Consider the following 71,177-nt stretch of genomic DNA (forward strand, 5'->3'; position numbering starts at 1 on the left):
CTTGGTTTAACATCTTAATCAAAGGACAGTGCCTCTTACAGCACAGTCACCGTTCTGAGGTATTCGTTCTGAAATCTTGAATTCTGGTTTGGAAGTTCACCTCATATCTATCTACATGGCTTAAAAAGCAATAAGCATAACATTACATTTTAAGTATAAGACAAAAAAAAAGGTAAATTTTGAGTTATATATATGCAAAGGCCAGCATGGTGGAGCAGTGGATAGCATTATTGCCTGGCAATGCCGGGACCCTGGGTTCAGTTCCAGACCTGGGGTGCTATCTGTGTGGAGTCTGGATGTTCCCCCCGTGTTCGCATGTGTTTCACTGGGTTTCTTCCCACAGTCCAAAGACATACAGGTATACAGGTTAATTGGCTTGTGGGAAAACAGTCCCTGGTGTGTGTGACATGCTTAGGACTGGCACGCTACTCAGTGTGTGTATCCTACCTTGTGCCTGTTGTTTGCCGGAATAGACTATGGCACCCCCAAAAACCTGAATTGGATGAAGTGGTTAGAAAATGGATGGTCATACAATAAAACTAATGCTATTGGTTAATAGGTTTCCTTTTCAAAATTAGCTCCCATGAAGACGTCCTGCAACAAATTCCCATACTGTATATTTGTGAATATCAGTGATATCTGTGAATTTGTGGATCAGGAACCATATGGCAGTCTCTGGATGGTGATAACCATGAGTGCTTCACATTTAACAAAATCCTTGATCACGCTGTAATACAAAAAATGTCTTAAATGCTAATGAATATGCTGCCAGATACTAACAGGTGTAGTCAGAAGTGTTAATTTTAATCCAGTACACTGTATGTATTGACTGGATTAAAGTAAAATAGTTTAAAACTCAATTTATAGAATTGAGTTTGACATTTTTAAAAGGCATTTGACATTTTAAAAATTTATAGAATTGAGTCCTGATATAAATGGTCTTGAGAATGGCAGTTTATCCATGCACAGTGTGAAACCAGTAAAGTGAGCTGAAAAGATTATTGGCTATAGGAAGCCTTAAAGTAGTACTAGCTGTTTCCATTTCAAAGGATTACACTCTTAAAAATAAAGCAAAGGAAAGGCAATTGTTCTCCAGTTCTAATGTTTCAATATGTAAAAATCATAATCCAAAGAAACCATTTAGGGTGCAGTGGCCCAACTAATATAGTGTATTATCTTAGTGTATTATCTTCTAAATGTATCATGCTAAAGAGAGGTAAGTTGAGCAGTTATACAGCAATTTCTGAAAAATAGAAACAAGAATGTTTTAAATATCCAGGATCAATATTACATTGATTCTATTTTTAAACAGGAAATGCTCAGCATGTTGCCTAAAAACACAATAGCAGCCATTGACTGGTCTCACACACAGATCTCACATTCTCCATTTAAAAGAACCAATGCTGTAACGGATGAAAAAACAAGTTATTTTGAGGTTATTTATGAAGCTGATGTACACTGTACATTATCACATTGTTACTCATTCTTGGGATTCATACCTCAAAAGAATATAATCAATGTAAACTAGCATTTGAGCAAATTTCAAATGAAATTGAATCCCAGAGTATTTTAAGGGAGACACTACACCGGAATGAAAGATGTGTACACAATGCAATGTTACATGTTAATATGGAACTGAAACAAAGCAAAATGAATTCCCTATTGTTCTGTGTAGGAAGCTAAACTCAAGTTTCAATCCTATTCACAGATAATTTTCCCTCCGCCTATTTCCTACAGAAACAATAGCAGGTAAGAAAAAAAAAAGCTGTCATAAAGCATGACTTCTTACGTTTGATCAACAGTGTAGTTATCAAACTAAGATATACAGTAAGCCAAAACCTTCCTATAACAGAATTTTGCTGTCAAAGCTTTTTTTTTTAACCATATTTTCTTCAAAGTATTTCTGCTCCAGATGAATTAGCCATTTTATATATCCGTTTTTAAATTTGAACCTGTCATCCACAATATTTCAGATATCATTCAAGTCTAGACACTTTAATGCCCAGGGAAGAAACTTCATCTCATTCCATCTCTTTCACCTTAATTGCTTGTGGATTATGACATGTTCCATATTGATGATCATCAATAGAAGTGTGAAATGAGGAAGGTTACACCCGAGTCCAAGAAACATACCTACCACAATTCCAGATTTATGTTTTGCAGGACGTTTACTGCAGGAAGACAGTACCACATACCACGCCCTCAAAAACAATTTTTCCTGAAAGAAATTGATTGGGCAATGGCTACAGTACGTCCATATACACCAAAGAGTCCCAATGCAGTTCAAATGCTATTGAACATGTCTGGAAACAAGAAAAATACACTGCAGAAACATTCACCTTTGATACACAATACACAATAAAGGGGAAATGCAGTCCCAATTTCTCAGACCAGTTATTAATATTATAATAAATATTAAAACTCAGTAACAAAATAAAGTGACAGTATCGGACAATTTTCCAAATTCAGAATTAAGCATAAATTTGTTAACTTTGCTTAAAAAGTCGCTATGTTATTGCAAACCAATGGTCTCGCCACGGGCGAGAGCCAGAGATCACAAGAATTGTGACTTAAACTCATCTGCTCACTAGTCACTGTAATGACTAATGTGATGCTATTATAGTGATTGCAGCGATGTGTGAGTGAATAAGTACCAGTTTTGCAGCAGGTATTTCAGGGTAGATATGGTACAACGTGATCTGCATTCAGAGTAAACAAGTAGTTTTTGTCGGCAAAACTGTCTCAAGGTCGTGAGCAATATTTCTATTGAATTAAAAGATGGATTAACAAGCCTGCTTGTTCACAATGTAATAGGGCTTTTTCATGACACTGGAAGTTTTGTTGCCTCATTCTGAATCACAGACAATCACAGCAATATGGAGCTGCGCATACCTGGAAATTTCATTTATTTTGTGATGTAAATTGGAGATTTTACATGTTACTGTGTACATGTGACATTGTGGCTTGAAATGCACTCATCAATGCTGATTTGTTTTAACCCCCCCAAAAATAGCATTCCCCTTTTAAGTACACCAACAACATTAGCAAATCTACTGACAAAATCTATTGCATTGTGCAATGCAAAAGGCTGACAAACTTAATTTTTATTTTTTTATTAATTCACACACACATTAGAAATTGAACAAAAGAAACTTTTGACATAAACTGGTACCGTGCATGGTGTTCTAGATACACAGCACTGGTGTTCACAGAAGAGTTTCAAAGACAAAACATTATGCAGTATTAAAAAAACAGGTAAAGGTACAGTATGTGCCACAGATGAAATATTCAACGTATTAGTTAAGAGATCAGTTAATCCCAGAATAACCACAATTAATGGACAAGGAAGGCTGAATCAACCTCTGATATCACTGCAAGACTAGGGCAAAATTATACTAAACACTTTCACTAGAGACAAAAAAAAACTGTCTAGCAAATTAATACATTTACTATAATATTACTCATTCTGAATTGGTACAGTACAGTGGTTTCCCTCTTTTGACCTTTCCCCCATAAGAAAAAAAGTTTAATACAGAAAATATAATGAAGCAGTACATAAAATGGGTTTTCATGTTAATATTATGTAAGGTGAATTATCATGTACAAATGGTTTCAAAGCAGGCATTGAATGATGTCCATAATATTGCAGAAAAATTGGCAAATACTCCTCTTCTGACGTGAGAAACGCATAAAATTCACTAAATGTGCATGCACGATTTCAGTCATATGCAATGTGACATACATTTCTTAGATCACACAAGAGGATTTGGTTTAAAAAATCTCTTAACTGCTGGCATGTAGAGTATGGCAAGTTGCATCATTCACACAAAGCCCAAGTGTACATTATTTTTGAAATTTCATCAGCCATCATAAATGAACACATGGGATGTGAGGGTTTTTACAACAGTTTCAAAGGCAACCAAATGAACAGATTCCCCTTAGCTGCACAGCTTATGCACCATTGTGATTTTTGTGCAAAGTGCTATTTTTTAATGCGATAACTTCCATTTGAAGGTGTTTTTTTCAGGTATAACTGTGGCCAGCTGGCACCCATAACATCTGCATTACAGAATGGCTTTGAATTGAGTCATCACTTCCTCATTATCTCTTCCCCTTAGAAATCTATTTGATCAGCAGAACTCTAGTGCACAACACTTTGAAGACCACATGAAAGAGTTTTAGTTTTAGCCGGGATCAATGGACACTATTTCTTCATTAGACACAATTATCCATTAATTTCAGAATCAGTACTCAGAAGTGCACTCAGGGCAGATTCTGTCCAAAGAGTACCACTACGTTCATAATATTAGCATGCTATAGACAAGCTGGTTCAAAGATCTGTGCAATTCGAAATTAAGTTAGCAAAATCCTGATAAAGGGGGTATTACAGTGAGTGGCAGAGTGAATTTCCCAAAATAAAGGCACAAGCCATCTGTAACCTCTGCAATTCTTCACCTGTGTAACCAACTGAGTATTTGACTTGCACATTCTCCTGTGAAAAACACAGGAGCTGTTTTCTAATGCTGTACAGATGCAAATTTTTCATTTTCAGTGGTTAAATTCAGATGACTAAACAAGACAATGGGTTTTAATATCATAGATGTATAATACAGGGACCCGCATTATAGATCCCTTTTCAGAGTCATTTTCTTCACGATTTCAGTCAACATTAATTGTTCAGTGTTTCAAATATTGCAATACCTTATTAACTCATTAGGAAGTAACAGTGTTAATCAGAGTTCATCTTTAGTTATACTGAAGTAGATATAGCTTGAAGCAGAGATGAACATTTGAACAATACATAACTGCTGATAAATGGAATTGCATTATCATTTTCAAATACCATAGTTCCTTTACATGGATTTCATGATTCTTAACTGCACCTGAATTCTCAACACTAAAATAAATATGACAGTGAATTTAAGTAATTGTTTGCAGACCTGAATGAAAATGATACCGATTCAGTTTTCAAGGCTCATGTTTTGATTTAAGGTTCAGGTTCATTTTCTTGGGTTTTAGATGTCCGGCTATTTCCATAATGCAAACAAATGAAATTTCTATTTCAAATAACATGATAAGGCTCAATAAATACAAGCTGGCAACAGTTAAGAGAAGAGCCTCTCAGAAATATGAACCTATGAAACTCTTCCACTTTTTTTCCCAAAGAATACTGATTAGACTACAAGATTTGCAGTTGTTCAGTTTTGTGACTCACTTGAACTTTACGGAATCACATCCCAAAAATGCCATTTGAATATTAAGTTAATCAAAAACTTGGTCTACCGATTGAACACATTCAATTTTGAATATTTAAATAAAAAAATGGAAGAATGTTGTTTTATCCAGGGAAATATCTGGATCAATACTGGTAATGTACAATAATAATTTACTTTGTTAAAATACAGATAAAAATTGGTTCCAAAATGTGAGCAAAAATGTAAAAGATCTAACAGAATTACTACAACTGAGGTATGAAACTATTTGTACAATATATGGAATGTATCCCACTCCTTATTTGGCTACATTTTTTCATAAAAGATTGAGGTCAGTCATTCAGCATTTTCTTGAATAATGTTTTCCTTTTAAGTTAAACCTCTCTTGAGGGGAACAAAGTTGTACGTTTTCATTTTAAGGAATGCAAACAAACTTTTTTTTCAACCAAAAAACACAGAATAATACCAATGGTCATCTAATTTGACTTTTACCTCCTTACACTTCAGACTGAAGTTGTACTAAAAAAGAATGAAAAGTTATTGAAGCTTGAGCTGTTGTAAGTCATCCCAGAAACAGCTCATGCACTGTAATCTTGTGGTTATAAAACAGTAAACAACACACTGTTATGTTCGTAAACGTTTGGCTGTTGGTTTTGCCTCTTGGGCGTTAAAAAACATTTCCAAGTCTCATTTTGTTATGTGCAAGAACACTGGAACCTTTTTGAAATACAAAAAAATGTTCAGAGAAGTCTAGTGCAATGCCAGTGTGGGTCTTGTTTTTCATACATCTCTGATAAGCTCAGTGACAGGACTTCTGTACAGGTATTTCCAAATGGCGTAGTAATGTACCGCCGCAGCCAGGGCAACAAAGATGTGCCAGATAGCATGGGCAAAAGGAATAATGCCGTCACTCTTGAAAAAGATCACACCAAGACAGTAGATAAGCCCTCCCCACGCTAATTCATGCAGTCCCTCGGTGTTATTCTGATAAAAAGAAAAGGGGGAAAAAAGACAAAGTTTATATTCTCACACATAATTGAGAAAACTTTTTTATGTGAAAAAACATTGCAAACAAAGTACATGAAATACTATGCTCATTTCCTCTGTTTTCTTTACAGTATTTAAAGTTTTAAAAATAACACAGGTAAGGGATTAGGTAAAAAGGGGATTCTGTACTAGGTCTGAAAGGCTTATCTAATCAATCGTGAAGAAGATTTTAAATCAATATTTTTCTTTTTTACAAGAAACCAATCTTCTATCATTTTTGACAACAGAAAGGCTTAGCTCTAGGAGCCAGTGATTCACCCACTATCTTTGTTAATGCTCTTCAGAGTTTTTTTATAGTACAACAAAACTGAAAAATGTTTAGAAATGATATGCTAAATGTTTGAGTTTGGACCTATGATTTGTTTTCTCTAAACAGAGTCAACTTAATCATTTTAAAAGAAAATATATTATGACATGCAAGTGGTTTCTGAACTGGCTCAAGGTCATGAAAGTTGACAGCATTAAACTGTCATATCTTTGTAATAATGGAATACAATTAAATGAATTAGAAAGCCAAATATAAGGGAGACAACATTAATAATAACCCTGTATTTGTGCATAGATGCTTGTATTGTAGTGTTGCAAAACACAGAGAAAATTAACACTATCCTCATAATGACTAATTATCACAGTATTTAAATAAGTGATGTTCTTTGTAAAAAAGTTTTTTAAAAGTTAAGTTTTAGTAAAAGTAATTTTAGAAGTGAGGAACTGGCAAGAAACATTTATGTGTTACTAATGCAGGTTTAGAAAGAATCGGCCATTTAGCGTGTGATGATTGCCTGCCAGTGTTTCTGACAGTACATGATTTTTCTAAAGACTTCTTTGAAAAGCAGATCAGTACCACTCTTTTTACTGAACTTTCATTTTGGAATGAAATAATAAGGCAAAAAAACATACTGCATCGCCTTCTTTTATATTACTTAGGATCTTCCAGTACAGTAAGACTTCAACTCATCCCTTAAACCATTTGAAATAAGTGACCAAGAATGCAACACAGAAGAAGTCTTCTCTCAGACATTACACAAACTGCTGAAACAAAGTAGATTTTGTTTAGGACTTTTTAATTCTGAGAAGGCATTCTATCACAAGAAAGCTCAGTATGTCTATCTGAGTTTATTTCTGTACCTTTTCCTTTTATTTGTTGACTAAGCTTTTAAATAAAGTGCTGAAATGTTGCTCAAGCCTAGAGTCTAAAGCTGCAGATATATTCAGATGTCATAATTCGGTTCAGGCTGATGTTATTTCCAGTTACAGTTTCCTCTTACAATGTGCTGCCAGTCACAGCACTGGCTCCGGATTGCACACTAAATGAAATAGCAGATGAGTAAAGCTGGAATTGGAATTTTGCACTGTCAGCAATCGGACAGAATTACTTTTAAAAGACAATGGAACTTTTTACTCATTTTCAATATAATGGGCTGCCAAAAAACACGAATAACAGAATATTATTTTAGGAACAATTCATTACGTATCAACATAATGCAGTGATTTGGTAAAAAGTGCTATCATTTTTTTACCTCATTTGTAATGACAGAGAAAGCTATTGAGAATTTGAGAAGAAAAATCAAATGCATACAGTACCATTGATGTCACAACCAATGCAGGAAAAAAACCCATTGTTAGATAGAAGATGAGCTCAACAACTTTATACCTATAAAGAAAAGCACACTTTAAATATTTGAGCTGATTTGATCAATTAACAAAAACATTTTCCAAAAAGACATGAAGAGCTGGGTTGTAGTTAGTTATCCATTTAAATGGCCTGGCTCTTTCTAGCAAGGAGCTTTTGAACAGACCTTAATCATGCATCCTGGTTTAAGTAGAATCATTTTATGGAATGATGTGGAATCATTTTTTATATCCTGGCAAGGACATTGTTGAACACTCAAGCTGTTCTCTTTCAGAACGGGATTTAAAAGGAAGCAAATCAGTTACTGTATATCGACAGCTACCTTGAACTGTACAAAGTTAATCCAGTGGTTTACTGACACAGAGAGGGCTGGAATACACTACAGTATATGCGTTGCAGAGTAATGGACTATGGGGGATTATAAGTATAATAAAGACAATCCTTAACATTGGTTTGCATGTGTAAAATAAAGCATTAAGAGACAAGCTAAAGACTGCACACAGCAACAAAGTCTTTAGGGCAGGGGATTTTAACCTTTTTTGGCTAGGACCCAGATTACACTTGTGAACCCATGATTCAGTTTTGAATTAACTTCCTTTTAATTAAAGTTGTCTAGAAATGAAGTATATTATTGTTACTAAAATACAACTACTGCTTAGGAAATTGGGTAATTATAATATTAAAATACAATTAACAATTAGTTTATTTAGTTACACAATAGTTTTGCAAAAGCACAAACTAGAAAACAAAATGAAAACAGTTATCAATATATTAATGTGCACAGGCTTTAAATGTTGTTCAAAGTGTGGTGGTGTGTTTGAAAGGCTGCATGTGAAGTCATGCCGTGGTTGCAAAACTTAGCCTGGTTCATTTCAAAGTTTAATTTTTATGATGGCAAGTGCTGAAAAACATGCTTCATACAAGTAGGTTGTAGAGAAGGGCAGTAAAACCTTCAAAGTCTCATTTTCCAGAATAGCCCCCCCCCCCCCCCACTTTGATCCAGAAAGCACTTAGTGATTCTGCTTGGTTTTAAAATTGTAGAGCAATGCCTCTGTTTTTAATATCTCAATAAGCTGAGCTTGAAAGCCAGCAATGCTTGAAACGTTATTAGTCAAATCTTTGATGTCACTGTCAAACGGGCTGTGCGCTCAGCTGTATTTAGTCACATCCTCCAGGATTTAGCAGTCCCCCGAGGAATATCTGTTAATCTCGCATGTGTTTCACCCAGGAATGCTTGCTTACCAAGAGTTATACTTGATGTTTTGAATTAATTTATTGATCATTGTCCTTTATACGAATTAATTAGGGAGTGTGACATTTTTCTTAATGAAGATAGCAATTTAATGAAGATGTTAATCTGGTCCCTAAACAATTCTTTGTTAAAGAAAGTTACAAAACATTTTTGTGTCTTAGGTGTTTTCATTAATAATAATTTTTAAATCATTCAATGCTAAGCTGTAATAACACTTTTTTTTTCTGTGGTGCTAGGATTTCTAAAAAATTAAATTATGTACAAGGAAACATCAATTTATCAAAGAGGATCACAGTGACGCATTTTTGGGTCATTCCCCATAGGCTATGAACCCCTGCCCTAAGTAAATTCTCTTACGGTATCCTATAATTGCAACTTTCTAAACTCTTTTTAAGTTCTTAATCTATTAGCATTTAGGAACACTTTTATGGTTAAGGTCTAACATGAGTCATTTCATGAGTCTGTAACATCACTATTGGGTTAGTTTCATATTCAAGGGTGATGGGATTTACCCAGGCACCAATTCCTTCAGAAGCTGTCCCCAGAAATCTGAGATTACACAGGCAAAACAAAAGCTTTCACTGCTCTGAAACAGTCTGTACTGGTTCCACCCCAGGTCAGATAACATGCAGAAACCACTGGACTTTTCAAAGTTGTATTACATATACACCAACATTCAAGAAGTTGAAGAATGTAAAACTATAGTGTTATTGTACCATACAGAAATGGCTAAGCAAATACCTTAAAACCAAGGTTTACATTGGTATAATAAACATTATGCAACATACTTAAAAAGTGATAAACATTGTAATATTTTTGTTCAAAACTAATTAGTTTCCAGTCATCGTTTACAATTATTTCCTAGAATCAGTATCATTTTTACTGACTTGTATATACTCCTTTTGTGGATTTCAGAGATACTTGCCTTAACCTACTTATAGAAAAAAAGAATAAAAAGAGATGGACATGAGATGCATGTAATGTGGAGTTTCTATTTCATGCATCTGAGTGCATTTATACTTACTTTTAATCTTACAGTACAATAATATGGGTGGACTTACTTTTCATGGTAATTAAACACATATATGGTTCCTGCTGCTGCCATGAACCAGATAAACCAGCGCATGTGCGATGCTAAGGGTCCAAGCTCACGGAGATTCAACCTGAAAAAATAAATCACACATCTACTATAAGTACATGTGTCTGTGTGTGCAGTAGGCATCCTAATGCAGTTAAATGAATCAGCTATAAAGAGAAAAAAATCAACAGGATACTTAAAACCAACTGGCTTCACTCGAGAGCCAAAGTGTTTAAAGCATGTGACAGACGTGTCACAACTACACGCATGAGAAAATGTTCTTCCCCCAGTTCTGAGTGCCTGGTGTGATGTTTTGTATCTATCCATTTTCTAACCACTTCATCCAATTCAGTGTAGTGAGAGAGCTGGAGTCTTCCCTGGCAAGCAACAGGCACAAGGCAGGATACACCCTGGGAAGGAAGCCAGTCCACTGCAGGGCAGACTCAGAGACATACACACCTAGGGCCAATTTTCCCAGAAACCAGTTACCCTGCAAGTATGTTTTTAGACTATGGGAGGAAACCGAAGCACCCAGAGGAAGCACATGCGAACAGGAGAGAACATCCAAAATCCACGTGGGTCCAGAACTGAACCCAGAGCCCCAGTGCTGCAAGGCAGCAATGCTAACCACAGTGCCACTGTGCTGTCATTAGTATCATATTTATGGTATTATATTTTAATGTAGTACAAAGGATATTAAGGATATCTACAGAATGTGGATTGCAGTATAGCCACTGAGCATTGTGATCACCTCTCAAGAGAATAAAAAAGTAGATAAGTGAAGCTGCTGGTACAGTAGGCTGCATTCACTAAACTTAAACCATTGTTTTAGTGAGAGTACAAGTATACAGTATAGTAATTAAATCACAAGCGCACAGGTGAGTGTCAATAAGCATTAAGATCAGTGTTGTGTACAGGTCTGGCCATCTATTGCTAGCTTTTATCCCCTCCCCACCAATGAAAGCAGTATTGCAATATGACCAATTTTACACACCTTCTGTTGTGCTTTGGGCCTTCTGATTGACAGAAATGTACAAGATAAACGAAATTTGAAGACTGCCTTAAATTTAGAAAAGGGCCTGTATTTGTGGAAAGTATTTCCCTTTTGTGGTTTGTATTTTGATTAATTAATGCGGTACAGAGAGAAAGGCTTCCTCTGGTTAAACATCATTGCAGAGAGCAGTTTTGTTCTAAATAAGGTCTCTTATTGCCTTTATTTGTCCAATACTGAAAGAGTTGCATTTGGATGTGGTTAGGATCCAGAGAGACCTGGTGACTAAGTCTTGGTTCTGTAAAAGGATAAGCTTAGGTACTCACTTATTGTTCATTATTTATAAAGATGATGAGTTTATGAAGTTGTCATGCAACCACACTAAAGCTTTTAATGATTGACTACAGGAAGAAGCTCTTTTATGAATTGTCTTGTTAGTCAAGCTGGTGTTGGGACCAGATTTCCACACTGATTACATTACAGGATAAGTGAGTAAGACTGAAATGTAAAGGTATCTTAAAGAAAAATGACCATGGGATTCTAACCAGTTTTACATGTTAAATACTTTTTAAATTTGTATACCTCTGTTCACTTCGGATTCCTGACTCAAGGCGTACATTCACACTTGCATATCTAGAATATATACACACAGCAGTTTGAAATAAGTAAATTTAGCTCACCACGGTGTATAGGAGGCAGCAATGAAGAAATAGATCACCATTCTATCACACATGTGGAAACAGTGCTCCACGGCCCTGCAGCAAGAAAAACAATCATTAAATCAGTTCCTATTTCAACAAGGAAAGGCTTTTGTTCTGTCAAGCAGCTGAGCAGATGGGCAACGTCTTTGTGTTTTCCCCCCACGTTGTTGCACCAAGAAGGTTCCAAGAGGTCCCTCACCTCATGTGGCTTTTCTTCCAGGAGACGATGTGAAAAACGGTGGACACCAGGAAAAGCGTGCAAAGTCCCATGCCATACACCCAGGCCGTGAGCCTTTCCCAGCGGTCGTCAGACAGACGGTACAGCAGGGCTGTGCCCACAAATGCAGGGACGATAAGGAACTGCAATGGAAAAGTGCAGTTTGAAGGTAACGTACAGCATATGCAGACACCCAGCGTACCCTTGCAGGTTCTATCACATGCACCCATTCCCATCCTGTGACAACTAGCGTTTGACAGGCATGCTTTTATTATGTTCTTCTGCATTGTCCACCCATGGCTTGTAGATGTACCATAAAGCCAAACAGAGCAGGATGTGTGCATAGACAGAAAAAAGAAAAACATTAAGAGTTATATTGATATAGCTATTTTAAAGTCTTTCTAAATATAATTATTGTAACGTTAGATGAGATTTGAATTGGGTAGAATAATGCTTATCACTTAATTTAAAAGCCTGGATGAACAGCAAAGAAGGACTACTTAACCTGCAGCCTACAAATCTGCTTCATTGCAGAATTTACTTACTGTCATCTCCTTAACTGATAGCTATCAGTATGAATAATGTGACTAATTTGCTGGTGGTAATAAAAAGAACTCTAAGGGAGTGCTCTGGAAGGGCTGAGTAGCTCCACACAGCCATATTCTAAGTACTATAGACCACATATCAAACCTCTTTCACAACAGAAGAAAATAAACAATACCAAAACCACAAATATAGGTTTGTTGAACCTAACCCTTCGCTTTTACATGAATCCTTATTCAAAATTGCTTTGTTATCTGTTATACAATGCTTTATCACTATATGATGTGCTTTTCTAGAATGTTCCCCAACATACACCAGGGTGTAACTGCACCAATACTGAGGACCTCTACAATGTGGAAGATATTGACTAATACTGACATATGACTAATGTCAATTTATCCATAACAGTCATCTATTCCTCTGCCCATTAGCTAATCTGTCCTGGTTACTGCATGAAAATACTATACTGTTCCTGAAAAATCATGAAAACAAAGTCACTAAAACTCTGACAATGACAAATTGAATCTTACTGTTAGACTCAAAATGTAACTTATTTGCTTACAATATTTCTAACACTGCTTCTTGTGGCATGTAATACTAAAATTAAAGCAAGGGTTTCGCAAAAAGCGCTTACCGCATGAGTATAGCAGTTAGCAGCATGTTCATAGCAAGTGGGCTGGTAACGGCAGTTAGCAGCAGCTCTGCTGTTCATGAATCTGAAAAACAGAGTCAAGTCAAGAGTCAGTCTTGAGATTCTCACGTGCCATAGCTGTGAAGTGCCAAACACAGCAGTGTTCTCAGGAAATAATTTTAGAACATAAGTAACTTATTGAGGTTTTACAACATTACAGATGTCATTTACTTTGTTTCTGTTTCCAACAAGCAACCTAAGAAAACATAGCTCCAACTGCATACATATATTTTGATTTTTATTGTCATATAAAGACAGCTTTATAGTTTACCTAAACACGTTTTGGGACTTTTGGAAATTTAATTACAGGAAAATGAGCATCTTGGAAATGTTTACTAAAGTTGAATCAACCCCCCTCTGTTTCATAAAAGGCAAGAGAAGCTTCAGATCTTAGCATGACAATTAAACCAAGATGTGGGCAGTCTGTTGGTTTTTGTGGTATAGGAATTCTCTTCACCTACCCTAACAAACACAATGCATATTCAATGATATCATGCAATACATCCTACAATCCTCGGTTCTTCTGTCAGGGATGAATACCCCTGCAGGAGAGAAAATGTTCATTAAGAAGTACTATGCCCATACAGTACCAGAAATTCAACTTCCACAACGTTAAGCTAAAAATCCTTTGCAGCAGAAGAACATTTCTTAAGGTAAGCAAATATTTCATTGTAAGACAGTGAACCTAGTGTTGATAATCTATTTGCATCTATTCAACACCAAAAACAACTTGTAACTTCAAGACAGTGTTGCTACTGAACAAACAAAAACAAAAAATAGGAATGAAGATAAATTCACCCACAATAACAAAGCACAGCCATTAAAGTCTCTTTAGAAATAAGGTGTGGAATTTTATCAGACTGCCTTTCAATCGATCAAGTCAGGTCTAGCTTTACCTTTTAATATTTTTCTCCTCCAATAAAGATATTTTAAAAACTTTTACTTTCCATCCATTTCATCAGCCTATTACAGGCTTACAGAACCTTTAGGCCTATAATTATCATTGAAAAATCTAGAGCACTCCAAATTTTGCATATACAGTATTAAGCACAAGGTTCACTTAATAGTTAAAGAGTTAAAAATGTAAAGCTTAGATTCAAGTGCAAATAGGCTATCCAGAGAAGCTTCTGGGAAAGCTTAATCATGAATTTCTGTAAAGCTTCCTCTTACCACAAGATCCTGTTCAGTAAACAGAAATGACGCATACAGTAGCTTAAGTGCACACTATCATATGAAAGGAGACTCTGCAGTACGCACGACAATCTTCAGTGTGCAACAGAACTGCCATTTAATGGTGCTCATCTAAGCAGAATACTAAGGCAGTCAAGAGGTTCTAATAGCTACCCAAGGCTGTATCTAGGGAAGACAGCCTACTTCAGAGCCATTTTTAGACATGGCAGTGAAGTTACTGTATAGCTATTTCTGCATTGCTTGGAAAAAAAAAAAAGAAAAAAAAAGTTTTTCCCCCCAAAGATTAACAAACAATGATGGCTCTTGTTTCCTGTGCAGCTGAGTCCAAATCCTAGAATACAAGATTCACCTCTGATTTAACTTAATCAGCTTTGATGATATGGGGCACAGTGAGACAGGTCACTGTAAGACTACATTTTGGATTCCCTGCTCTCACGATTACTCATGAAAGGTCAAGGCTCTGATGACGCAGCCCTGGATTTCATGCATCTTTAATTCAATTTATAACATCTGCACTCCTGCACATTTTCCACTGGGGCCAGCAGTACAATGCTTGTTACACTTAGCTACATTTTCAAGAAAGCGCTGTGAAATTTGGAAGTCGAATTAAACATTAAATTATTTAATATTTCAGCTTTATAAAGGGGTATTCCACAGTATTGAATATACCACAGAGGGGGACAACTGTGCACAGTTTGACAATCCTATTCAAAGAGCTAGCTTTGTATTTGAATACTGTGCGAGATAATGAAATTCCTGCCTACAGTATGTGTAATAATCAAAAACTCAGAAATACATTATTAAAACATACTCTTAAGGAGGGGAGGGAGGAAACCTTTTTTTTAATCTAAATTTTCAAAACATCTGAATTTAGAGAACAGACTTAAGTCATTGTTTCACTAAGGTTATGTGTTCTGCATTTGTTATTTCTTTAATTCATACTAGTTTGTGCACAACTATCTGGTTGAATGTATAAATAATGGTACCCTCAGAGAATAATAACATTGTTGCCTATTATTACTAAAAACATTTGCAAAAAATATATCCATTATACATTAACCATCACCAATGAACACTGTCAAAGCTCCCTAATCTGTCACACTTCAGGACTCTGCCACCAACATAAACACTAAACCTGAACCGATGTTGTCATTCAAAACATTAACACCAGTGTTTTTTTGTTTTTAAATACCAATAGTTCTTTGTAAACATTTTCACTGTACTCGATCTGGGTGCAAGGCTATGAACCTCGTGACTGCACACAGGGTGGAGACTCAGGAATTGTAGACAGACTCCTCTGTGCAGGGGGATCAGTGCTGATTGGAAGAAACACTTGCTTCCTTCTAGAGCCCAGAAGGTCGCAGGGTTCGCTGTGAAGCCATGCATGCATTCCAATACAATGAGTATTGTGCACTTGGTTTGATTTTTCATTTACCTATTGTGCTAAAGAAATTATTTTAGCTCAATACACAGTGCAAAAATCAAGTTAATGCTTAATGCACAGTTTGACTGGAGATGTGTTTGGCAGACGCATCAAAAGCACACACAGCTTTTTGCAAGATTAAAATATCTGGTCTAAATATGTTTTATAGGGACATCATGTGATGAAGCATTGACAATGAGTAAATTTCCTTTACACAGTTAATAAGTAGGCTCGGTTTTTAACTAAAGACTATTAATGTCTACATTAGCTGTACCTTTAATGAAAAAAAGGTATATAATGATGAATAAAATAAACCTCATGTGCTGTGACCTAGAGTAATTTTGCATTTGATTGTTTAGAAAAAGTGAAACAGAACTTTAGAGCACCGTTTATCTGCATGTCCTAAATGATCTACAGTACACTGTACAACCAATAATCACTAAGCATAGATGGATGTGTCCCATCTGTGACAGAATATGTTCTCAGTAACACACATTTTACCACAATAGCTTTGTTTTCTAAAAAATGTAATGCAGCAATTCAATAATGAAAACAATGATGACACATTAGGAAAAAGAATACTATGTTTCTACATCATATGAAATATTCGCTACATTAAAATGTAGCATGCTAATGATAATAAATTAGGGAGATTCACTATTTAGTCATTTTATATAATGACAGCACAAATAAAAGCATATATTACTAAAGCACATTGTTAGTATTGTCCCCAGAGTGTATCTGGTTTATTTTACGGCATTTCATTCTCTTATCAAGTTAAAATAGATGTCCTGTCCATGATACAATACTGTTGAGTATATACAAAAAATATTTGTGTTGGGATAACAGCACTACTGATCTAAAAAAGTCTGCTTTTCTCAGTATTACTTAATTAAATGAATGGCACCCCAGCCAAACTGAAGAACGGCACTGTTCATAATCTTTAAATTTTCAGTCCTCTGCCTTGTTAATAACAAGCTAACTTGCTGTATAAGACATAGGACTAAGAAATTAAGATCATTAAAAATATACCATGAAAATAACATTAACTTAATTTACAGAGATCATTTGTTATTGCCTTTATTTATAACAGACCAATATTTTAGTATACTGTAAATGTGTTCAAGATGTTGCTGCTATTAAAGCACACTGACACTGTACCACTGAACTGGAATAAGAGGACGAATACAGGCCCCACAAACACTCAAAAAGGAAACGTGCATTTTTCAAACAGTATGTACCAGACCTCCGTGAATGCACTACTTCATTGTGAAGGGGAAACTCTAGTACTAAAAACGCTGCTGCACAAGGACATTAGTCCGAGATCCAGATTATTCAGAGATTTACACACCCATCGGTTACAGTAAGGACATAACACTTAAAAGGAAAAGGATAGAAAACTCCCTTTCACTTTGATAAACCTTTTTAGGAAATCTTTGATCTGATGTTTGCCCAAAATTTCAGGAAGCGTTTTGTTTTTGCCGACCAGTTGAGGATAACTGTGAAAGGGATTTATTTTGTTCACACAAAACAGCGGCAGTTTAAAATGTTTCTATGTTAACAGGACTCTCCTGGCAAATTCCTGAATACAATACTGTACAATATTGTCTATTTAAAATGCAGAATGACTATAATTAATTGTTCTGTACAGCTCAGTAAACACAACACCCAATAAACTGCCATCACAGCTCTAACCTGTTGGTGTTTACAGTACAAATGCTGACTCTCAGCTTCTATAACCTGTCGTGCGATAAGGCCACAATGAAAGGGATACAGCAACAACAGGGCACTGAAGCCTTAGTTCATATTGACAATGCCATTGCGAAATACAATCAATGCTACACTACAATTTGAATAGAAGCTCATATGGACAATGCTATTGTGAAATACAATTAATGCTATGTTATGGCTTCAATGGAAGTTCCAGGATGGCATAGCTACATAGATCCCCTCCAGATTCACACACAGCAAGCCCCTTTTTATTACACATTAGGAACAATTCTGCTGACCAAGATTTTCATTTGAAAAAAAGAGAATGTGAGCCTTATAGGTTTGATAAAACAAATTTGGTTGCAGGAGTTTTCCACAGTCAGTGTTGACTCTTCTATGCCACAGATTATGTTTCCTGAACACCAGTTAGGATTACAGTTAGGGGATGAACAACCCATTTATGATTTCCTGCAGTCCTCAGTTATGTACAGAAAGTCTTCTATGTAAAGTAACCAATGAAACTCAGATCAGGGTCTGATGGGCTGAAAATGGTGCAGGAGGAATTGGGAACAACTGTCTCTTTATTTGGCAATGGATGCTGCTAGTTACCATGGTAAAAAAGCACAATAATGTGACCATTTTTATTTAAAAAAATATCCATCATTTAACCACACAAGCCAATTGAGAACATAATTTACAATAATAACATGGAGAGGTCCATTTGTACAGAAGTGCTTCCCTGAAGCAATCTGAATGCAGTACCTTGTTCAATGGCACAACAAAAGCCTTTTCACCTGGTCTTTTAATCCATGACCATGCAGTCCACAATACAGAGAGCCCTGACCACTAGTCTACACTGCCGATTCCAAATCTTTTCCATTAAGTAAAAAAAACAAGATAGAATAGCACAGTTTTGCATTTAGAAAAAATGATTTAAGTGAGGAATTGTCCTAGTTAAATTTAAATTTTGAAGTCAACAGAATTTTTTTTTAACCTGACTGGTTGACCTTAAAAAAATACATCCTGGAAGTTTGTATCCAAGACAGAGAATTGATCCCCTTTTAAGTCCTGTTAAAAATAATTTTGTACCAGAAACAACAAAATTATGCAACTACCCCCTCTATATTTAAATGCAAAGTTAAGTGCAAATATTCAAGGTACTAGTGAAGACATCTAACCTTAAGAATGCATTTGTAATCAATGTGATGTATCACCATGTATTGGTTTGGAATTCTTAAAAAAAGTTTGTATTTTTTGTTTCCTTCTAAAGCGGTATATGACACTGCTACATAGTATAAACTCAAGGACTATGCACACTGTACTCTGCAGTAAAGTACTCAAGTTGTGTTTTTGTGTGTACACTATATACAGTTTACTCAAATCCTCATCAAGAACTCAGAAGTCAACACAGGCTTGATCTTGAATGCCTGAGATAAATAGTTTAGAAACAATGCCTGTGTAGAATACAGTTAAGATGAGTGTTACTGGCAAAATATTAAGATTAATTTGGAATGAAATGAAAACTAGTCACTAATGTTAAGTTTCTCAGTGAGTCAAGTGACAGTTTTTTGTTCGCACAACTAAGTATATCTCTTTTCATCTTGTGCTTAAAGGTTGTTAACAACATACATTACACACTGCAAGAGATACAACAAATAAAATGGCAACTTGAAAAAGATCAAATAATCCCTGAGATTATAGTGTACCATTTCAGCCACATGACTCTTGCACAAACAGGTACTACCTGGAGGAAACCTCAGTGTAACCACAGCTAGGCAAAAATAATTGCTGAACTTCCAGAAGTGGATACATACAGTAGCTGGCCAGTTCTCTGAGGCAATGAATACTCCACATCTGTAGCTCAAAAAACACCCATTCTTTTGCAACCAGGACATCCGGAATTAATGGAAGATACTGTTTACTTCATGGTTGGAAGAGAGGTGTGAAAACAGAGTCCCCTCGTTATTGGCCGCTGATACGGCAGGACATTAGAACCATTCGAAATTCTCTGCAAAGCATGACCACTGCAAAACACGCATGAGGCCAGTACACCGCACCAAAGAGCACTGCAAATTCGAACATGTCTTGCCCTTCCAGCCATTTGGAACACTTTCCCGGATGAGTTCCAGTTTTCACAGCGCACACGCATTTGTTGTTGTGATTTGTGGGACACCCACTCACACAGGAATTTTTACTGAACCATCTGCAACAAAATATTTTGCTCTATCACAAATGTCTTCTTGATGGTCAGCTTTTCAAGAGGGCAGTATCTGCGTGTGAAGTCTTTGCCCCTGCTCCACCAGAATGTCCTCCTTCTAGCTTTGAACATATAGGCACATACAAGCTGTCCTCTAGGGAATTGTGCTGATATCCCAGTAACCATTATCTCTGGATACTTTCTTATACAGGGGGTGCCAAGAATGGGGCAGCAGTCATTGCACCCAAAATGGGGATCTCTTCTACCAACTATACAAGAACCCGCTGCCATAGTTAAAAAAGACAGAAAGTGGCACCATCAAATATTAATGCCACCTTTAACATTGCTTGTACTATCTATGAATCTCAGATTAGGTGTCTTTCAGACCTATTAGGTCAAGTCTTTATCTACACTTCTCTCCAGTGCATAGTCACTTGTATAATTTGGGATTTATACAAATCATACACAATTATATTTCAGGTGTACGTGTTCTCAGATAAACTTTCGCTAACAATGACTCCAAATCACCAACCGTTCATAAAGTACTGTAGCTTTATGATCTTTCCTTAATGTGGAATTCCTTCATGACTGTTGTTGCTTCCATTGCACTGAGACGGGTTTAACGTTGCCATAAAGCTGTGATATTTTTTATATCAAAATTGAAAGAAGGCTATCTTGACTTCAGCGACATGCGGAATGCAGCATAAATGTAACAATTACAATTGCATTACAATCTGCATTACCCATCCACAACCAGTTCCTAGCAGAGCAAAACTCATGTCCGGTATCATTAAAACGAAACTAATAAACATAGACATCTTTTTATTAAATAATTTCATTAAGTAATCCGATACATACACAGGATCCATTACTGAGAAATATTACTGTGCAAGGCTTTGGTTATTCAGCACCGTTCATTTGATCCATATCAGAAGAGTCAGTATATTTTAATCGTATGAACTTAATACAAAGAAAACGTTTATAAGTTAAAGGCTTTAAAGATTTTTTAAATTGGACTCACCTCTGGAAACTGTTCTCTCTCTTCATCTTGGAATAAACAACGGTCGAAAAACTAAAAGCAAACGGTTTCGAGCTACAGGATATCTAAAATCAGAAAAGGGGCCTCTAGCGACCAGCACTTAATGCTAAGAAACGTGAAATCTCCTTCTGAAGAAAATATTTAAAAAGGCACTGATTTTAGTCTTTTTCGCATTGTGACACTGTCGGGATTAGCAGGCTAAACTGCTAAAGAGCAAATTTAACTATGCAGAAGGCTGACATTCTCATTCAGGGTTAAACATCATTACCTACTTACTGTACACCCCTCAACTGTTCCCACGTACCGATTTCCAAAACCTTCATTCGCGCATTGTAGTAGCTGAATGTACAATGACAGACGGGGCATTTCACCAACCACAGCGCAGGAAAACCGTATTGTCCCGAATGCGACCAATCGGAATTGGGTAAGATCAGGCGGTCTTTGATCTCTGAAATGGCTTTATGACGCTATTGGAGAAAATGCAAAAAAAATCATTTCGTCATTTTCTTGAAAATTCTGAAACGGGGTTTCCCAGTCTTAAAAATATATTCTTATTCTTATTCTTATTCTTATTCAACGTCATTTAAAAACATGTATAAATGACTTTATTCTGGGCTCATGGACTTATTATCTGTTCTTGAAACATAACATAACTGATTACTACAAAGTATTGTGGTATGAATATAAACCTCAACTGTAAAAAAAAGTTCCTAGTGTACTGTATTTAGATTTTTTTAACAGTTACAGTCAGTTGAAATGCTGTTAGAAGTGTGAAATCTTCCACACACTTTACTGCCCAAACACATACTAAAACATAAGCTAGTCTTTTCATGTGAAATAACACATTGTTCTCAGTCATACATTAGGGCTTTATACATTTGTGTTTTGGGCCCTTTCTTAGTTATTACATTTTATAGTTGTTTGTGTAGCTTAATTTTTCCAGAAACCATTTCTGCAGTCAAAGATATGGCTAATAATAAGTGTTGATGGGAAGTAATTAAATTCTGCATGCTGAATATATATCTTTCATATGTATTGCCTAAAGCAAAAAGTTGCTTTCACTTAATGAAACATATTTTATCATTCTATGTAGTGTGTAGAGCAATACAATTATTTGATAAGCCCTATCTTTCTCATTATTGCTTTTAGTCATGTGTCAGGGGAATGTTAAGAAATGAAGGTATCCAAGCAAAATGGATGACACAGCACATTGTTACAACAGTGGAATGCAGAATTAATTTCCCAGCGAATCCTTGTTTCCTGACTGCAGCACAGCAGACTTGTTTTGACATGAGACATGAGGCCCAGAAAATTAGTTCTGCAGGTTTCTGTTATGGGGCATCAGTTGTAACCTCATTTGCATCTTACTGCATATCACTCATTCTTATTCTGTAGTCTCCTGATGTAGGAATGATGTACAGTAGTAGTAATGTGTGTTTGTCTTTGTATATTGACTGAAGGTAAGAAACACATTTATGAAGGTAAAGGGTCACAAATTACTATACAGTTGCTGGCAAAAGTATGAAGACTGACAGTATGAAGCAGCCTCACTGTATTAAATAATTCTAAAAAAGCATCAGAAATAGAAACTGATCCTAGCATTGATTCCATACTGAGAAGTGTTCTGAAGAGAAAATTGTCTTATACAATATACTGTATGAGTAATTAGGGTGATTTTAAGTTTCAGAGGTTAAATATGTCAATAGAACAACTCTTAACACAGTATACTTTCTTAATAGCTGTATTAAGGAAGTGCTCATGCAATTACTATTTTGGATTTTTAAAAAACAATTCTAATAAAATTATAATAGAATGTGCAACATGTTACTTTATGTCTGCTGGAGTGAAACATCATGATATCTTTAGCCAGCAGCAATATCACACTGCAACTCACAACTGGCAACCCACTGAAGCTCAGTAGCTGTGAGCCTGGTCAGTACCTGGATGGGAGACCTCCTGGAAAAAACCAAGGATGCTGCTGGAAGAGGTGTTAGTGAGGCCAGCAGGGGGCACTCACCCTGTGGTCCATGTGGGTCCTAATGCCCCAGTATAGTGATGGGGACACTATACTGTAAACAGGTGCCGTCCTTCGGATGAGATGTAAAACCGAGGTCCTGACTCTCTGTGGTCATTAAAAATCCCAGGGTGTTTCTCGTAAAGTGTAGGGGTGTAACCCCGGCGTCCTGGCCAAATTTCCCATTTGCCCTTATCAATCATGGCCTCCTAATAATCCCCCTTTATGAATTGGCTTCATTACTCTGCTCTCCTCCCCACTAATAGCTGATGTGTGGTGAGCGTTCTGGTGCACTATGGCCATAGATTCAAAATAAATACTTATAGTCTTATTGAAATATTGTGAAATTCCCAACTTTGCAAGTACAACTGTGAATAACTTGAGGCACAAGTGGAAGGAAGAGGTGGTCTGAAGTGTTAAAAATATTGCCAGGAAATGCTTTTCTAAAGGCGTGATAATTCTAATTATCCTAATGCATTAGTGAAATCCAAATTATGGGGCTTTTCTGGGTGCTAATTGTCTTATCCTGTTAAGTTAAGTTTGATTGCATAACATAGGTCTCACATGATTCCTCCATTCTTAGAAAAGGTACACATATGGAGCAGATTTAGAGCAAAGACAAAAGACAACCAACAACATGTGCTTTGAGTGATCTCTTATTTCACCGGTAGTTCCGTTCTAAATCTCTTCATAGATTCTTTCTCCACATTATTTTGTGAGATAAATACAAAGGAGCTGTTCGGGGGAAAAAAATGATTATTTTCTACTTAATGTTGTGATTGAAAACACAGTTTACGCATGTAAATGTTTGTATTCTATGTTTTAGATAAAACATGTTGTTTTAGTAGTATTTGATGTGCAATTTACAGGACTACATGGTGTCGTTTACCCTCATTCCCATCATCCATTAAATTTGGAAAACAGTTGATCACCATAGGAGCATAAAGATGATCAAAAACAACTAAAACGTGTGTGACATCTACAAGTCTGGAAAGCTCAGAATGGTGAGAATTCAGTCCAAAAGGCTGTTTGTTCTGGTATTTTGAATTATAGTTCTACTTTGGGAGAATGGGCTAACAGATTAAACGGTGAGACTTTTTATTAGCTCCCAGTTGGATAAATTTAGTACCATGTTCTCTCTGGAGCTGTTAGAGCCTTAACTCTTTTAGCTGTGTTGACAAAGCGTACGAAATGTAACCGGGAGATCACAGTTTTTTTTAACAACACTTGTTCCTGCAGTGTTCTGACAAAATGAATGTAAAATGAATTAGTTTAGGTAGTTTAGTTATATTAATAAGATTCAGGGCAGAGTTAAGCACATCTACAGTACTGTATATAATACATTTCTATTCATCCACATAATTTAGTGATCCAACACAGTTCATTTACCACTAATCTAATGCCATGTAAATTAATCCTGATTTTGTAAATCAAGGTGGGTGACTGTAACCGGGGGGCCTAATTTTCCCTGTTGCTAATTTTATACGTAATTAGTTATAACACTTCTGAATGTCATTCATTCTGAATATCAAATAATTTTTAAAAATTGATGCTGAAGAGAAAAGTAATACTTTCTCATTACTCAATGAAAATGCTTTGACAGATATCAAATATCCTGTAGGTTTTGAAAGTGATAGGAAGTTTAAATAAACTGTATTTATGTATTATAGTTAAATAGGAGAAATGTGGAACAATGCTAATTCATATATGAACTAAATTAATATAACTTACTTTTTTAAAGTCCATTCTGCTGAAGTGACAGCATTTTGAAAACTATATTAGCAAGCACACCAGGATAATTGTACAAGCCATATGTTAAGAATTAGTATCTCCTCATCCTGGCTAGAATTTGACCTTCCTTGCTGTAGTGGTGTTAACTCCCTAGCCATGCTATAGATTAGAAACACTAGAGCAAGGATCATACAAGACATGTATTCAAACACACAGAAGACCATCAAGTTTATTGCAGTTGTTTCTAACATTTTGCAGTCAACTGAACATAATTCTTTCCATATGGGAAAGAAAGAGAGAGATTCAGTATACTGGCACCATTCCAGACATGAAAGGCTTGAAAAAAAGTGGCTCAACAGTTAAATGTATTTGCATGCATAATCTACTGAAGGATTGATGTAATAATGTCATTGGCACTTTATGAAACAACAATTAATTTCAGTTTCCATTATTTGTTAATTTTCCCACCTTGACCAGTCTGTGCTATTTTTTAAGGTGCAAGAGGGATTAATCATTTAGTCAGGACAGTTCATGCTGCTGTTTTGCAGAAGAAGTACAACTTTTTTTGCTTGTTAATGCTTGGCAAAATGTTAGTAGCCAGACCACAGTCACTTTTCTGTGCTTCTGTCTCTATTTCACTTCATTTGTGATTACACTTCAAAGTTATTATTTTTCTGTATGCATTATAGTATAAAGAATAGTTTATTTTACGTTTATAAATGGTCTTGCATGCAAAACAAATATACAGTGTAAACTTTTGTTCTGATAAAAAATCCTTAGACATACTTTACATTGACCAAGTCAGAAAGTTTGCAAACCTGAAGGCTGCGATAAGATAAGAACTGAATAAACAGAAAATCTACAGGCATGAAAATATAAGACAAGAGACTAAGTGGGAAACTAAAATATTTCTTACCATTTTCAGTCACTGCAGCAGTAATAAATAAATTATGAATTATGAGTGATATATGTAATAAATAGGTTGAACACAGTATAGAAAATAAATTTACTCTAAAATTAAAAGCAACTGTTAGGAAAAACAACTCACATCTACAGTAAGTGTTGTAACTCTAGAACACATTCTAGTGCAATAGGTGAGACAGCATCAAAGTAACTTTAATCATATTAAAGCACATAACATCTCAATGCCATTCTATGATGAAGTATCACAGTATGTCATTGATTCATTACAATTATGTGGCATTATGGCTTTGACAACAGACCACGTATGGATGAGGAATATATCTGATGACAGATACTTTTGTGGCATCTAAACTGACAACAATACTTGAAAAGCATAAATATATTACCATTTTATTAAGTGTTGTTTAATAACCACAAGTGACTATTTTATTACTATATGTAGAAAACAAAATAACATAAACTTGGATGTGTCCATAGTTAACCAACAATTCAAGTACAGTATATTTTGCAAAATGAAAGTACCCTTATTTTTTTATATTCTTTGTTTTGGATTGGTTTTAATAACAAAAGAACTGTGTGAAAAATGCAATGTTTTAATTAATTTAGAGAGTTGTTTTACAACATTATCCAGTAGGGAGCTTGCAGATTACTTAAACCCCTGAGCTTGCATGCTTCTGTGGCTGGAAATGGTGCCTGTTCACCCTGATCACCCCAGGGTGGACTGAAGAGAAACCTAGTACCAGAAATAGTTTCCACAGAGCACCGTGTGAAACACCTAGGGACCACAGGGCATTTCAAGTTACAACCTGTGATACAGTTTCTCATGCATAATTCCCCACTGTTGAAACAATGCATAAGGGGATTCATGAATGTCACACATTTCAGCAGGCAAAGTGGATATACTGTACTTGAATGGATAGACCTGACTGGACCTGATCACTTGACTAACTGGTCATACGTTTAAGGAAATGTTAAAAACTATGCACATTGTGTTTGAGTATAAATTGGTGTATACAATTTGCTGTTGTTTCAGCACAACTAAAGTGATACACAAATACAATAAAGTAATAGAAAATTAGGCACTGTGGTCCCAAGTTTCCATACAGGAAAAGTGTGGGGAAATAGCTCTTCTGTGTATTTTACTGTGTAGTGGCTGGTTTGCCCACAAGGAAAATAAGGATTTATGTCTTTAATTTTCTCTGTCTGGAAGAGCTATTAGATAAGACATATCTCTTAACTTGTTTAATTTAACCTTTGTGGAATTTGACCCAGTTGCTGCGGGTGAACTCCAAATCCCCTAGCTAGTTCAGCAGTATGATAATATGATCCTTGTTATTTTTCCATTTACCACAATTCTTTTTTTTCCTTAAAAAAATTAGATTCGATTTTAATCCAATGGTCATTAATTTTACTTTTCAGGAAGTATACTAGGAAAGCTAACAAAGATTATTTTTACTCTGCTTCAGATATGGGGCTGAGCAGCATCTTGATTGCCTGTTCATTAAAATTAACCTAATTAAATTTATTGTACCTTGGTACAATTACCATATTATATTAATATATTTACAATTGCTTTACCCTGGTTTTTGTAGTAGTTGTCTGTGGTGCTACAATAGCTGTCTAAGGTATACTGTACTATACTATATTATGGTAATTTCATATTGCAAAAAGTGTTTGGATGCTTAATATCATATATCAAGGTAGTCCAGTGTAATAAATTATGTAAAACTGAAAACATATTATGATAGGCTTCAGATGTTGTTTTTTGTAACCTTCCTAATGTTCTCCTGAGGTAAAATTGTGAAGAAATCATCCTAACTGGTTTCTCTGTTATTTAAGAGTGTTACTGTTCTGTCAGTATTGTTAACCAGCACAGGATTTTAAACATCTTGTCTCTCTAACATTGTTAGATAGACACTTGTCATTAGATTGTCCATCTTATCAAAAAGGTAAACCATGAGCTTCTCAGAAATCACTTTTGGATTAATTGTTTGTGGCATTTTTTGACAATGGAGAAATTTGAAATGTGAAGATTTCCAATACATATTGGTATGTTACTGTACCCATACATTTTGACCAGATGCCTGGTACCTTCTGCCAAGAAGTTGAAGCTTGTCTGAAAATAGACATTTCAGCATAGCAATGATTTTTAAACATACATTGCAGTCAACAAAAGAATTGTTAACTGCACACAAAACAAATGTTCTTGATTGGCTGTCTAAATCAACAGACCTCAATCCAACTGAATATTTGTGATTTGAAATGAAGATTGCATTACAATAATGGAAACCAAAGGGTCTGAAGATCTTAGAGCAATTCTCCATAGAAGAATGTTCATAATATTCTCCTCTAAAGTGCCAGAAATTCCTAGCACAGTCTAGTCAGATTAATTCCTGCCAGAGGAGGATTTTACAAAATGCTAACTACAGGGGTGTGAATAAACATGATCCCAGTGATTTATGGGCTTGATTATTTTTAAATTATATACAGGTATGCCTTTTCTCTGAGCAATGCTATTAAGGGAACTGTGTGACATTTTTAGATTTTTTTTAGTTAGAAACATTATCCACTCTATAAATCATCCTGTTATTTGAAGTTAGTTGTTCCTGTTTCATCAGAGGTATGAATGCGTTTGGAAGGCTCTGTATATTATCTAATTGACGTACTTCATTCTGAACATGTTAAAAATCCATTACTTTAGCTTTTGTGCTGTCTTGAAATATTGCTGAGAAAACCTATTGACAGATATTTAAATGTGTTAAGGGGCAAATTAACAACATGAAGATACAGTACAGTTATTAATTAAAATAATTAAACTGTTAGGAATATGAACTTCATGGTGGATGGGAATGCTTTGTTTCTGTGTGAATACTTATAACACTTCTTAAAGGCTTCTAAGAGGACAAACATTAAGTTTCTGAAGCACCTGTAGCATATTCTTTAATTAGCACGCCACAGAGCTGTAACCCGTGCTTTCTACTTATCACATTGCTAACATGCTGCTGGCATTCATTAAAGTCAATATTTACATGCTAATATTTGTTAAAGTCAATGCTTGGTCTCAAGACACCATAAACAACACTTCATTTCCTTTGAGAAATACATAACAAAGAAATGAATTAGACTGCTGCTGTATAAAGCCATGAGTGAGTCTTTCTTTCTTGGAGTTACATAATTAGAAAGGGAATTGAGGATAATTATGTTGTAATGTATTTCGAACTAGTATAGGAACTCTTAAATCCCCACTTATGGGGTAGGAAGGAGAGTAGCCATGTAATTATATATAAAATTATGAATACAGTACTTTGCAGTTCAGGGATTACTACCTAAAAGATGGAGTAAAAGCACAATGCATGTTGATTTATTAGTCTTATAAAGAGTCCTGTATGACCTTTTGATTACCAATCCAGTTACTGCACAGAATATTAGGGTATCTGGTACTCACTAAAATATTGGCGGGATATACTGTAGGTATAGCTCTGTAAAAGCAACAGTGGTGAATATCATTGGTATTTACTTGGTCATCAGAATGTTGGAAAAGCCCTAAGTGATCCAGTAATATTACAGAAAGACAATAATAAAACAAATGATTTTCTGAAGATGATTTACAGTTCAGTACTGTGAATATTAAACATGCCAGTACTTGCAAGGGATGGATGTGGGATGTGGAATCTTAATGTACTGATGAGTCATTTAAAATAACAAAATAAACAAGTAGGCTATGGCAATTATTCTTATGTTTTTTGAGACTTCTACGTAATCTGTTTTACTGAATTTCACTAAGGAAATATGTGTATTATACAGTATGTGTGGTGCAGTATCTTTTATGTCTTTGTCTTTTTAAATTCAAGCAGTTGATCCCACTTTTGTTCTGCTAAGGTTTAGTCAGTATTTGTCTTAATTGGCTTCAAACAGCACACGTCAGTCCTTGCCTGCTCTAATGAAAAAAATAACTTGAAGTATTTTAAGTCAAACTGTACTAAATCATTGTAAATCAGATAGCATTTATCTAATATACTGTGTGAAAGTGTAAAGTAAACGACATTATGTCTCCAGCTAGAGCCTGATTTATTATTTAGCAGCTTTATAGCACTGCTAAAAGCTGAAACACAATATGGCAAGAAGATCTTTTTGTAATCAAATCTTTTTTGATCTTTCGGAGGGGGGGCGGTACAACAGTACACCAAACTAAAAAAAAGGGTCAGTCCCATTCTCTTCCATGTCACTTCTTCACTCGGGATCTGAGCATTTCCTGCAATAAAATCAGCATTTTTGATGGCTATTTCTTGCACAAAATGTGTGAGTGATGTCCATGCAGTTTCAGTGCAGTCCTTGTGTATGTTTCTCTGGCAAGAGATCTGGAGTCCCATTATGCTGTTTTCCAGTGTTCCTTCTCAGGCCTCCACACCTGGAGGCAGTGGTATTTCAATGTTTGGTGGTTACTATTCTCTTTCAAAGAACCTGGGCTTCATTGTTAACTAACTGAAAATAACTCAGCATAACAATGAGAATAACAGCCTACCTACCCAAACAAGTCATTCCTATTTGGAATTTTATTACAATAATTTTGTAAGCATTCCAATCTACCTTTTCTGTTTTTCATGGATGAAGTGTTCTATACATCTAATGATTAAAAAATAAATACAGTACAGAACATAGTGCATTCTCATATAAGACTACATGACCTCATGGTTTCTTTTCATCTTCAAATATTTAAGATGTAGATGTAGATGCAGTGTAACTGGGAAACTATCTCCCTTGTGAAGTAGACTTTTTTTATTTACAAATGCACACAGCCATTTACTCTATGTCTGCTTCTTTGTCCTGTTGTGTAGGATTCATTTCAGTTTAGTGACAATTCTGATCAAGGTTAACACATACAGATGCAGATACCTTCCAATAAATCCCAAATCTTGAGACTGTGGTCAGTATCTATTTTTATTAATTCAACCTATTCTTAAAATCCAGAAATGTCTAACAGCAGAGTGGCACCATTATTTTCTTTATTTTTCTTTCAAGCCTGTATCTAAAGATCTTTAGATTATTCACTGGAAATTATCCTGTGTGATCAATGGAGAATAACATTTAAGGATTACATTTATTCAGTTTTAAAAATAAAATCTCTAAAGATTTTTTTATATTTAAAATATGCAGTAGTAATGAGGTGCTTCATTGCTCTGATTAACTTAATCACAACCACAGTATTATATATATATGAAATCTCTTTGTACCAGCTGCATTCTTTATCTGTACTATGTCAACTGATAATAATAATGTATTCTTGTATATGAGCTTGTGTCAGGAATTCTAATTTATTATTACTGATTAAGACAATGCCAGCTGAAATGTCAGTGATGTACTTCATAGGTCGCAAATAATGCATGCTGTCTTTTCTGTTATGATTGTTGCACATTTTTTAAATTTCTTGATTTGATGTTTTTACATTTATCTAATTAATTACTAGTGACATTTGGGTGTGCCTCTTTTAAACAATATCTTATAGAAAAACATTGTATATCAGTGGTTGATTTAGTGTCACACGTAGAACAATATGCAACTGTTATCTGAAATAAAAGATATGAATAATTTATAGCTAGGGAAAGCTGTATTAACAGACTGCGGAAAATATATGTTGTGCGCCATAACACAGAGTAAAAGGGCCTGAAACCTTATTCTGTGGGAACAGTTCACATTTCCCTTCCGCATCTGATATTTCGGTCAAAAGTTCATTAGTATCTTAATTATTCATTGAGAGAGACTGTGTATTGATAAAAAAAAAGTTGCCTGAGAATTTTTTTACACAAACATTTACTCTGTTAATGTAAACTGCAATATTCTTGATGAAATTATTTTAACACAACTTTATGTAAGCTTATATATTTATATACTATTGTTTATAATAATAAAAAACGGTATACAGAATTAATAGCATGTGCCTGTAATTACCAAATAAAAGTACACAAAAACATCCAGCATTCCTTTTGACCACTTTCATTCCCATTTCTAGCACATTTATGTGGGAAAGCCTTGAGGGCGGTATGACTAAAACTATGATTAACTTTGCAGTTAGAATTATATCTGTCTAGTCAGGTATATTGTACTGTATGTACTTCACCATTATGGTAGTGAGGTATTTACATTCACAATGTTACATGTTTTTTGTACTACTACTACAAAAAAGAACGCAGCACAATAAAGATTACACATCTGATCACTAATTGCGCATGTGGGGATTTACTTGGCTTTGTGGTCAAGCTTTGGGTCTGTTGACCGTAATCTTCTATTTATATACAAGAGCTTGTCAGGGATTGAACAGAAGCTTAGGGCTTAGATGAGTATTCTTCATAAGCTTGTACCCAAGAAGTTCAGTTTCCTTAAAAGCAAAAAGCCATTGGCCAACGTTTTTAATGCTTTCCAACTTTTTGTGTGTATTTCAAATTAAACGCATACTAATACAGCTTTTCGAAAAAATACTGGCATCAGTAAAATGCATTCAGTACTATAGCATAGTAAATAATAAATGTTCTAAATCGGTACACCCTGAATGGTTCACCCTAAATGTTGAAGGCTGAGCACAGGCAGAGCTCTACAATCACAGGTCTGAACAATGTCACGAGATTCCTGAACATTCCCCAAAGGTCGGTGTGATTAGTCAGCCAGGGCTCTCCCAGCATACTGTAACACATTGAATCCTGTAGCCTCTTAGACACTTGGATCACAGTGCTGTTGGTGAGGAACATGCCAGTTGGCACTAAACCTCTAATGTGGTGCTGTGTTGCCTGTGACATGTTAAAAGATGAGTGGCTCAAAGGTGGGTGGGGATGAGAATGAGCAGTGAGCCTACACTTCCCCTGTGTGTGGATGCAAAGTCTGCAGCTGTGAGTCAAGACGTGAAAAACACACAATTGGCAATCCCAAATCTGAAGGGTATCACAAAATGCAAAAAATGATTGTTTATTATTTTAAATTGTTATAAATAAAAATAAAATCTGAAAATGAATCAAGACTACCAAGCACCCTATTATATGTTTATCTATATTGAAGTTTACAACTACAGCAGGAAGGTGTTAGAAGTGAGCCTTATGACATGGAGTATTTCAAGGAAATAAATACATGTGACAGGAATGCACAAATGTGTAGCATCCCAGCAGTCCTCTTTCTAGTGTTGAAGCCAAGCAAATTTACAACAAAATCTTGCATACGTCCATCCATTTTCTAACAGCTTTATCCAATACAGGGTCGCAGGGGAGCTGAAGTCTATCCTAGCAAGCAAAAGGCAGGGCACAATCCAGGTGGCACATCAGTCCATCTCAGGGCACATACAGACACACATACACTCTCACTCCAGTGCCAGTGTTTCCAGAAGCAAATTAGCCTACAAGTATGTCTTTGAACTACAGTATGGGGGGAAACCGGAGCCAAAATGATACACATACAGTACTATCTATATTTGTTCTATTCTGAGCTGATAACAGGTTTATGCTGGGAATTAGTATTTTGAATATACTTAGTACTGGGAATTTTCATATAAAGTCAAGACAATCCCTTGCTTGGCACAAGAAAATTATTCTTTTTTAGTTGCACAATGTAAAAAAATTCATAAAAGCCACCACTTAATATGATGTATACCATGTACAGTAAAACATAACAACTATGGCCACAACTTAAGTTAATCAAATAATTGTGACATTATAAATGCTAATAGTTTAAAATCATTCCTTATTTTATTTTAAAATCATTTTTAATCAGTCTTACTAAAAGTCCACAAGAGAGTCATAATTTGTGTCTCTAAAATAATTAGATTAAGGGTAGTACCATTAACTATAATAGACAATGTGTGGTTCCCAAGTACAAATACTTATTCTGGTATATCATTGGTTAAAGCAGAGCAAAATGTACTGTAGCTAGGCATGGTTAAATCATGGAAAAGCACAAAAGGAGTATTGACAATGACAATTCTGACAATCAGAAAGGCAAAGTAATAGAAAGAATAATGGAAAAACGTGGAAAAAATACCAAGCAAATTCACTAGGGTAAATGCTGTTTCTGTCTGGATCATAAAAGTGCTTTCCTTATACTGTACCTAGTTCTAATGAACCCAGTTCTTACACTCAAGTTGATTATAGTATTCCCTCCTTTTTGAATCTAAGGTTGTTTTCCCTCTGGACTTGTTGACATAATACATCTAAAGTACAGTCAATCTTTGTCACTAAAGTGCATACATGCAATAATAATAATAATAATAATAATAATAATAATAATAATAATAATAATAATAATAATAATAATACATAGCACCTTTAAAAGTAATGTCTCAATGTGCTTTACAATAGGTGTAAAAACACTTATGAGAATAGCAAATTACAAAATTAGTACATGTACGAAAGACAAGTGGATAAAAATGCAGTTAGAAAATAGAGCAGACACAGACTTTAAGTAAAAGCCTTTCAGAAAAGAAAGTTTTTGAGTCTAGATTTAAATCAGGGCAATCAGGTAGTTCAAGTAGGTAGCTACGTCAGCATGTGTAGGCTTCAAAGGAACAAGTAAAGGTTTATTCCATACTGAAAAGAGAAGAAAGGAAACACAACACTCTTTTCAGCATGGAATAAACCTTTACTTGTTCCCTTAAATCAGGGAAGATGACTGACTGATATCCTTAGGGATAGAATTCCAGAGCTTTGGACATGGCCAGTGAAGGCCCTGTCACTCTCAGATAGGGACATCCAGTACTGTATAGCAGTAGTCAGACAGGTACCAAGGTGTACAGTAGGTGAGCATGAGGATTTTGAAGTCAACTCGAAACCTGATAGGAAGCCAGTGCAAGGACTCCAAGACAGGAGTAATGTGATTGCTTGCATGCAAGCTGGTCAGGAATTGTGGATGCTTCAAAATTGTTTGTTCAGTGTGGATTTAGATACCCCATTGCAGTAGGGCAATGCAGTAATCAATTCTAAAAAAAAACCAAATATTTATGTTGACCATCTTTTCTGCAACAGCCAAAGACAACATAGGATGCAACTTGGCAATTTCAAGGTGGAAGAATGATGTTTTTACAATATTCTGAACATGAGGGTCAAAATACTGTACATGTAGGCTGGGGCGATTGGAATAATAGCTGTCAAATGTTTCAGTTAAATTCTAAGTTTCTGTGCAAAAATGCTCCTTAGCCTTTGTGTGAACCTTAGGTTTGTCTTGTAATGCTTGTTTTATGCAATAAACTTGAAGGTCTTGGTCACTTGCACAATCCCACATGATTTTGCATTTAATTTATACTTCTTTACATTATTCTTATTATAGATGCACTTTATTGAGTACTCCATCATTCTTTTTGGTGTTTGTTTTACAAGTGTGCAGGCCATTAAATGTACCACATGACAAATTAGGTATCACTGTAATTAATGTTTAACTTGATAAACATTATGCTTGCACTTTGACTATGATTTCCTTGAAGGTTTTTCTGATTTCCTATGGTTTCAAGTTGTGCAAGTGTTGTAAAATGCAACAAGTGCAATAAAAATATAGATTAGATTTGCAAGATGACATATTAGGTTAAGTCCCCAAACTTTTGAGTTGTGATTTTGAATCCAAATCAAGTCAGTCAAGTCCATAATATTTATGCATCACAGCAGACTGCTTAATTACCCAGTAATAAATAAAATATCTGCCATATAATGTAGAAGCTTTATTAGCATAAGCCCAATGGCAAACAAATTAAAAAGAAACTTTTTTTTCTGTTACTTATTTGCACATCAGGCAGTAATAATTCATTCTCACTGTCTTCAAAAGTACTGGTGTGTATAACAAAAACATTGTCTAAGTCATTTGCTTGTTTTAAATATGACCTACAGTATTTCTCTGTGAAACATAATCTATTTTTTAGTGTGTGCGTCATTAAATTGACCTTGGTAATTATTTTTAGCAATACATACAACCACATGATAAATGCTCTTAGTTTATAGTATATCCAAAGTGCTAGAATTCGGGTCATAACCAGTCACAACCCGGGTCAGGCGCTTTTATTTTGCTACCTTAGGACTGCACCATATTTCTTGTTTGACATGTTATTTTGCTTATCAAATATGTCCTGTTGAATATTAACAATATCGTAGTTATAACCTGATCTGTGCCTTGCCACATAAGACCAGAAACATTTCCCATAATATTCAAATGTATGTACGATTAAATATTGTTTACAGGTATAATTAATTACATTACCACTCAATTTTCATCTATTATTAAGAGTTCTGGAAACCATAATGTTTCTCTCTATGTCAATATTAGTAATAAACCCATTTCTTTATGAAAACAAGATTGTACTACATCTAACAGAAATTATTGGGCGGAATATTTAACACATCTTTAATGTACTGTAATGGCACTGTGCCAATTTTGTGCCTTAATTAAAACATGTAATAGGATAAACAAGCTTAACATGTAACCTAATTGAGACTTTTTAAATAATTCTGCCTGATATCATGTATTTAAAATCCAGTTTTGCAAATTCCATTTTACAAGGGCAAAATCTATCTAAATGCTGTCTGTCATACTGCTGTGGTTTCTGAAGCATAAGACATTATTTTTCTTTTGCAAATTTCAGCATATTGAAAAGAAAATGAAAAATTGAATCATTCTTTAAAGTTTAGTTTGCATAATTAAAGAAAAAATAAAAATAATGCAGGAGCTAAAGAAGAAGAATTATCTTTATAATTACAAAAACAAATATGGTACTGTACTATAGAATATTAAGCTGTAACATTTTTGTCATAGGAATGGTTCTAGTTATTTTATTTTCAGCTAGTTATTTGAATGATTTGTAGAGGCAGCCGTCTGTGCAACCTAACACTAACACTATTTATGCTAAACTTTGAATTACATGAATATTTTCTTTCATTTGTTATTGGTATAACAAAAATTCCAGTCCTTTAGTTACTAGCTTTATTTGTTTAAGTGAAAAAACCCTGCTACTGATAAGATGGGTCAGTGTGTCCAGGTCAGTTGCACAAAATATAAACTTGAATGCCGCCAAATTTTATGGATTGGGAACTTTGTTTCCTTTATTCAGATCTAGTACACATCACATTGTGTTTAAATGTAAATGCAAACTGGCTTGGAGAGACCATTGTCTTTGAAAAAGGAAAAACACCATTCTAAAAAAAATGTTTTATATAGAAGTTAACTTCTATATGTAAAATTCAAATAATTGTCCAAATATTTGTTATTTATGATTGGACAGTTGTCAGTCGAGTGGTCAAAAAGAAGTTAACTTCTATGTGTAAAATTCAAATAATTGTCCAAATATTTGTTATTTATGACTGGACAGTTGTGAGTCGAGTGGTGAAAACATAATATCATGTGCCACTCATATCTCATGACTGGTCCATTTTTGACACAGAAGATACAGTACTTCCATTTATTTTTCTTTACATTCACCTGTCCTGGCCAGCCACTGGGAATTACTACAGGACCAATAACCATTTTTTTTGCAATTGATAAGGTATAATTTTGTCTGTTATCTAGAAAGTAGTCCTGTCTTGTTTTCATATAGAGTATGGCCCAGTAGTGGCTTGTGAAAGGAAGTTAATGCTGTTTTTAAGGTAATTTCCTCCCTTTAAACACATTTTAAACCACCATATGAAAACAAATCACTATAAACTCACTATCTATAGAGATGCCACACGTATATATATATAGTATATATTTCAATTTTCAATCCTCAAATTTTATTTTTAACTCATCGATAAGGGGCGAAGAGCCTTCTGGCAAACTACAAAATGGATCTTTTTTGAGCAGTGAAACAGACAACCTGCTGATCAGGGCAGCCCTTAATTTTCTCTGTAACCTTACATAGATCAAACTGTATGTGAATGATAAAGGAATTTTAAACTCTTAATTTTTCTTATAACATGAATTGTTGTAATTGTTTCTTAAAGTAATTTGACAGATACATGTTGCACTATACAATAAATTGATAAAGAGTGTAAATCTAATCAAAACAATATAAAAATCTATTCTAATGTAATAGAAATACAGTACTGTATGTAATTTAATCAATGATGAGATATGCTGTAGATTAAGCTCTTTAACAGTGTACAAAAAACAGTAAAGATTTTAGGTTGCAAAATGCGATATTGTTTGTGATGAAGATTGTCAGTGATAGGTGCAGAAAACACATCTGTGAAATTCGAGTGAGGGTTACTGTATTGCAGTTGATGAGATTGTAATAGGTTTCCCTCTGTGCTATATACAGCAAGTCTCAATTTTAAAACATTTTAAAGAAAGAAATATTTAGATATATCTTTAAAGTAGCACAAACCTTCTCTTATGAGTTACTAATGCACTGCATATTGAAAATACAGATTCCAGAGATTGTCATACTATCCACATACTTGGATATGTGCCCAAGAAATGAAATACACACATTGTTAGAAGTTCGCTTACCTTTTAAGCCTTGTCTTGTGTAGGTTAATCTTGAACATAGTAAAAAAACAGCAAAAACAAAAATCAAACAGTTTATCCAACTGAATTACGAGCTCTTCCGTTATGAAAGGGTGCAATTTCCTCCTTCAGACCAAAGTACTTCTCTTTTCCCGGAGGTCGGTGGGAGCCTCATATGTTGTCACTGTCTTCTCACCCCATCGGGTCGTGGCAGGAGAACTCTGCATTACTACCAGTCTGATGGGGGACTGGGTGGCTGGGGTAGGTTCTGGGGCATATTCCTTGCTGGGGTCTTTGCCCCTACAGTCATAGAGCACACATGATATCAGGAAGACGAGCAGCAAGATAACATAGCTGGCAACCAATATGATGAGGTTAAGAGTTACTGGATCGATTTCGAGATAAAATTCCATAAAGCCCATTGTGGCTTCACATCCTGTGGAGGCAAAGTACAGGGAACAAAAAGATCAGGCCGTTGGTTTTGATTGTAGAAGAATCAGTGAGCAAGCATGCGACAGCAGGACTGTGACCCACAGATCAGAATGGATATGTTGGCTTTGTGGTAAAAATACTTTAATCCTCACCACTCCTCCAACCTTGAATTTCTGTAGCCAATGATTAAAGCAGCTCAGTTTAATAACTTAAGCTACCATTTTAATTTTGCCAACTGCACAGACTAAGGAGGATTTATTCAGCCAAAATCAGTGTCGTAGGAGAAAGGAGAGATGATCATTTTAACCAATCCATGCCCTTAATACTGCCCTTGCCAAAACCAATTCACTAATATATGCAAAGTATTTCTGTAACATTATATGTGCTTTTCATATAAAATATTTGAAATACAAGATAATAAACATGATTCATGTTAGAAATGGGATGCAATGACTTTAATGTTTTGACTTACAGACAAATAAAAACACTGAAAAGCACATACTAGAAAAATAACTAGACAAAGCAAAAAAGTGGTCTTTTTGAATTCGTTACTGCAGCTGGGTTGTGGATGATACTTTTCATGCCAAGCAAATGCATACTTATCACATGTTAATGTACAAATAGCTTCCTTTAGTAGGTTCACATATCTTGATTCTGCAGTGCAAGTTCAGGGCAGTTCTTTCAGCATCTGCTGAATTGTCACTTTCCTTTTGGCAACAATGATGTCACATAAGGAACACATAATACCACTGGACCTGAGCACTGGTTATTCAGCTGTATGAATCACCACTGACGTCACATGTAATACTTACAGGTAGTCTCAGGGCAGTGGAGAATTATCCTTCTAGAAGTTCATGTACAGTACATGCACAATGGATTGGAGGATCACTTACACAACAGACTGTCAATAAACGTTTGATAAACCTTGCATTTTCAAAAATGTTGGACTCTCAAAGGTATGTTTCCATGACAAAAAATGAAAATATGTTTTGTTTTGCATGAAGCCACATCCAAAATACGTCCCTTTTATATAATGGATCTTCAGTAATTCTTGTTAGATATTTTTTTATATTTGATCTCTTCTTTATAAGCAAAGGGTATTTTTTGTTAAGTGCATTTTTTAAAGTGCATCCTGTCCTATTTTGTTTCATAAGCAAAAGATCTAAGAGTTTCTCTAATCTCTGTATAGGCACGTGCACTGTATGACGCTCTAGCGTCTGTCGAACATCATTTGTATGTGTGTGATGTAAATTTAATCTTAATTGTGAGTGCAGATTGAGATAGTGCCATCTGGCCAAATCAATGGAGATTTGGAAAATAATCCCTAGAGAGAGTGTGGAAACACAGGGGGAAATGCAGTTGAGTTTTTACCTGTTTCTACATGATGAGTGCTTTGTATCACCATGAAATGCCTGAAGGGCACTAAAAGGATAATGCTTCTCTTTGGGGAAGTGCTGACAGACTCACTAATGCTGTCCCAATCTCAGTCAAGAGGGCAGTTTCAATCCAGTTGAAAGTCATTTCATTCTTTTCTTGTGTTACACTTCCACTTCATCAAATCCAGAAGATTTTTATGCTCGAACATAAACATTTAAAAAATCTACATGAACTCATGACAGAAAAGATATCAAAGAGTGCTTTCATTTCTTAAATAGCACAATGGTTCACCTGAAGTACAGGGCAACAAACATACTGTATACTGTATGTACACTGTATATATAACGCACATGTACTTTAAAAGCACTGTCATTTTCTGATGTAGAAGTTCTATTTAGATCTAAAAAGAAATGATGGAGGTAGTGTTTTTTAAAAATATTTTTTATTAATGAGAGGTGTAGGAAAAATACACAATTCTGCTTCTTACAGAAAGAAAGTAAAGAAAAATTATTGCACTTTCTGTTACAGAAATTCTATTGTATCCTAACAATTGCTTTTTTAAAGAATAAAGTGAAAGATCGATATACAACAATCATGTAAGAGAAAAACAGTAAAAGGTTAGTCAAGACTATGAAGGCCTTGTGAAAAAAAACACCATACAGCATGAAAATTAAACGCATACATGTGAATTGCTAGAGAAAAAAAATATTCCTCTTCTCATTGTCAAATTAGCAGTAGATGGCAGTCATGACCAGTTCAACAGTACATGTTTCAGAGAACAGATATAGTGTCACCTGCTGGAAGGGTTCTGCAATAATTGTTTATCTGATCCTGAACTTGGATCAATATATTTGCAAATATGATACATATAAATTATATATCTTGTTGACACCTGATATCTTCATATATGCCTAAGACATTTAACCGAATTTTGAAATTCATAATATTTTAAGTATAACATCTAATCTGTTTATCTTTAATACATCAGAAACATAAACGATTACAGTTCTGTATACAATTTCCTCTTTCCAATACCTCACACACCACTTGATTTGTCACCTGAATGGTTGTGAGTTGAAAATCATCTCTCAGTAGAGTGCAGGATTTCTTGTATTTACATGTAAAATTGCCAATCATTACAAGATTATATTTTTCTTCTTTTTGTCTTTCTGTATATTTTGTCAGATTTTGTACATACAGTATGCAGTATACTTGTGTATACTGTGTAGGTGTGCTGTTTGATTCACAGCAGAATAAGTAAAATTACAGTAATTTGTGATGTCTTCAGTTCTCAATATTAAAATGCATTTCTCTGTAGTTTTTCACCTCTTGAAACTTTCTGGAGTGAGTGGTATGTTTTTCACTGTGTTTTTGAAGATGTTTTATTATCAAGTAGAAAATGCATAAATAGCTAGTACAATGAAGGTTAGTAAAACAGATAAAGTAATCATAATATAGCACATAGAGCATATTCTAGAAACAGCTAGACTGTGCTCTGTGGAACTCTGTAATCTACAGTATGTATTTCTTTGATGTTTTTAAATAACAATTAAAAACAGATTTTTATTAATATAATATTTATTGAAGAATATTCTTGTGTTTAACCTCCTCTTGTATTTACTTTCCATGGCACTGCTTAATTAAAGCACTTTATAAATTAAAGAGTACTTTATAAGTGTTTCCTGACAATTATGAATAGAAGGCAGTTTATATCTGTGGTGAGAATCATTCACAAAAGCAGAACTAAACCTGCATTTCTATAATCAGAACACCATTAGAACACTGATTAGGATGGAATTTTAAAGTAACAAGAGATTATAAAATAGTAGTCCAGGTCAAAACTGATTAAAAGCATTCATAGCACTTTCAAAGTCATGATCTCATCTGTGCACATATTTTAAGATATAATTCAATAACAGCACCTAAAATATGCTTGCACTTAACAGTTACAGGAGTCATTGATGATTGTAGGTAACCATATAAATAGAAACAATATTTGACAAACAACAAGAATTCAGAGAATTTAATCTCTTCTAAGACAAAAATGTAATAATAAAATAAAATAGTACATTATGTAATGTATAAACACCTCACATGCTCAATAAATTTTGCACCCATTATTGTAATTGAAAAATAGCATTACAGGTTAGCTTAAAAATGTAATTAAATTTTGTTGGAAATTTTTTATTGATTGAACATCATATAATTCACATTATAGTAATCCTATGATATAATGTAAAACTTTACCTTGTATAACGTAAACCGTTTTATAATACAGGTGTATGCGTAAATTGCATAAAAACATTCCAGTTCAAACTGTCAAATTGCTCGAAGTGATGTTGCTAGGATAGACGTGTTAGGACTCTTTTTTATGTTTTTTTATTGGTAATTATTAAAGGCAAAACCTAAAAGTCCATTGGAGAGCTCTAAATCATCCATTTTTATAGAAGAACTGCAGCACATTTATGCTGTGTACAAGATCAGATGAACAAAAAGTGGAGTGGGACAAAAACAGGACAGAAAAATGAGGGTCATAAGAAATTCTTATTGAAGTTCTTTAATTCATAATGACCTTTTAGTCATGAATTAAAGGTGCTTTCTTGCTAATATACATAAATAGTAAAATCCTTTACATGATCAACAAGTAAGCTTTACATATATGGTACATGAGTATATTGTATAATATTTCTTGCCTTTTGACAAAAACTCAAGGAAGCTCATCATGGGGTTAAGCAAGGAAACCTCAGAAGAAATGAATGTCTTAATCCCAGATAAGGCCAGTTCTTTGCATATTGAGGATTTTTGTTATGTGCCTCATGATTGAAGGGGCCATGATTGTCATGGGTAACTGAACATGCAGATAAAACAATGGAAACTTTTGAGAATTAGTCCTAATAAGTGGCTATTATCAAGTAGGATGTCCTTATTTTGGCAGTTTCTTTAGTGACATTCAGGATACAGATATAATGCATTGCATGTTAAACAAGCTTTATTGCATGTTTATGAGAGCTTGCACGATCCCAGTAGCAAAAGCTCATACAGTCACAGCAGGGCTTTTTGTAGATGCCAGTAGATCATCTCATGAAGTGTGGATCCAATCAGATCTTTTTGTCAGTGGCATCAATGCACTTTTTCCATGTAATGTATCCATAATATGACAATGCACCTACTATAGCTGTAAAACTAATGGAAAAGGACATACTGTACACGTTACATTAGACTTTATTTACAAGTCAGATATTAAAGATCCCATAAGATTATACAGTTATTGAATTACTGTGATATTAAAACCTCATACATATATTTTTGTTTAATAGCTGCCAGCTATGACAATTGCCTAGTTCTTCTCTCCTAGTATTAATTCAAAATGCAGTAATTGTCACAATTGTAGTACCTCCACCTTAAGGGCGCTCCGGCTCTTTTCACTTTGGACTTAATTCTGTGCACCTGCCCCTTGTTCCAGCCGCCTTCCCATTCCCCTTAAAAGCCAGACACTCCGTCAGTTCTGGGCTCTGCATATCATTTCCATATCGTGCGAGCCCGAGTCCTGATGAGTCTGTCTCTGTCTCTGTCTCTGTCTCTGTCTCTGTCTCTGTCTCTGTCTCTGTCTCTGTCTCTGTCCCTGGTTTTAATCCTTCATCGTGGATGGATCACCTGGCTATGGACTTCTGCCCGTTTCTTGGATTCCCCATCTGGATTACCTTTGGACTGTTTGCTTCGGCCACACCTCCCCCGTGCACCAGCGCACTTTGGACACGCCCCCCTGTTGTCATCCCCGTATTCCTGCATGACCTTTTTCACCAGTGTTTCCTCGCTACTTCGGATTATGTTGTCCACATAGAACTGTTTGTTACAGTAATATTCAATGGGATTCTATTCAATTGTGGCATGCCCATTCTATGCCACTTGTAATCATCCCTAAAATACTCAGGTGTTTCTTAGTAATGCTCCTCCTATCTATTTTCTTCTACAAAACTGAAACTATTTAAGTAATTCTGTATTATTAAATGTATTCAAAATTGAGTGCAGATCCATTGTGTCTATAGATGATCTCAATAAGTCCCATCTCTTTGCTTCTTTTCTGTTGTTTCCGAGTAGACATGTATCAGATAGAAATTAGTTGCCAAAACAGACACCAAAACCAAAGAATAACAAAGGTTTTGTATAAAAGTGAGACTTGATTTGAATTATTTATTTTTTATAAACTGAGATCCAGGGAATGCTTTCTGCAGCTACAGATGCTAATTTAATTGATGATAATCATGTAGCATTATGGGACTCAAATTGTAATGACGTGTGTCCTGAATGTGCTTACAAAACGATTAAAAGAAAGGGTATTCGTTTCACATTTTCCATAAACACCAACTCTGTGGTAGGATAATTGTTACCTCATTGTTAGGATGAAAGTTTACGCCCCTAATCATTTTGAAATGCGCGTGCATCTGACGTCAGAGGTAGTATGGATTTGTTCAAACCACACTGCATCTTCCTGTTTTAATGTTACTTTTGACCCTTACCTAAAACCAGATGTTTCACAGTCTCTGGAGTGAAGGGAAAAAGACAGCTGTGAAATATGTCATGACGTTTGAGGTCTGTTTGTGTAATGGGCCCAAACTGAGTAATATAATATCACTTTTTATTTAATTTGTCTGGTCTGCTTCCAAAACTCTGGTTTGTATCTGGAAAAGATTGAGGTACAATGGGTGTAAGACCCAACTTTTCATTCTCATTAAAATCTGCAGATTTTATATGCCAAAATATATTTTTGTTTGTGTATGCAATCTTTTAGGATGATTAATAAAGCTGATGGTGAATAAAGAAGGATGATTAAGATACCTACAATTCCAAAAGTTAGTTGACACGAGGCAGATCTGTTATGGTCAGTAAAGGCTTTAAAAATCAAGGCACATTCCACATAAATACACTCAATCATAGTTAGATGTGTACCTCCAATACAATACATAGTAGATGTGTACCTCCAACAAACAGTTGCAAAACACAACCGAAGAGCATTAAATGTACATACAAATGACTGTAGAGTGACAATTTTAATATACCTCCTGCAAGATCGTCCCCAGGCTTGACTATAAGTGTCTTACAACATGAATCCAAAGCTTTAGTGGTATTGCATTTTAAAGCGTATGGCTGCTTATATTGAATTGTGGAAATGTTTTTAAAATAGTTCCAATTATTTGTCAAAGTAACAAATAATTGGATTACACCCGGACAAGCCACAGTGGCCTAGACGTAAGTATTAGAATTGAGGAATATGCAGTATGTATGTATGAATGACCTATACAGTAAATTGATACAGTAAACAGCTGATCTGCAATGGCCTCATAACAGCGAAACAAATATTTCTAAAAACTACCACAAAGGATGTGAAGTGTAATTACACGAGAATAATGGTAAAATGCAACCTTAAATTTCTCCTGAGGTCCCATGGGCTATTTTAACAAACACATACCAAAAGGACTGGAGGAAGGGAATAATTTTATACTAATCTAGCAGGCTCCAGGCCTCATAATGACTGAAGTGTTTTGGATGAAGTTCAACAGAAAGATTTCAGCCTGAGACACTGTCTTCATTTGTCTCGGGCAGTTTGAAGAAAAACATTTGAACATTGCTGAGGTTCATGCCGCAGAACTATAGCTATGACAGCAGAGTGCATTTTATTTTAATGCAGCAGTTAAATTGCTGGCAGGGGATAAACCCCAAGTGAGCTTTTTTGTTCATATATTCTTCTTTTTGTCTGTCTTTTAACTTTTTTCTTGGCTATTATTAGTTATTGTAAACTTCTGCATCCTGGAATGCAATTCCTCCTGAAGGAGGAGTAACTAGGAAGTAATTTCTGTTACTGTTCTGTTCTGTTCTGTTCTGTTACTATGAGCAAATATAAATTTAAGTAAAGATAACACAGGAAGATAGCTGACATCAATACATTAATACAAAATAAATTGTGCACAAATAAAGTTGGTGGTTTCAAGTCACATTTTCTTTTGAACCAACACTTGGAGCTGTGAAATTTGTAAACATGAACCTTGGAACTATGGAAATTGAACATGAACATGAACTATGGAAATTCTAAGACATTCTAGATGTTCCAAATGTTAATTTTGTGAAATGTTTGTTTTCAAAAACCTTTGAATTCTTATAAAAGTATATTGAATTGTAAAAGACCAGTTTGTGTATTCTCTTAACTAATTCTGAACTTACATTCAGTACTACAGTGAAATCAGCAAAAAATGTTGAATGTACATGAACAACATGTATAGAAACAAGCAATGCTGAGTGTACATTTAATGCAAAACTTTTAGAAACGAAAAACATTACTTTTAGCAATGTCTTACAAAGCAGAATAAACATGATGCAGTCCTCCCAAAGGTATTATAGTCACAACACTGTGGGTCTGTGTAACACGTATTGTGGAAGCATTTGCATTAAAACAAAGTCAATAAGCAAGTGAAAGGGAAAAGCCCTTTCCTGCCGATGGGATGTTTTATTGTCAATATTCCATTGTTGTGCTCTCACTCACCACCCTTTCAAGGCAATTAATGGAAATATCAGATTTGTCTGTGGTACGTCTATAGGTGTGGCTTCTCCTGTTTATATCTCAAGAACTGATCTTTCCCACCGCAGACCTGGTGCCAGGGAGTCCCATAAACTTGCTGAAGACTGGAAATAGACTGCTGTAGAGAGGGCGAAAAAAATCACCCGGAGGATATGCGCAAGTCTAGAAGTAGGCCCTCGCCTTCCCTTTTCTGGGGACAGGGTAGTGCTGGGATATTAGAGACTCTGCACAGGCTCCAGCAAGTTGTGTCTGGTCAAGAGTGAAATATCATGAAGCTGGACTGGGTGGCCATCACATCTAAGCATTTCAGTTCGTCAATTCCAAAGAGAATTCTGTTTGCCTTTTTTTTGCTGATATCATTAGTCAGAATAACCAAAAACCCCTCCCTCACAAACATCCTTACCCCTCTGAACACAACAAAACACAGAAAGTCACGCACAAAAAAACTGGAGCAAACTTCCACTATTTTCATTTCTTTCATATAGAGAAGCCAGCCATGCAAAACAAAAAAAAAACACAAGGTATTATGTTGAATTGAACAAACATACTGTAAGCCTCCCACCATCTACTGCTATATACTTGGCTGCCCATACTGTATATTTGAAGTGATGATTCATAGAGTTCAAAAGTAAAATTTGAGCATTTGTAGACCTTTTTTAAACATTCTAATCATTTCTTATGTAAAGACATTGTGCTGTGTGTGGTAACTAGAAAGTTTATAAATGTCATCAAGATCCTAAAGCAATACATAATGATCAAACTGATTGACATCTAAATATACTGTTTATCAAAGGCTTTGCGGATTCAGGCTCCTCAGCAGTTCTGCTTCAACAAGATTATGTTAAAACATTTTATTAACATGTGTACCAGGATATACTGTACCAAGAACATTAAACTCATGTTAATGAATATAGTAAGTTTGAACTATAGAATTAAATTTAGGAGTTGAACAGCATTTTAATTTTTTTCATACTAGATAAAGTTAAAAGTTTAGATTTTTTGGAGATGGCAAATACATAAAAGCATTTCTAGGGGTGCCTGCATTGAGTAACATATTTGTATTAATTGTTTTTAAGAGAGTTTTTATAGAACTCAGAATTATTTATTTTTATTTACTTACACAACGAGTAAGAATGTACACTTAGTGAGAGGTGTTAAAACCAAAGAAACACTAGTGATTCCAATACTATTTGCCCTGTTCCTGATGCCCTTATTACAGGTATATATTAAAATTAAACTTAAGTGCACAATTTTAGGACAGAACTCACTATGCTCATGATATATTAAGTGCTGCATTTTAATTCTCACAATAAAATTACCTAGGAATAGTATAAGTATGGGCCTTGGGTTCAATTCCAGACCTGGGGTACTACCTGTGTGAGATTTGTATGTTCTCCGCTTGTTTGTGAGATTCCTCCAGAATCTCTGGTTTCCTTGCACAGTCCAAAGACATGCTGGTATAGTAGGTTAATTGGCCTCTGGGAGAACTGGGCTTGGTGTGAGTGTGTGTGTAATTGTGTTTGTGTGTGCCCTGTGATGGACTGATTTCCCATCCAGCGTGTACAGTATCTTGCCTTGGACCCATTGCTTGCTGGAATAGGCTCTAGCTACACTGTGACCTCGTATTAAATAAAGCAGTTAGCAAATGGATGGGTGGGTAGTTACTAAATACAGCTGACATTGTGAACCTTTTGAGGGGGAAGCTGTGTCAGCATGTGTTGGCTGCAAACGAACAAGTAAAGGTTTGAATTCTATGCTCAAAAACTGAATGCAGAAAAACAGCGTGTCAACTGTTTTGCCTTCTTTGGATGATAAGAACCTTATACCTGAAGAAGGGTGACAGCTGAAAATGTTCTCCTTTTAGTTTTCAGCATGGAATTAACCTTTACTTGTTGTTTTGTACTTTTGCCTTTTGTCAATCCTAACCACTTTTCAAAACCCTTCCAAAACAAGCACACACATCAGCCAGGCACCATTTATTAACAATACATATTGAGTGTTATTATTTATGTTGTGTATGACACAGCTTCAGAGTTTCCAACTGCAGCCACAGCTTAGGAAGCCTGTAGCATTAGACTCCTGGGACTCAAGGTAATTCCCTACACTGACACTAAACTGTCATTTGAATCTGAATCGTTTTAGTCTTGAACAGAGAAGACTACAAGGGGACTGGACACAAGTACTCAAAATCTTCAAACCTAATGACAAAGTCAATCCAGTAAACTTTGTCAGAATAAACAGTGAAACACAAATAAGAGGAAAACAAGTAGTAATTATGTGGAAGGCCATTTAAAATGATAAACAGGAGGCATGTCTTTATGCAAAAGGTTGTAGGAGTACAGAATAAGCTATCCAGCCATCTTGTTGAAGCTCATAGCTCATGCCCTGGCTTCTTTCAAGAAATGGCTGGAAGAGATCCTAGAATCAATTGGCTTCTAGCTACCAAATTAGCTAGATGAGCCAAATAGTCTCTGCTTACTTAAAAGTGTTGTTACACTCCAGTGTTGGTCTGTCATTAGTGTTTAATAGAACCTCTTAACCTCTTTTGAAATGGGCTGTTTGTTTCAGAGAACCACTGAGAAAAAGACAAAGAAAGGGGGAAAAGAAAAAATATTGAGATTGCAAAATAACAGCTTTCAAAAAACATAATTGAGTGTTTCTGGAAACAAGTACAGTATTGACAAGTATCTTAGCTTTTTATTGTTTCCATTTGTTGGCAACTACTAATAGAAGTGAGGCCAAGAGTTTTCTGAGAAATGTTTTTAGGCTTTCAGTAGAATTCTTAAAAAGGCACAGGGGGCTATAGCCAGTGCCTTAACAACACTTTTTTTTCCAAATGTTTTTTGAAGAAAACTTGAGACACATCTTGATTCATTAGCCATTACAGGATTCATATTGAATGTCTATCTATCATGGGGGTTTAAAACTCTTCTTTTGGTTTACTGCACTGTTCTAGGTGCATGATGAGTTACTTATTTGAGTGGAAACAGTTGCTGAGAAGTAGTGTAAGAGCAGGCAGTTCTTTTGATAAGGAAGCTAATTTGTGATTTGGGTGTATGTTGGGAAATACGCAAAGATTAGAAGAAATACTGTACATCAAAGAAAAATAAGTATTAATGGTTAGGTTTTTCTTGGGCTTTGGCAAATATTCAACATCAGCAGTAATATTTGTGTACAGAGGAAAAGACTGTGTTCAGATTTCAGGGCACTTTTAAATTAACAGTTTTTATTATTTTTCGTACTGTATGTGCCATATTATATGTGATTCTCTTTTATTGTCTGTTGTTTCTACTTTGATCATTTACAATGATCATGAACTATTTCACCATACTAGGTGAAATATCCCCTTTTAATGTGGATTACATATCTTACTAGGAGCTTTCCAACAGAAATCGCAGGCTAAGCATCAATAATATTTGTGATAATTAAAGAGAATTACATCTTGTCATATGCTTTCTCCATGAAGGATATATAATGTGCACTAATACAGATACATTACAATATCTGCAATGAATAGGTGATAATAATGTACACATGCTCAAAATACTACATGTACTGTATAATATATTTAAGATGTGTGTCACTGAACTTGAAACCGAAACTAAGGTATTTGTCATTGTTCTTCTCTTCAAAACCATGTACAGTAGGGGAAACAATACAAATGATATACAATGAGAACTGTAGGGTTTAAATCTAGCTACACTATACTCAACTTGTATAACACCTGTCATACTTAATTAAGAATATTGTGTTCAGCTCCCATCACCAAATTAATAATTTGCAATTACAGTTACTGCCCTGGAAAGAGATCAAAGGAGACAGATTAAATTAATGCTTGGTATGAAAGATGTGTCATGCACAAAAGAGTTAAAAGAAATTAATATGTTTAAACAGAAGATATTTAAAACAGTTATCATAAAAATATTTTAAATCCTAAAAGTTAGTTCAAAGCGTGACTACCCTTCAGGAGCAGCAATGAAACTTGTACTTTTTCATACAAAGGAATTAGATCCTGGAATGATGGGTGTGTTTAATTTTCGCTGTTGTGGGGCTGAAACACATGTCCTTGGGTTTGAATATTCATTGCTGAAATTAGAATACAGTAGGTGTCCCAGGAGTTATGTTATAGTTACTCATGCAATTTATTGCATTAATTATTTTTTTATTGTTGTTAGTTTATGCTAAAGGACTTTTTCTTTGCATGGTCCAATCCACAAAAATAATGGTTTAACAGCTCCTGGAAAAAAAAAGTGAGCCTTTCATGTGCAACATGTAATTACTCGGTAGAGTTGTAGAGGGAGATTATTCAGATGCAAATGTCCTGTGAGCTAGTATTACAATGACTGATTCTATCCTACTGTACCTACTACGAAAGAAGATTTTTTTTGTAGAATACAATAGATGTAGTAAGAAGAGTTTTATTTTGATTGCTTTTTTAAAAATATGAGCTAAGTGTATATATATATTATTTGCTGTGAATCTGTAAATTAATTACAGATTTTTTATATTAAATCTTTGTTTCTCTTAAAGAGTTTTGACAGGACATATTGGAATAATTCAAGAGTTTGCTTTATAAAGCTTAGAAAACATAACTAGATTTTGTATGGAGGGTGCTTATTAGTGTTGCAACGCATTTTTAACTTAAAAAACGGATTTAAATTGTAGAACTGTTGAGTTTTCATCTTAATGAGTTCCTTCTTCCGGTAAAAAGGGACCCAAGAACACACTGGAGAAATGGTGAAGTGTTAAGAATGCATGGTGGGGCCTTTGATTTAAGGATATTCTATGAGTTAAGCATGGGGGATTATGTACAGTGGACACCTGGATGGAATTTTGCTGCATTTGTTACTAACACTCTTATAAAATGCAGTGGAAAGATTATTACGAGCAGATTCATCTTACATGTACTCACTGACAGGAATATCTGACCCTGTTGAAACAGTGAGAACCTGAGATGAAGTTTCATGAAGATAGTACAGACTCTTCTGATTAGGTTTCAGATGAGGTTCAGAGAGATGACTCACAAGACAATGGGGCAGGAAAAACTAGATTGTCCTCTATTTGTTTGGATACTATGTGGTTTTCAGATGTGACATTTATCATATTAACTACAGGGATACAGCAGCAAAAGGACATATTCAACACTGCAGACCAGACCAACTGTTTTGAAAGTAGCAGATCTTAAATGTAGCAACAGCCTTTATGCAGTAGTATATCAGTTCAGTTTTGTGGTGCATTTTTTATATATTTAAAATCCATTTTGCTTACTGTAGTTTGAAGTACAAAATTTGACTCTTGTCTATCAAATGGTCTATTTTCTCTGATAATCTGTTACTTTATAAATCAAATCTGGAACTGAACTAAAGGCATCTTACTAAAGGTGACATAGTGTTACAATACAGATTTAAAATCTCAAAATAGGAAATTTATCCTGATATTGTATTATTGCAATTACATTTGCATCATTTAAGGACATTAAGTGATGCAGTTAAATCAAATTCACTTTTATTTTTACTGTTTAATACTTTGAAAATACAATACATCAAGATACAAAAACCTGGCTGTAGAATGTGTAGATCCATATAACTCAATACCACTGTGGTAGAAAAGAAATTTAAACTGTTGAGATGTTTTCCAATTTAAATTTTAATTTGAAAAACAAAATAGATTAAACCACTTTATATGACTATAAGTGATTTAATAATTTCAGGCCACTATAACAAAAACCTTTCTGGATTAATTAAGGGTAACTAAGGTGATATGGTACTTGTGGTTCTCCCTCAAACTGTTTTTTGAAAACAGAATTTTATAATTTCAAAAATATATAAATTGATATTGCTGCTATATTTCTAAGAAGAACTATGATGAATTCAGTGTTGATATACTGTGTCCTGATACCTCAGACGGCAATAAGAGACTCAAAAATCTGATAAGGTTCATCGCGTCCCTTTCCTTCCTGAAGCCAGTAATGTTTGTGTTAGTCTGTCTTCAAGCTCTTCTTCAGGGTGTGGGAATCAGCTGCGATTTATTTGCTTCATGCTCCTCCCAAATCTCCTGGTTTCCTCTGTTCCTGTTCTTTATATTTGTTTAATTTTTTTTTTTAAACGGAGTAATAAAGCTTGCAGACCTACTGAATAAACTGAGCTTTGATGTGTTCTATTAAAGAATAAGGAAATCAGACTATATTTTAAAAGGCTATCTGAAATTAAATCCTGTGATACCATAAGACCAGTCTTTTCATACAGCAGTCATCTGTCACCAGAGGGAATCTTACATATTCAGCAGTAAAGGTGCAATGTTAAAGACATTGTGTTAAAGACACAGTGTAGGCTTATTTGTTTGTTTTTCACCAGGTGGAACAGCTTTGGTGTTGTTGATTTTCTCCTTCCATAGTCCCTTCCTCCCTTCATCTGATTGATGAGCAAGGTATTTTCCAATGCATTGGGTCAATGCTAACATCACACAATAACAGGTAATTGCTTCCTTACCATGCATTTTATCTGTCTTAATTCCATATATTTCTCTTAAATTTCACAAATTTGCAATAAGATTTTGCATATTTTCAAAGTGAAATTTGAGTAGAAATAAACCAGCACTTGTAAGTGAAGGAATAAAGATTTCCTTTAAACTGTTTTTTTCTGTTGTAATTAGGCTTGCCCAGAAGTATAGAATTTCTAATAATAAAACATGTTTTAAAGTCAAGAGACTTGGCAGCAGTTAACTGTGATGCCTGAATGATGGAAATATGCACAACTTATCTATTTAGTGTTATTATCATATATTTCCTTTTCAGTTAATTATCTTTTTTCTTTTGCCTCAGAATACATTTAAAAATATGTTTAGTTACCAAAACCTCAATGGTTTTGCACTGCTTCAATTAAACAAGGAGATAAGCTTATAGTAAAGTATTAAATAATGCAAACAAGAGATTTGTATTAAATGAGATGCATTTTTTGCATCTGCAGGAGTTACAATTGATAACAGTATAATTAATAATCAATACGTGAAAATCATGACACACTATTATGGCAGTATTTTATTACCTGAATTATTGCCAAATTACTGTAACTTAAGAATTATAAATATTTGTGCTAGTCCTAATTCGTTTTCATTGTTCACTCACCATGTTGTATAATTATGAGAAGCATAATTAGTTTATTGTATTATGCATAATGCATACATATTACAATTATAGTAAAAGTATGACATTTTATATGAGCTGCATAATTTGTACTTGATCTGCTAAGGATGTTGTACTTCAGAACAGTTAATATGCAAATAATCTATCTTTAGACTTTTATTTATAGCATATTTATAAGGTCTGTAGTATGTAAAATGTCGTAGGAACTCATGAAGTAGATCACTCACATCAAGCTAATGGAACAGATGTCTTCTGCATGGAATATGTGGTGTTTCTGATATGGGCTCCTCTGTGTGTTTTCTGAAAACTAAGATGAACCTACTTTGGCAGGAATCAATTTCAGTGAATTTAACAGCATCACATTAGAGAGACAAAAAGTGCCCTAGCACTGCCCTGCACTTTTTGTCCTGAATACAGTACATAATTGTAAGTATGTTTTTTTCTTCCTTTTCCCAGTGGAGAGTTCTAAGAATGTACATCACTGATTAAAAGTGTGGTCAATAACACTTCAGACTGCATTAACTACAGCTCCATTGTGTGAGAACAGTAACCTATTCACAGAGTCATTAAAAAAAAGGAATAGGAATTTGGCTCTCACGTCGTGCCTTTTCCAGACTGCCAGATTACCTCATTTTCATTCAAGTCAAATAAAGGTAAAGGCTTTCATGTTGTTATTTATTTGACTACCATATAGACATTAGCAGTATCTTACAATATTAATACAGTAGATACCATATATGTTCTTTAGAAAATTAGATATTGCTTTTAATTGAGTCCATACATTACATTGATTTGATCCCAATAATCATATTCCATTGACAAATAAAAATGTTAAATTAGAAAAAATGCTCCCCACTTCCTATTGATATCTGATATCTATTTGTTAGTATTTCAAAGCTTTGATGTGAAAGCAGTTGAGAAATACACTGTGGTATCCTCAAGGAACTTTAAAATTCAGCTTTTGAAATTAAATTTAACTTTAACGTAAAAGCTGTTGACAGATGATGCCAGTGCCTAATTGTGCAATTCGAAAGTATATTCCTCATGACAGTTGTTTAGGTTGTATGATTTGTTCTCATGGCAGTTCTGTAACTGTGATGGCAAAATGTGAATAACAACTGGCATATCCTTCTTTGAATTATAAATACCAGTAAAGAAAAGGAAATTATTTGCAAATACATATTCAGCACAACCTGACATTAAAGATCTAGGACCCATTATCAGGGGATCTGGGATTTCATGCTTATAATAGAGGTGTGTCTGCAGTTGTCTCTTTGTGTAAATAGCCTCAGCTCTGGTGTGATATAAATGTATGGTAGACTAATATTTCATCCAGTAACAGTCTTATAGTCTCATTTCATTTGACAGCAATGTTCTGTGGCCATACAATCCCCATTTTTACTTTTTTGGGGCTGAGGGGATTGCACAAAACCACTTAATTGAGTTCAAGTGTACATAAAAACAATAAAACAGACTTTGCACTCTTGTCCCACGGGTTTAGCACTTTTGAGAGTGAAAAGAATATCTGCACAAACCTTCATGTGACTTTTATTATGACTACACAATTCAGGAGAAAAACAGTGGGTACAGTTTTGTCCTAATGACGCACAAAAGTGTTGTAAATCATTCTAAGAAATTTAGAAATTAAGTGGATGGGTACAGGCATTGAATACATTCCAATTGCAGTAATATTTATGTCAAAGCAGACAGCCAGAGTAAGATGTACACATTAAAATATGGTCTTACTGCTTAAAAAGCCTTGCACATATGTAAATCGTTTTGTATGTAGAGTACAATCCAAAAATATTTCCCAAAATTATTTCCCAATGAGCAAATTACTTAAAAACAGACAGATATGTTTTGACCTATAACATTTTCAAGTCACAGCTGCATTGTGTGAAGCTCTAAAGATGACAACTGATTGTCATAACTAACTTCTATAATTAGATTGCCTGTGAAGACATTTATTTAATTGCAATATTTTTCAGATTAAAAAAAAACCTACACCTTTCAGAAGTGATTTTGGTTTGGAAGCTGGTTGTTGCATTGTAAAGGCAGAATATCCCAGTTTTTAACTGGATGAGTTCATGTTTTTCTCTTTTGGTTTTCTCTTTCCAAGAGGCTTCTGTACTGTTTATAAGTGGGAGTAGTAGACTGTGGAATCCGGACACTTTCTCTTTTGGATTATTATAAAAAGTATGGATCTCTCCCACGCCAATAACAGCTCTCCTAAAAAAACACTTCTGCCGGTTAGATCAAAGGAAACAAAACACAACGAAGAAACTACTTCCCATGACATCATTGTTATTTGTTATGTGACCTCCTGCAGCTGTATCAGACACACCTTCATTTCCTTAAAAATGATCCAAATTCCTTAAATAATTTACCTTTAGGAAAAAATGACTATTATCATTTTTCTTTCTGACTCTTTCTTGCCACAATGTTTCTTAACATATGTGAGGAAGAGAAACTCATCAGAGATGAATATGCTACTACAGTATCTATTTACTGTAAGTGCCATAGCCCTGCTGTCACCAAAAGGACATTATTTTATAATAATTAATGGCACTGGATGTAAATGAATGATACAAACAGTTAGAGGTCATTTGACCTGTGTTGAAAGGGTGAGATTAATTTATCTTGGGCGACCGAGGAAGGGGAAAATGTTGTCAGTAACTTGATAAGTATTGCTAACTATGACATGTTTCCTGCCAAAGACCACCCCCAGCATTTACTGCAAACATATCAGAGCTGATATTTTAAAAAAAACTAAGTGATCTTGCAGATTCTATGGCCTTTGGAACAAAGGATTTGAGAAATTAAAGTCATACAAGCTGTTACTTGTCTTTCTAAATGTTAAAAATGTTAAATCAGCTTTTATTATAGATAGACAAGGATTGAAGGACACAAGTGGAAAGTTAGTAGGTGTGTATTTATGAGGTAGTTCTGTTTTCCTCTAGACAAAGATTAATGGGTGACTGCAATTAGCTGTCCAGCCATTTTGTTAAACCAGCTTCCAAGATTTCAAGAAATGCTCATTAATTCCAGTACTTGAAAATTAATGAGAAAGGGAGTCTAAATGGCCTTTTCTTTTTTCTAGTCCTTCTTATGTTCTGTTGCTCTTATTGTATTTTTCACTGTTCAAATGTCCTCTCATAAGGTTGCCTACTGTATGATATACAGTAGATGGCAGTTTATCAATGTCCCTCTGTATTGGGGTTTAGCTGGGTTCTACTGTGGTCATTTGTTATTGCCAAGCTATTGAGCTGGTTTAAAGAACTTCAGCATCTTATTGATTTATTTTATAAGGAAACCTTTAATACTTACAGTGGCTTTTAAAAACATTGAGTCATTAACTATGGTTATGAATATTAATTAGTCTTTACCATATTTTAATATTCATACCCATAAGTTATATTAACAACTACGAACTGACATTTTGAATATAAGGCTGACATTTTCTGCAAACTACAATTCTGTGTTTTTTACAGGCAAATTAGATCCAGAGCTGTAAATGTTGGTGTGCAATTTCTGAACTGGCATGAATTCAATTGTTTTTAACCAAATATGTAGTAACCCCTGCAGTATTCAGTACCCACTATGAACTGAGAGTTTCTATTGTTGCACATTTCTATGTAGCAATAACAGTAGTGTAAATATCCTGACTGAACAGTGTCTCCTGCAGAATATTACAGTAAGTCTCAGTTTACAAATGACAGATTCAGTACCTTTTTTTTACAATTTTGGCTGGATGGTCACAGTATCAAGATTATGTTGTACCTACTGAATGTTTTTTTAGCTAATACCAATTCTAGAGCTTAGTGTCCACAGAAAACACAGTGACGTGCAGGGATATGTTATTAGTGTATTAACACTAATATAATATAGGGGCAGTGTTTCAATTTGAACATAACACTGTAGCAAAGTGCCTTGAGTGCCAGTGTTTTAAATCTGGCTGATTTCGAAAGCAGACTATATTGGGAATTTTGCCCAGTTAGGAGTGCATTTCCATTTTTTGTCACGGCCTGAGTTGTTGCTACAGGAGTGTTGCTCTATAGAGGAAAGTGTCATTAGATAGGACCTGTGAAACCTACAGATATATGACTGGCCTTTTTGGCAAAGGTTTAGTGATTGTCTTAGGGTTGGTATGAAAACAGCCATATCTCACATAGCAATTTATTATTTTGGCATCTTCAGTAAAGTCATCTATCCATTTTCTTACTGCTTTATCCAAAACAGTGAAGTGGGGAGCCTGAGCTTAGGCAAGCGACAGGTGCAAGGCAGGACACACCTTGGACAGGACACCAGTCCATCATACACACACTCACACTAGGGACAACTTTCTCAGAAGCCAATTAACTTACCAGTATCTCTGGATGGTGAAAAGAAAACCGGAGCACTCAGAGGAAACCCTCACAAACACAGGGAGAGCATAAAAAAACTCTGTGCAGATAGTATCCCAGGAATCAAACCCAGTTCCCCAGTGCTGAAATAGCTGAAATTCAGTATCTGCTTCTGCACTGCTAGCCTTTAGATGACACTTTTATAATTTGTTTTTTGCATACTTGTGTGTTTAGTCAGTAGAGTTACAAGTTTAAAAAGAAAATGTTATGTTTGTTATATATTGATAAATATGTGTTCAAATGGACTATTTAACCTCAATGAAAAGGTATACTTTGAAAACAAAATGGTAATGTGTTTATTTTGAGATTCTGGATGTATAAATTGGAACCACGTAGGCCACCGCTTATGGCTTATCACACATATTCAAAATTGGCTAGAGACCACTCACAGTCAAGAGAAGGGCACTGTCTAGAAATAATTAATCAAATGAATACAAATAAAATAAAAACAATTTAGCATAGATGTCTGAGTATTTTAAAAAAGTGGAACTTTTAGTTTGGGACATCTTTAAAGGTTATTGTATCAGGTATCCCTTCCAAACAAATAATCAAAATGTGACAATGTAAAATTTAACACTTCTGTAAGAGATTTATTGATCCTAGAAACAACATCTACCATAAAAAGGACTTTGACATGAACTTAGATCTTTTCTAAATATAATTCTTAAAAAATGACATAGCATTTATTTGCTTCCCGTAACTAGAAAATGCCTGACAATGAGCAACTATATCCTTCTAAATGTCATCTACTGTCTTTAGTGTGGGAATCTCAGATCCTTTTCATGCAACATCTTTAAAGCTACTTATCAATTTTTATGTTTCATTTGGCTTCCTTTAAGCCTGCCATCACTAACCCCACCTAAGTTTCCAAACTATCTTTGCATCCCTGACTGCCGGCAATACAATCCTGCCATTCCACAAATGTTCCCAAGCTTTTACACAGTGTTGGAGGTCACAGCTGCAAACACAGACCATTAGCTCAATTAGAATTAAATACTTTCCAGAGTAACGTGTTTTGTGACTTAGGAAAAAACTAAATTGGCTCTGCATTTCTGTAAAGCTCAAATGTGTTCCTCCAGGACACTCCCCTCTTCAGTAGCTTTTCTTGTTGATAAAACAAAATAAAGTTACAAGTCATCAGTTAAGTTTAAAACAACTTTTAGACAAATTAAATCTGAAACACGGCCTTGAACAAGAAACATTTTGGATCCAGGTGGATTTGCATAGTATTGAGAACAGCTGTAAATTTGATCTTAATATTGCTATGATTTATAAAGTGAAAGCACAAACATCCTCTTCCATTTTCAGTTGCATTCCATAGTTTTTTATTTAAACTTTTGTAGATTTAAACTCCTGACAAAGCATTAAGGTTAAGTCTCTGAAATCAGCCTCTTAAATACAACACAACAGTGCTAACAAAAAAATAATATTTATATTATAGAATTATAGAATATTATAGAATATATTGTAGAAAAAATAGATTCATATTATTGTGCTCAATAGGAACATCCCTATTTAATTTTTACTAAATACATATTAATGTATATTTTTACTTTTGATGACTCCTTGTCTTTTGCAGAAATGGTTTGTGTATATTTGCACACAAATGTTGCATTTACACCTTATAGTCCCTCAAACCACTGAAAACTCTCCTCCATCTGTATAAACAGGATGACCATCCTGGAAGAGGTCTGAAACAGTACTAGATTTAAAAATAATAGATGTCAATTAACATTTTCGCTGTTGTGTAAGCAATTATCATGAAGGAAGTTTGGGATTTCAAATAGATTTCCACAGAAAGAGTTTGTAAACAACTTGAAATTAGGTTTTCCTGTGAGTTATAGATCTAAAAATCATTCATGTTTCAGTCTGTGACTCTCAGAATGCTCCCATGCTTTTGAAATAAGACATTAGAATTAGATTATGGACAATTAAGCTGCTTTTCCTTCTAGCTGTTTTAAAGAGTGTGTTTATCTAAGTACTACAATAAAAATTTTAAAGAAGCCTCAAATACAAATTTTCCACAAGTCCCATATAATGTATTGTTTCAGTATGGTGAAACTATATAAGTAAATTAAAATATTATTTTACTCTAAGATAAAAAATAAAGATGGAGTTTTATGGGAACCTTCTTAACATTTAATGTGTCTGTTTTATTTTTGTACTTTTATGTGGTCAATGAAATTAGATTTTATGCTTTTCTGTTGTGAAAGAATTTGACATCTGTCCAGTTTTGGGGATAGCTGTTATACTGAGCAGTTAGTAGTTAATAAAAATATACATAAATCCTTGAAACAAAAATAGTTTTAATCCCATATCTTACTGATGGCATATTCAAAATTTTGTTATCATAATAGTGATTTTGCTTTTAAGAAAGATCAAAAAGATCCAGACAAATACAGAAAGACATAGCACTACATGTGGTTTGACTAAAGAAATTGCTGATCCAGGAGTTTACAGCAAGGGACTGATTTGATGACAGCCTCACAAAGGCAAATCACCTCTTTTCTCTAAAAGAAGAAATTCTCTGTTATGACCAGTCAGTATAAACCAAATTCTTGACTAGCCAGTATAACCAAATTATAATGTTTGTATGATATGGGTAGATTTAGGCTATAAATGGTACAAGACAAAAAGGTAATACACTGTACCTTATGCAATTTAAATAGTATAATACTGTATGAATTCAAATTGAATAGAACAAGGTAATTTGATGCTGGTGTGTAATTTCTCTTCGCATCATGTGAGAAGAAATAACATTAGCAGGACGGGATCCACAATGAACTATTGCAGAACTCCTAGGAATTCCATAAGGTTTTCAGGTGTTATTCCTGTACTATTCTGTGAAAAGGCCTAGCCATAAAAATAACAAAAACAGAGAGTGGTGTTGTTATAAACTTCCCTGGGTTAAACTGTTCTAATGCTTTTGGTCTAATACAATGGAGCTGTTTATTTGAGCTCTTCTCCTAGTCACCCAGAGCTTAGCTGCTGTCTTGTGACGAGTGAAAAAACTAACTTGTGCTGCTTATGCCTTTAAAATGCCTCGCAGCTCAGGAGGTCTTCAGTTCATCAGGAAGGGTTTTCCAGACATGGTGCATGAGAATCAGGGCAAGCCCACTGAACTGAGCTCAGGGGATTGGAGGCATGCAATAGTTTTGTCATCTCTTTAAGATGTATTGGCAGACCATGAAAGAAAGGCACCGACTGATGTTGATGAAAGGAGTTACTGCTAACAGTGGTCAGGCATAAGGCAGTAATAAAAGGAAGAAAAAGCTTCATTTATTACTGAACAAGGCCTATTGTAAACTGTCCTAAGACTGGTCTAAATCAAACACATGCATCTCATAAAGAAGCAGTTAATACCCTGACTTAGCAATAACTTTTCTAAACAACGGAAATTGAAATTAAACATTTTTTTCTAAAGTGAAAACAGTCTTATTTTGTAACAAAGACAGAGTACAGTAACAGCAGAAAAAAATCTGCATGCCTGTGGATGGAATTATATTTTATAGTAGGTTTTCTTCCTAAATGAAAGAGTATCAGTTTCACTGGAACTTGTTTCTTTATACTGTAAAAGCTTTCTTAAAGCTTTTTTCAACCAGTATTATACTGTAGCTTGGTATCAACCCGATGTGTAATGACAGGGCCTTTTCCTCCAAAGAATTTACAGGCAGTATAAACCTTTTCTCTGACAATAAATGTATTTTATGCAGTGTCAGGATTCAGGGTTACTGAATTCTGTTTTTGATATACTGTATAACAGGAAGAAGTCATTTTCATAAAACATACTGTAGTTAAATGCAGTTAAATATGGCAACAATCAATTATATTTTGAATGACAGATTGTTCTAAATTCTTTACTTTGTTTAAAAGCAAATCAAAGGGTCTGCAGTGGTCTTTCATCCAAACATCTTGCTGACTGCCAGTCCTGAAGCTTGTCAGTCTCAGTCTTAATCAGTGTTTTATAACAAAGAAATCTGAATAGTTTATAATAATATAGTTTATAATTCTATGCTCTGTGACTCACAGCTGATTGTTGGAACCGTTCAGCCAATTAATTGTGTGTTCAGAGTGCTTTAAGTACTCCGATTATAGTATCTTTGTGTAGTAATAAGCTGCCTTTTAGTTGTAATGATTAGTTCCACATGTTGTGAGATTGTTTAGACCATTTGGGTACTAGGAAAAAATTAAATGTGCTTTAACATATCAATCAGTTAACTTATTTCTAACTTGCAAACTTTTACATTTTTTACATTGCATTTTTCATTGACAGTAATAAGATGGTTTTTCTGGGCTTGAACGTGCAGCAAAATAGTACAAAATGTGTTAGGTCATTCCTAAGTACTGTAATATCACTAGTCTATACAATGAATGGCAAATGAGGTGAAGCTGAGACAGACCAAGATACGTCCTGTTCTACAGCTTTTATCCAGTCATGCACAGTGTTACGGGTCACTGAATGAAAGACCTTCATATAAAATCCATTCTTTCTTGTTTCTTATTACATTAAATTTAGTAATAAATGAACTGTAGTGATTGCACATTGGCTTGGGTTTTGCACGACTGTTCTCCTTCTTTATGGTACTTTATAAAGTCAATCTGAAGGTATAAATCATGGAGGCGTTGTAGTCACTTTCTCACACAAATGTGAAACAACTGTAAAGCAGTGTCAAATAGTTAACCTCTGCCTGGGCAAATTACAAGAAGAGTCCTCATGAACAGCTCTTTTTATGATGTAGCCCTTCTGTTGTTTTAACTCACTGCTGCGCCCACCCATGTGATGCGAGGGGCTATCGGGCCGATCTGCAATGATAACTTTAAGCTTATTCATGTTCAGGAATGGGAGGGTCAGGGCCATTGACACACACCAGTATCCTGCTGCCTATTATTTCCTGCAGGAGCTGGCCAGGCACCAAAACTTCAACATGACAGGTGGATGGAGTTCACAAGGAAATAATGACATGGGCTCGTTTTCCAGGAAAAAAAAATGTGCTCACAGGCAAAATATATACTCAGTTGAACTCTGAAAATGTAATATAAGATGTTGCCTTTGAAGTTTAGCTTTTATAAACAATAGCATTTTTCACAGTATATACTGTATACATTTCTGTCTTTTCTAAAGGCTTTTTTCAGGAGCCTTTAAGATGTACAATTTTTTTTTCATTTAAAAGCATTTTTTAATATTAGTGCTGTCTACTATAATAACTTGTGGCTTACTGTAAGAAGATATTGCTTTTTGTTCTCTGTGTCCTGTAGATCCCACAGAACCTAAAAATAGGCATGTACTGTAGGCATGGTGAATAGTATTCATATCCTTTTGCTGTTTGCATTGTAATAGATTAAATCCCTAGAAAACAGTTTTATTTCTTTCTCTTCAGCTTGTGCTTTCTGAATGATGCAATTTGGTTATTGCAAATCAAACGTTTGAACATACGTACGAATAGGTATTCTAGAGGCTCCTAATTTTGGATTGACATATTCTTGGTCATGTCTATCCTTTTTGAACCATGTGAGTTTGCTTTAAGAGTGTAGTTTGGACATCAAATTAGGTAAATGTTTTCATAACATGGTTGAAAGCAAATAACAAGACATGATTTAATTGAATGGGATGGATTAACCACCATGGGGTGGATTAACTTCCATTCCAAAGTTTGCATTTTATGACTGAATACAGTATATTCTTCAGCATTTTTGACAGTTGTAACCCCAGGTCCAAGTCTAGATTCTTATGAGGTTACACCATATCGAACAGATCAAATGAATAACATGCATGACTCTCGCATTGCTGGAGGATTGTCTGACATTGGGGACAAAGCTGTGTGATGGACCCTTTCTTCTCCCCCATGCACTTAGGTTTGTTGACCACCCTGAATGCCCAGCTCTGTTGTAAAAAGAAAAACACAAAGAAACTAAATGTTGTAATTTATGTAATTTATTAACTATAACACATTTATCTACAAAAGAAAGAATACACCGGGAGGTATTAAAAGAAGAAAATAAGGGAAGTGAATAAGCTCACAGCTTCGGTAGATCATAATATGCATTGTAGAATGAGTTTAGCTATTATTCTTAGAGATTTTCCTTTTAAACTTTCCGAAAAAATAAAACATTTGCAGATCATGGTCATTTCCAGTATTTGTAAATCAAGAGCATAACATTGTGAACAATAAAGTAGAGTTCCTCAGTTCTCTGAATTGAACTATATGAGGATGTACACCATGGAGGACACTCTGTCTCACAACACAAGTACAGGTACATTGTGAAGAAGGGTCATGGTGTATGGAGAGTACAGTGAAAGATACATTATTATGCCTGCAGCTGATCTCTTATGCTATGGATTTTGCTAGACAAACTGGATTTGTCAAGAATAATAAATGAATTAATAAAGCCTTGAAAGAGACACAATTTCAGAAACAACCATTCAGAAATACATGTGGAAATTAGCAATAAAGTCTGCACCAAACGGTAATAATTATATACAAATTGGGTGACAGGGTGGTTAGCATGTTCAATTCTGGCCCTGGGGTGCTGTCTGCGTAGAGTTTGTATGTTCTCCCTGTGTTCACATGGGTTTCCTCTGGGTGTTTCAGTTCCCTCCCACTGTTCAAAGACTGGCAGGAACTGTTTTTTGGGAAAATTGGCCCTGGTGTTTGTCTCTGTGTGTACCATCCGATGGACTGGAGTCCTGTCTAGGATGTATCCTGCCTTGTGCCTGTTACTTGCTATATAGACTCTGGCTCCCCTGTGACCTTTAACTGGATAAAGCTGTTAGAAAATGAATGGATGTATATGAACTACAATACAGTAAACATTGTCATAGTTAATATATGAACTTGACATCACCGACAATACTTGACAAGATATAGGGTTTTTATTTCTTGAACTAAAAAAAATGATATTACATAATAAACAATACAACTGTAGTTTATTAATGTGCAATTTTTTGTTTTTCTGTGGCGAGATCATTCATAAGCCATTTTTGGAATACAATCACCACTAATAAAATGTAACAGTATGTTTATGTAATACCATAACATATTAATTTCATCGGTGGCATTCCAACAAATATTTTTGGTAACCGTGATTTTAGGAAAGAATCATATTACCTTGAATTTTTTTTTTAATTAGAATGAGAGCGTCCTGTAAGAAAAGTTACAAATGAGAAGTTTCATTAGCCCATCAGGCCGTTTGCAAATAATACTGTAGCTTGGTCTGAGGATCTCATCTAGAGGTTTCTTGAATGAAGACAGATTATCAGATTTAACAACATAGCTAGGGATGCTTGTTTCAGACTTCCTCTGCCCTTTTCACTTCAACATAGTTACCTCATGTTTCACTGCTGATTCTAAGGAGGTTGTTTGTAAATTCTTCACTCATGTACACTCATAGTCTTCTCTGTTTATCACTTATCAAAGGCTCAGTTCTTTTAGCCTATTAGTGTAGAACATTCCCTTTAGCTTGGGAATTTATCTGTTTTTTCTCTAGACTGATTCCAAATCAACAATACATTTTTGTAACATAGTGACTAAAACCAACACAGTATTGCAAACAAGGTCTTACAAGTACATTTTATATTTTAACATAACATCCCATGATTTAAATTATTTTATTATATATCTTAATATCCTGTTTACTTTTTTATTGCTTTCCCACATGTTTTGGAAGATGCAAATTATGAGACAGCATAAGACTGGAGTCTTTTTCATAAAAGCTTTTTTGAGCTCAAGGTTTCCCATTTTGTATTGACAGTTTATGTTTTTGCTGCCTGCTTCCAGTTTTCTTCACTTGTATACATTAAATGTCATCTGCTGCTTTCCAAATAAAGAAGTGGTCCTAATATAGATCCATGTGGTACTCCTGATTATATCACTGCAATTGGACCCTGCAGCCCTGTGCTCTGTTTTCTATCCTTTGAGCAGTTCCCAGTTCAAACACAAGTATTAACTTGAAAGCCTACTGCCTGCAATTTAAGAATTAATCTTTTAAATTGAATATCATTACAGGCCTACTAAAAATCTCAGCATACTTCTCTGTTTGCCTGTTACCATCAGTGTTAATTGTTCGAAGAACTCTAACAAGACAGCTAAGCATGACCTACTGTACTTTTTCAAATACTGGATTGTCAAAATTAAGTACATTAGAAAAGAAATAAAGCAAGAATTTATTGTAACTTAGCATTAGATTAATAATTGAATTTTATTTTTATGTTTATACACATAGCCCATTAATCTAGCCGTACATTTTGATGAAAGAAAGACTGTATTGCAAATATATAAACTACAAATGAACAAGTAAAGGTTTATTTCATGCTGAAAAGAGAAGATATGAAACACATCCTAACAATAAACCTTTACTTGTTCTTTTGCAGCCTATGCATGCTGATGCAGCTACCTACTTGACATTTATCAACTATACAGTATATGTACATATTCTAGTAAGGATTGCTGATCTAATCTCATATCCATACTAGAAACTTGTAACGCTGAATCAAGCTGATATATATTATATATAATATTGGCATTGCTAAAAGCTACTGTATACACGTATATGAGATGAGGACCTTTCTTCCCAGCTACTTAACAGATGCTGCTAACATTTTGCTGACTATAGGCACAGCTATTTTAAAGTGAACTGTTAAAGTGTACTGTGATTTATAGCAGATCATATTTACTTAAATTAAAAAATGTTAAAAGTTAATGCTTTGACAATTATCATCTGGGGTCCAGGGTGTTATACGCATTGTTTAAGTCTGTAAGAAAAGGGTGTAGAAACAGTAGTTATTTCCTGTACTTGCTGTTCTTTTAATAGTTCCAGGTCCCCTAATACCTCTTCTATTCCCCTATTAGTTCACTTTCCAAGCTTGGTCAACGTGAGTATATACAGCTTCAGTCTGTCACTCTTTTTACTTGTTCCCAAAGCAAATACTGCCAGGGTTTTCAGGAAGGGAGAGACAGAATGTGACAATAAAATTTGCATCAACTCCCACCAAATCTCTCCCAGTTGTGAAAAGACAACATTCTTTCTTTGGAACACTAAGAAGAGGCAGCGGGGTGAAGTCTAGGGATACAGACAGGAGTTTTCCATCAGACTGAAAATGCAGGAATGAGAAAAGCTTTTATAAAATCTCACAGTCCTTGTGCCCCTCCCAAACTCTGGGTGTTGTCTCTTTTTAGTTAAATTCTGCTCTGCACGGAACAAAAAGCACAATCACCAGCATGAGAATTTAAAATTCTGCTTATCTTCTCAAAGCCCAGTGCCAACAGAAATGTTCATTTTTGTATTCAATTGTGTCTGGCTCTGCAGAATGGATTTTGTCAGGTGGGTTGTCAAGTGCTGTGTGTCCTAGACTTTTTTTCCGAAATCACCGCACCCAAGGGCTTCTATTGTTTCTTCTGAAGAGTTTGTGCTTTTGAGATCAAAACTCTTTATAATCTGAAAATTAGTGCACCAAAATTTAAGTATTATTCAATATCCATCCTTCTGAATATATTTCAGTGCTGCTTGGGTGGTCCAGACATTGATGATTTTAGCCTGGCTCGTCCCACTAGCAGACTGGGACCAGGATTTGTGGGACCACTAGCAATGACCATGACCATGGGGGGGTCTGGTAAGGGCTAGTTTTTCACATTTTTGAAAATGGAAAGAAAGGTATGCATTTGAAAAATATTTGTAAAATGAAAATGTATTCAATAAGAACGCAGCACAATCAAGCAACAGATACATAAAAGATAGATCCATGAAAAAAAAAGATAGATCCAAAATGTTAAGCCACAGAGAAGACATATCCTGTCCTAGCAATCTTTTAAACTAGGAGCAGTACTGCTAGTTTTTTTGAGTTTTGGGGGAATTTTAAGAAGCATGCAATCCTACAAATGTTATTTTGGGGCCATTATCAAGTTACAAATGACAGTAAGTGGATTTAAAAAATATTGTCCAATTGCAATCTGACCGAATTATAAACACCATAATTTTACAGTAAAAGTTGCATGTATCACTCTTAATATTTAAAAACAAGTAAAGTTTAGTAAAAAGGAGATGTTAGTGCTGAATCCCCGTGAGACACTATTAATCTAGGTGTTTGCTCTCCATGGACTAAAAAAAACAGTGCATTCCATTCTACTTTTGCCTGAAAAGCAAGTCAGTTTGATTCATTAATGAGAGAGTCTAGCTGTCATGTCAGGCCCAGAGTATGACTTTGAAAAGATGGCTTTGGCAGAGACACCACCACTGAGCCCAGAATGAGCTCATTTATTTGACTCTGTGCATCAATGAAACTGTCACGTTAAGTCATTCAACTCAAGAGACAAGAAGGTCACAATAAAACTCTCAATATGAAGAGTCTCCTGTGCTACTCCTCAGCTTTTGTCAAGTTTGAAAAACTTTAGAAAGTATTTTGTTTTTGTTTTTGGAGTAGCTGTATTTAAAATTTCCCAAGTGCTATGTACAAGGTGTTTTGCCTGACAGCAATAATTTTTAAGCAGATAATGTTATGAGATTGCAAATATTTGAAAGACATCTTACATTTATCTAATTCCTTTAAAAAAGAACATTTCTTATGCATTCATCAACCCATCTTATTTGTATCATTTTAGACAGCTGTGTCTATAATGTCTATGATATTATGTTTTTTGGTATGGTGTAGATATATCAGAAAATAACATTTTAGGGTTAGTCTGTTTTATATATTTTCATAAGAAGGTCTTTTCATATTTTTGTAAGCAAAAGTCTTGAAGGATTGTCTGTTGATCAAAGTCTAGAGTTTTAAGAATGCAAGATATTTTGTGTCTTTGAAGCAAAATGTTATAAATGGAGAAATAATTTGCTTTTTAACCTACCTATTCTCCATTTTGCTGTTGAATGGCTCCCAATACCACCAGATTAGGTTCTTCATCACACATTACACTTCAGCCGAATGTAACTCTATTTAAATGTCTGAGTGAGTAGAAGAGTGCTGAACTAAGAAAGGGTATTGTTAATGTAACTTTCCAGGACAGTATTCTGACTTTGACCAAACATTTTATATAACAGTAATGAATTAAGTAGCAGAATGCTATTGGGGCTGTTGAAATCTAGTTGTGATATTAGAGTCAAGCTTGTGTCCCACAGAGTCAGGCACCAGGAGCAAACATCTCACTGATGTGAGAGTAATTTAAGCAAAATGAAAAATCTTGCAGGAGCTTGAAGGAAAGCTGCAGCAGCAGTGGCAATTTATCTTTCACACACTAGCAAGAACAGCTTTCATGTACAGTATATAAGTGTATCAGAGGACGTGCAAATAATGAAATAGATCTTACAACAAAATTCCATCAATGCATAACTCTTTCTGAATGTGTTGTGTGAGCCTTTGGGCTGATGATCTGGGCTAGATTAGTGGGCACTTCCATGATCATAATTCGAAAAGCATTCTGCACATCCTGGTTACTTCTACATTCCCATTAGTAAAACACATTTTACTCATATCCTAATACTGTAATATTATTTACTTCCGGCATCCTAAATTATACAGGACATACTGTATGCATAGAATTAATATGCATCTCAATTATTCAGTAGCTTTTCACGATTGGAGATTAAACAACTAAAGTTTCCAAAGGGAGGAACATTGTAGGCAGTATTTTTTATCTCCTCTACTTATGCAACAAATCCCTAATGGGAATATAGTCTGCTGTTTGGGAAGGTAGGTTGTTGACTGAAGAGTGAGGTTCAATAAGGGGATCAAGTCTTCTGGCACCACCTGTTTAATTATTTATCATGTCATCCTTTTTCCGTCTTCGTTTCTTCTTAATTGTAGGTCTTGGCGACACATTATTTGGAAAGTAGATACCCTTGTGTTTTCACAACCTCTAAGTGATTAACATGAGATCCTAGGGTCAGGTGTCAAAGCAACGCAACAGCTTCTTCCTCCAGGAGGTTTGCCTCGACCGGTGATAAAGTTAGCCCTCAAAAAGTGACAAAGTGTGTTGTTGGTGCCTCTCTGACGCAAGCAATAATTTTATTATAGTGTCTGGTGTCACAGGGAAGCGTAGCAACGCAAATGCTGCCTATAAATATAACTGCTAGTTGCACAGACTGTGCTATTTAAAACTAAAGTGAGCCAAACTGATCAGTTAAGAGCTTTCTTTTACCAGGGAGTATGCACACTACAAACCAATGCTTAAAATTGAAATAGAATTAAAAATAATTAGCAATTATAGTTTTGAAATCCATTACGTGGCATTTCAATTCCATTTTTACAATATTCATTTAATTTGATGGTACATACTGTAAAAGGAGAAGAAACGTTATTGCTAAATTATTTCCATTTGACCTAATACAGTTAACGCTGAGCAGACACATACTGCACATGGACATACAGTAACTGCGCAGAACAAGTCGATTGTTTTTATCATGCTTACAAATGCTTTTAATTTATTCCTTACTAGACCACAGACTTTTGGCTATCCAGCTGCAGCACCCCATATGAAAATGTGAATTATGTTGTAGGTGTTTGTGTTAAAATAATAATGGATTTACAGTATAAAATATCTGTGTATACAAATTTAGGTTATTATACAATATAATTATTTCTGAAAAACCAAAGTGAGGAATAAGACTCTTCAGCAATTTTAAGAAACAGAACCCAAGTTCTCTAGGTCATAACTTACATGAATGAAGAAACTGCTTCAATTATTTTCAATGACATTCACGGAAATGGTTGTTTTATTCATTTTTAGACACTAGTAACAAGAGACCAATAAATTTACAACAGTTATAAATATTAACAAAATAATTAGAGTCACTGTTTCAGGAGAAATATTTTATGCTGTCAAATATAATTAACTCAGTAACTACAGAGAGTAGACTATGACTGTGCTGTGTTAAGTTGCCAAATGATACTGTAGGTAAGACTTGTTCTAGTTACAAAGTTTTGGAGGACATAATATTTCACTGTTAATAGATATTTTTTACAATATGTAGTTACTTCTTGTTTGATAAAGATATGATGATATCATAAAAATTAAATTCTTAAGTACCTCATTTCAGTGATTAGGCAAATAGCAATGCCACAAGTGAATAAAAACTGGCAGTCATATTTTCTTCAAATATGCGCTCGAAGCAGTCACTACAAATGTTTCATTGTTCTTTTTTCTTCTTTTTTTATTTACTTTTCATTCCATCAGCTAAATACCACAGGACACAGAAATAAATAAACGATAAACGTCCTATTCTCCATTCAACAGCAA

General features: G+C 34.9%; 1 protein-coding gene across 6 annotated transcripts; it reads right to left on the reverse strand.

The window, feature by feature from the left end:
- Positions 1–3,097: 3,097 nt before the first annotated feature.
- Positions 3,098–38,154, reverse strand: mmd (monocyte to macrophage differentiation-associated). 6 transcript variants are annotated; one of them, XM_015356464.2, is made up of 8 exons: positions 21,231–21,247; positions 13,828–13,908; positions 13,310–13,391; positions 12,115–12,275; positions 11,895–11,969; positions 10,207–10,308; positions 7,845–7,914; positions 3,098–6,197 (listed from the first exon to the last, which is right to left on the reverse strand). In XM_015356464.2, exons 3-8 carry the CDS (start codon positions 13,385–13,387, stop codon positions 5,994–5,996), a joined length of 690 nt encoding a protein of 229 aa, XP_015211950.1. In that variant the 5' UTR covers positions 13,388–13,391; positions 13,828–13,908; positions 21,231–21,247; the 3' UTR covers positions 3,098–5,993. The 6 variants fall into 6 exon arrangements, with proteins under 6 accessions (XP_015211950.1, XP_015211949.1, XP_015211948.1 ...); XM_015356463.2 differs by lacking the exon at positions 21,231–21,247 and adding an exon at positions 20,909–21,224; XM_015356462.2 differs by lacking the exons at positions 13,828–13,908; positions 21,231–21,247 and adding an exon at positions 38,034–38,154.
- Positions 38,155–71,177: the final 33,023 nt, after the last annotated feature.

This window comes from Lepisosteus oculatus, chromosome 9, assembly GCF_040954835.1.
Source record: "Lepisosteus oculatus isolate fLepOcu1 chromosome 9, fLepOcu1.hap2, whole genome shotgun sequence".
Classification (NCBI taxonomy): domain Eukaryota; kingdom Metazoa; phylum Chordata; class Actinopteri; order Semionotiformes; family Lepisosteidae; genus Lepisosteus; species Lepisosteus oculatus.

Bases quoted from the DNA above. Each gene is read 5' to 3' on its own strand.
- mmd (XM_015356460.2), bottom strand. From the start codon at position 21,292: ATGCCCCGTCTGTCATTGTACATTCAGCTACTACAATGCGCGAATGAA. The intron at 12,276-13,309 runs GTAAGCGCTTTT...TTTCCATTGCAG, and splicing joins CTAACTGCTATACTCATGCG to TTCCTTATCGTCCCTGCATT. The intron at 6,198-7,844 runs GTACTGTATGCA...TCTTTTTATCAG, and splicing joins CATTGGTTGTGACATCAATG to AATAACACCGAGGGACTGCA.